At 32.1% G+C, this 72,089-nt stretch overlaps 2 protein-coding genes and 1 long non-coding RNA gene across 3 annotated transcripts; 2 read left to right on the top strand and 1 right to left on the bottom strand.

Moving 5' to 3' along the window:
* Nucleotides 1-18,971: 18,971 nt before the first annotated feature.
* Nucleotides 18,972-31,684, bottom strand: LOC134256380 (uncharacterized). The gene is made up of 6 exons (XM_062739023.1): nt 31,664-31,684; nt 31,509-31,583; nt 23,479-23,722; nt 22,936-23,052; nt 20,546-20,584; nt 18,972-19,063 (listed from the first exon to the last, which is right to left on the bottom strand). Exons 2-6 carry the CDS (start codon nt 31,569-31,571, stop codon nt 18,972-18,974), a joined length of 555 nt encoding a protein of 184 aa, XP_062595007.1. The 5' UTR covers nt 31,572-31,583; nt 31,664-31,684.
* Nucleotides 31,685-37,674: 5,990 nt separating this feature from the next.
* LOC134256381 (uncharacterized) lies at nt 37,675-55,075 on the top strand. Its single transcript, XM_062739024.1, has 7 exons — nt 37,675-37,763; nt 47,300-47,376; nt 47,498-47,729; nt 50,889-50,996; nt 51,086-51,182; nt 51,263-51,363; nt 54,994-55,075. Exons 2-7 carry the CDS (start codon nt 47,323-47,325, stop codon nt 55,044-55,046), a joined length of 645 nt encoding a protein of 214 aa, XP_062595008.1. The 5' UTR covers nt 37,675-37,763; nt 47,300-47,322; the 3' UTR covers nt 55,047-55,075.
* Nucleotides 55,076-59,945: 4,870 nt separating this feature from the next.
* Nucleotides 59,946-61,770, top strand: LOC134256378 (uncharacterized). Its single transcript, XR_009989714.1, has 3 exons — nt 59,946-60,089; nt 61,352-61,547; nt 61,678-61,770. It is a non-coding gene; the product is annotated as an uncharacterized LOC134256378 (long non-coding RNA).
* The last annotated feature ends 10,319 nt before the right edge of the window (nt 61,771-72,089 follow it).

Below are 72,089 nucleotides of genomic sequence, written 5' to 3'. Positions count from 1 at the left end.
ATCTCATAGGCAAAAGAGGAGAATTTTTTTCTTCAGATGAATGTATTTGTTTTATAAATTAAAAAAATGGGTCTGTAATCGAGATATAAATTCTGGCTTTATCGAGTAAGTCTCGATACATTGAGTGCTACATCATTGGACTGTTATAATGTCAAAGATTTTACTTGGTAGTAGCTTAGTAGTAGAGCGTTCACTTCGTGATCGGGAGGCCCGGGTTCTATTCTCGTTCGCGGTTCTGCATCATTTATAAGGCACAAAGATAGATAGTGACAGTTCCTTTGTCAAGCTCTTTTGGACATGACCTTAAAAACGTAGGTCCCTCGTCACCGTAGGCGTTAGCATGATATAGAACCCTCACTGCTCAATGGCCCTGAATGCCGAGCATAGGTCTGAATTTGAAGTCCTTCACCGGCATACGGTGACGTCTCCGTCTGAAGGCGTGAAAATTCTCAAATGGGACGTTAAACAATACACGATTAGTCAATCTTATTTCTAACCTAACAGTCAACCTTTTATTGCTCTGATATGATTTAACAGTTTTTAAAATGAGTCGTTATTGCATTCAGGACGCCTTTCTTGTGTTGTTATTCTAGCAATTGACATATGGTGAGGGTGTTGATCTTAATGTTACAAATACTAATCTCACTCTAGGAAAAAAATTGTATATGTATTTTGAAGACAAAAGGCTTGTCAGAAGATTAGTCATTAATTGGATTGATTGTTGTAGTTAAGGAAGGGAGATGTTTAAAATATAATAATATTTTTGTTCTGTTGCCTTGTAAAAACAAGCCATGGAAAGGATTGTCCTTCCTTAAGCAATTTCATATGAAAGATCGCCAACATTCAGTTAGAAAAATAGATGAAAATATTAACATTTGCATAATTATTAAATTCCTTAAATATCGCTAATTTTGAACTTTGAACACATCATATATGAAAAATTAACGCAAAACCCCTATTTCGTTTCTCTTATGGATGTTATTCGATATGTTCGCAAACTTTTCCATCACCCCTCGTATATGTAAGAAAACAAATGGAAAAATCAATGGGTCAGAAAAGCTGACACTTATTTGAAAAGTTCCAATGGTTATATGCATTCAAAATATTCAAATCCTGCATTTATTATATAACGCATTAAAAATTGTTCAGGGTATGACCGTTAAGGGCAAATGTAAGGGCATTAATAGGATGTTGTTTTGAGAAAACTTTAAAACTCCTGTTATTAAACATTTTAGTTGGATCACAACATATAAAAATTACCATTACCGTATTAATTAATTGTTTTTTTTTATGCACGTGAATACATTTGTTTTAAAAATATTATCTCTCAACATGAAAGTGAGGTATGAAAATGTCAAAATTTGGCAATCTAAGAGGATGTTTTCTCCTGCTTGGCACCTGATCCCATTTGTATTTTTTAAACAATTAGTGTTTGCTCGGCTCCAAGATACTTTTTGTGATAATTTCTTGTTAAATGTTACAGGATTCGAAATATTTCCCAATCAGATATCATCATATAAGCTTGCATTTTTCCTTTTTCGTACGGATAATACAATAATGCAATAGCATAGATACTTAACATAGTTCTGTTTTTTTTTTATATAGAAAAAAAAACAATATATTAATTTTCAAGCTTCGCATTCTCAAGATTTTAACGGGCATATATATGCATGTTTTTTTCTAGATCTGCATTACGATGATGTGAAGTGTTTGACCGATGTCTTTTTATACAGACAATACAGGATTTCTTTTTTGGGAAAAAGTCACGTTTTTAACGAAGAAATCGGAAATGCAGCAATTAAATTTTTGTAAAATTCTTCCTGAGTGTATCATTGAGGGGTTTCCGTGATCGAGGGAAATAATATACATTGTAAATTCCAATTCTTAAAATATCTTGTACAAAAAATCGCTGATTAACATCTTCTTCCTTAAAAAAAGCTGCATGAATTGTAGTTAGCAAATCTTATATGCAAAAGAGGAGTTCACAATCGTGGTTTTTCTTCAATGTATTTGTTTTATAAATTAAGAATTTGGATCTGTAAAAGTGCTACGCAGGTATGTTAAGGAAGCATATGAGTAATTTCTCGGGAAATTTAGACTTTTTGAAGAAAATTTAGTTTAATAAAATACCAAAACCACTGATAAACGTAAACTGTTATTTAATATTGCATACAGATAACAGCGTGTCTACGGCAAAGACGTGCATCACCGCCATGGTATCACGTGACTTCTATTAATAGCAAAATTTTCCTTAATAAAAAGGCTTACAGAACAACAATACCCCGGAGTTTGATAATTTCTTTGAGTATGTAATATAACTGAAAAACATCTATTTTATCTAAAAAGTGCTGCTAGAATCCCACTATCTTGTCCGTAAAATATTTATTCCACACATTCGCACGAAACCTTACCCTTTGTTTTGAATTTTAAACATACAGTACCCGCATCGTTATTCTTTACAGGAAACACGATACGATAGGATACACGCACGATACGATAGGATACACGCACGATAGGACAGGATACATGCACGATCACTCGGAGTTCCTCGGGTGACTCGTACCTCGCACATAACCTCGGACGTCAACGGTGATCTTCCATCTTGCTGATTCAGTCATGTGATCTTATTTGAATTTCATTCAAATATTATACTTTTGAAATCCGAGTTACTTTGATGCACGCCCAACACTGTGTTCTTGCTTTCAAAGAATACTAACATTTGGTTGTAATAAATACCAGGAACTACACTAATAAAGAAACCTTTTCTAAGAACTTTAGGCAGAGCGAAATATGAAATGAGTGACAAGGCAGTTTCCGGCGGAGAAATGTAGCGATCTGTTGCGTATTCCTCGACCTATCACATCCGAGGTTTGAATGGAGCGTAGCGGAGTCAGCCGAGGATTGCCGATTGACGCACGATAGGATAAACGCAAAACACGATAAACGCAAAACACGATACACGCAAAACACGATAAACGCAAAACACGATAGACCTGATAAACGATCTACTCGATAGGATTACCGCAAAACCTGATAGGATTGCTTCAAAATGCGGAACGTTTTTTGCCAAGACGAAAAGATTATTTTGAATTAAATTTAAAGATTAAAGATTATTTTAATTAAATTATATTTTAATTTAGATACTCTCAGAACTTCAAATCTAAACTATAAAGTACATTTAATTATCATAAAAAGAACCTGAGATCTCTGTATTAATTTTACAAAAATTATATAAAAAATTGACAGTGATTAAATGGATGTTTATCAAATGGAGACTGTATTTTTTTTTTTTAATTTCTTCTCAATTGTGTGACTTTTGAAACTCTATAAACAGATTTATTATTTATAAAAAATATACATTTTAATTTTCTATCTAATAAATTTATCTACAAGTACCAAGCTGTTTCACGGAAGAAATTTACGCAATAAATTAAATATTTGTATTTAATGTCTTACAATCTGCGATGTATCCAAAAATCGCAATTAAATATTAATATCTTAGAAAATAATACAAGTAGAAGACCGGCCGAAAAAAATGTTTAAAGAAAACGGCTTTAAAAAAATTAATAAAGTTAACATGATAGATCTATCAAGAACGAAACAGTTCAAGAAAATTAAATTTTCTGAATAGAAATCTGAATAATTAATAAAATAATGGCGATCTGCATTAATACATGTAAACTGTGTCATGAGAATATGAATCTGCTACAACTGCATATGTACGTTTACGCTAAGCTCTGACTTATGTACATGTAAAAATTTTACATTACAGATACTTAAAACCTCGTATTTATTAACGAAATTGAATGGTTAAATTCTTTCTTCTTTAAAATACAAAACAGAAAAAATTAATTAACAAATATTAAAAGAGTGAAATGGGACTTTTCCAACTAAATAATTATAAATCATTGCTATAAAACTCTCTGTGTACTGTTTTTAATAATAGGTTTAATTCGGCAAATGAATTATTAAATCTTAAAAATGAATTTACACTGACCCGGTAATCTCATATAACGCATATTCGAAGGGTGGTATTTTGAAAGTCCGCAACCAATTTAAAATTATATAAACAAGATCTAACCAAAAAGCCAAATATTATATTGAATTCTTAAATAAAGTTATATACGTATGGAATAAAATCGATTAATACTATAAATTGATTGGGTGCAATACATTTACTCTTCTTGCATGGTCACGGCCGATCAGACGACTCCTTTTGTTTTATTTTTATAGTAAGATACCGTAAAAGAAATATTGCAAGATAATTTTCATAGTTTAGAATGTTAGAACTATTTCATCCGTTTCTACGATCAATGAAATTGTTTCCTAGATTTAATTCTGTCCGTTTTACGTAGAAAACCCGATGACCCGAAAGTGCACTTACCATAAGTGCAGTGTATTTTTTTATGTTTATCAAAACACTTATTTACATAAACATAATGGAAACATTGTACTAAATGAAAAGAATCAACGGAGTGAGTTTAGGGACTTCATTTCATTAAATTGATTTATTTGAATTTTATTCAACATTCAAAATGATTTTTTAATCCATAAATCGTACAATTATTTAATGTATTTTGAAATAAATCTTTGATAAAATTGATCAAACAAGTTAGGAACAAAATCCCGAAAATAAGTAGATGCGTTTCATTAGAACCAGGTATTATTCGAGGTTAGTAATTGACCCCGGGTGAGAAATCAGTACATGTATGTTGACGGTGATCACACATACACGGGCCGAGGTGTCAGTTAGTGGAGAAGGGGGAGGGGGCGGTTGACCGCACAGGAAGACAGTGTGCTAATTAGAAAGCTACACATACTTGTCAGTTTTCTTGTAAGGAAAGGCCTTCGATTTATTTTGATTTTTGGCATTCCGATGGATTATATTTTGAGTTTTTTTCCATGCCGAGAAGGTAAGCTGTTAAAAAACTTAATGTTTTCCCCTGTACATGTATATATTATTTTTATGTCATCTAATGCTAGATAAAATTAATGAAAATCTTCTATTTTATAGTTATAGCCATGGTGTGATAAATTGGGTAGAATATTTTCATTGATTATATTTAATAATTTTGATTTCTTTTTTTCATTTAGACATATGTTAAGGAATTTATAATAAGCTTTAAAAAATAAACTTAAAATTTGAACTAATACGGCCAAAATTATCTGGATCATTGTCTTATGTTATATTGTATTTATAACATCAAGACTTTAAATATTAATTGTGCATACATGCAGGTCAGACGCGTAAATATATTTCCAACGTTATCAGACGATAAACAAGGAAATACAGAATATTGCATGAAAAAAGATACATTTCAATATCCTTATTATTATTGATTTATTTGCTTTTTGTCTACGCAAACATCGTAGCTTACCAAAATTTTTCTCCGGTTACTCCGATTCATTTGAGAAAATCACATTAATAGTATTGCATTTTGACAAAATAAATCATACAATTCGATAAATTATTTTATAAAGAAATAAACAAGTTGATCAATCGAATTTCATTTCCGATAAATAGAGTTACTGTTTAAATTTTGACAATTGCTCTCTGCTTTACCATGATATAGATATTTTATTTATTTAATTATTTATTTATTAATAAATCAATTTATTCATTTATGAAATACGTTATTAATTATTTTTTCCTTCTACGCTTTAATATTTCTTATATTGATGAAAAAGAACGGGATAAATCTTTATTTTCTCTTTTTCAGTTGATATAATCTTATTTTTATTAACAAAACGAAAAAGAAACTCGGAATAGCTCAGTAGTTTCTTTACATAGTAAAGATAAAATGCGAGGGTTTCCGAATTTACACGATAAACGCAAAACACGATACACGATAGAACCTGATAAACGATCTACACGATAAACGCAAAACACGATAAACGGAAAACACGATAGAAAACGCAAAACCTGATAAACGGAAAACACGATACGATAGGATACGATAGGATACACGCACGATACGATAGGATACACGCACGATAGAACACGATAGAATTGTAAAGAATAATGATGCGGGTACTGTATGAATCGAGATTTTTCGTACAACCATGCTTAACTCGGGATTCTAGCAGCACTTTCCAAGTTTGTTTTAGCGCAAATTTTCAAAATTTACAAATCGTATGTTTTGAAATATCCAGCTTATTGTTGTTCTGTTGCATTTTTTGGTCAAGAATGACAGACGATAGGCCGACCCGGATACGTAATATAGCTGACTGTCTTCGAAAGAGAATATAATCGATGAAAATAAATAAGCATACCTGTCAAATTAATTGAACTCCATATGAATTTAACACAGTATTTCCGATATTTCCTTTTCAAATCCATTTTACGTATCTTTGAACATGCCGTCTTAGCCAAATTCTCTTTACACGACATAATCAATTTCCAAGTTACTTGATGTACACATATGACGTCATCGATAATAGATTTCAATCATAATGACTGCTACAGCATAACAAGATAAACGCATTTTATTTTTGTTAATGTTTACACGTTTCTAATCATTTTTAGTTAAATTACATAGCTAAATACCAATATTACGAAAACTTTATTTCTAAAATTGACGTCATCTTGCCTACTATAACGTCATAATGCAGCACTGATTTAGCCATGGTAGAAAATTTCATATGCTTCCTTATTCTCCCTGCGTATAAATTCTGGCTTTATCAAGAAGGTCTCGATACATTGAGTGCTACATCATTGTACTATTATAAAGGTCAAAGATTTTACTTGGTAGTAGCTTACACACCTAATTGTGCCACGTACGTTTCACGTACGTTAAACGTATATGACACGTACGTAACTTCACGTACGTTTTCATGAAAAAAGTACCACGCACGTGATATGTACGTTTTCACACATGTGAATATCATGCGTGTCACGTATGTTAAACATAAGTATTACCTACCATACGTTACACATATGTTGCACACGTACGTTACTCATACGTTTCACATATGAATAACGTACGTGCAACATATGTATAACATATGTTTCTCATAACATGTTTAATGGGTTTATTATTTTCACTGCTCATATTGTAAATGTATAAATACCATACAAAAATGTGTCAAACCTTTGTTAAACACATGTTTTGAACATTTTTTTCACATATTGTAAACGTTGAAACAAAAATTATGTGTAATTTAAATATTTAATCCATGCATTTGACATAATGTCCATCAAAGGCTTATTTTCTTTTCATTTGTTGAATGATCCACTTTCTGGTTATCCCTCTCATTAAATTTCCTGAATCTAATTGCTCTTGAAGCAATCACAACAAAAGACATATATGGATTTAAGCCAGATTTAATGTTGAGTATGTTAACATCAATTCATTCTTCTCCAGTTCTCCTTTATCTGTAGAGAAAAAGAAAATGTTAAATGCATGGATTAAGGGAAAACCCATTTTTCCCCCTGAACATTATTATTAACCACATATTAATCCTGGTTGATTCCCTGTAGAACTTAACTAGAACTGTCCAAATGGGACAAAATACCCCTTGCTGGGTTTTTCAGAAGTAAGTTTTTCCATAATAAAAATATGTATCAAATACAAATTATAAAATTTTTCTTCCATTGTCCTTGAACTTTCCCAAATGACCTTGGATCAAGGTCATGACACACCCTTGGGTCATGGGCAATCTTTGTGTGAAATAAAAAACTTCTGAGATTATTCATAAGAAAGATATGGACCGGAGACGAATTATAAAATTTTTCTCCCAGTGACCTTGAACTAACCCATATGACCTAAGTTTAAGGTCATGACACACCCTTTGGTCATGGGCAATCTTTGTGTTAAATGAGAACCTACCAAGATTATCCATAAAAGATATGTATCAAACATGAATTATGAAATTTTTATTCCAGTGACCTTGAACTTCCCCAAATGACCTTGGGTCAAGGTCATGATACACCCATAGTGTGGAGTAGTAGATTCTAATGTCCCTCTGTAAGGAAGATATGGACCGGACACGTTTGCACAGACAGATGGACAGCTAGACAGACAAACAGACGGACAAGGTGATTCCTTTATGCCCCCCCCCCAAACTTCGGTTGCGGGGGTATAAATATAAATACTAAATAACTATTATTATTTTTTTAGTATTCATAACCATGATCTTTTAAACTATTTTTTTTCTCTATATCCTCAAATATCTACCTTGTTATTCTCTTTTATATCTAAAATTCATTAAATAGCATTATTTTGTGGATGACCTCGAAAAAAAGATGTGTTTGTTATAACACACTGATACCCCATATGCCAGCTTAAGGTTTAAGTTACCCGATTGCAATTCAAACTGCAAAGTCAAGATCAAAGGTCAAAATTGTTGACATCAAAGGAAGGACTTGTCACACAGAATAAATCTGTGAAATATGAAAGCCGTACTACTATCAGCTCAAAAGTTATGATCAAAGTAAAAGTTTTTTTAACAGTGGGTTAAACTAGAAGTTCAAGGTCAAATGTTTTAATTTATACCCATTGAAAAGTCCTGTCACAGTAAATATACAAGTGAAGTATAAAAGCCCTTGCACCAGCTGTTCAAAAGGTAAGGCCAAGATTCAAGTTATGAAACTTTCTTAAAATTGAGTCATACTCCAAGTTCAATTCAAAAGGTTAATTTGGTGTACCAATACAAAAGTATTGTCTCAATGAATACCCAGGTCTGTGAAATATGAAAGCCATACTTTCACCCACTAAAATAATATGGCCAATGTGAAAAGATTTTGCAGACAGACAGGGCAAAAGCTATATAAATGTACCCCAGAATCTTTTATTATAGGGGTATAAAACTTGTTCCTCATTGTCATGAACTTAGTCCTTTTGCTTTCAACTTAGAAGCATTATATAGATTTTCAATGAATCAATGCATTTTCAGTTTATGATTAATTAATAAAGCTGTGCCTTTACATCTGATCCACCTATCCTGGGGCTTGATGAATTTCATAATTTTAGTAGGACTCAATGCTTATTAAAATCTTGCTAACAGTTTGCTTGATGTCCAATTGAAAGAATACAATTTTGAATACTTTTGATGGGTTAACCCCCCCCCCCCCCTTAGGTTAGGTGGTGGTGGGGGGAGGAGACTGTAAATGCTAAAATTTTACCAGACAGAGCACAGTGTATGACGATGGACAACAAGGAACCCAATTAAGGGCCTTGAATCCCTCTTCTGATCAATTGTACAATCTATCACTAGTATTTGAAGCCTCTAAGTTTATAAGACCCAAAATACATCAACCGAGAAATTTGATGATTCTTAGCCAGTTAGGACTGAAGATATTTAAACATAGCTATAAAAAAAACTATAAGTAGCTCTTGGTGACCTACTTTTTGGTTGACATTCTCCCAAAACCCAAGATGCCTCAACTGACAAAGTTTAACAATCCTAAGTTCTCTGGGTCTTTTTTCCTGATTATCTCCCCTTGTATAAGGGTCCAAACCCTCGTTTTAGTATAAATGGTACCCCTTGGGCTAAGGATGCCCTCTGACAAATTTGACATTGATTTCTCGAGTTATGGCCCACATTCTAAAAAGTTTATGCTCACCGCACAAATGGCCATAGCCATAGCATTAGCTCTTTGAGCCTATTGCTCAGAAGAGCTAAAAACAGTATACATGTACACCTATTTACTGGCTATGAGGACAATAGCTAGTTTATCATCCCCCAAGACAGCAACTATTCCCGAAGATGCAGCCGAGGGAAATAGTTTGCTGTTGAGGGAGATGATTAACAAGCTATTTTCCGAAAATTAAGTAAATTGGTGTTTTATTATGGCACCTGATCCCACCTCTGATGTTTCGGGGGTCCGTGTTTGCTGTTCGTTATTTCCATATCCTTCTATTGTACTGAAGCTGACTTAACTTATATGTAAGGTCCAATCTGGATAAAACCAAGAGTTGTGAAATGAAAAATTGAACTTACCTTCTGCATTAATCCTTAGTTTGGCATGGAACCATCTGTTTTTGTTTGTGTTCCAAGTGTATACTTTTTGTCCTTGAGGTTTACAAAAATATATGTTAAAAAAAATAGACGATTTTCACATTAAATTTTACAAAAGTTATTCCCCTTTTCGGGGTCAATGCGGCATAAGGCCCTGTTTTACCTCTGTAACCTTACCAAATTTATTGGTCAGTACATGTATCTTAAAAATAAAATCTGTAATAAATATGTTCATTAAGATTTTCATGTTGCCCAAACTTTGGCAATACAGGTACAGATCTAAATCGTCCAATAACGTTTGAAGATTGAAAATAATAACAGGTAACTTACAAAGGACAAAGTGGGAAAAAGAGAGTAACGCTGACAAGGGGAGATAACTCTTAGTAGTGTGAAATTCGTCAAACTCAATTGCATTTCAAATTTTACATGAGAAGCTTCAAGTTACATGTAGTATTTGCAAGTCTAAAAGCAATATGACCAGAGAATCTTATTCTTTTTTAAAAGTATTACAATATGAAAGATTATACTGGTTAAACATTCAGAATCTGTTTTGAAGTCCATTCTAGGCATTTACGTGTTTACAAAGATGAGCTTCAGTCACCATCCTGGAATGCATTATCTAAAATCACATAAAAATTTACAATCTCAAACACAATTTATTTCATAAGAAAGGAAAAAGGCAGATATTTAAAACAAAACTGTTACACCATGATTATTGCCCTCAAAGAAAATAATTTCCTTTACCATATGTAATGTGATGTTTTAAATTCTGTTAAAAGAAATAAATTTGAACAGTGAGTGAAACTTTACATCAAATTGCTGTTTCTTTTTTTGGCATCATATTTGTTAGGTTAAAAATATTTTAAATAAATACTTAATTTTTATTACAGTATTTTTAAACTTCACCTGCATTTTGATATAACGTGCCCGTGTTGATAATTACACCTGGGTGCTGACCAAGACAGCTCACTGCCTGAACATGGTCAATATTTTCTGTTTTTGGTAACTCAAGTCTCCATTATGTAATACATTAAAAAAACACCCCTTTAGTTTACATGCAACACACAGCTAGTTATAAAGAATCAAATAATTGTTGGTTTTATGCATTCCCCACCGTTAGGTAGGCCCTAGAATTTGCAGACGTCAGACTTCTCTTTCCAGTGACGTCACTGGTAACGTACATGTAATACATAAATGGAGGCTGGAAAATTCCGGAAGGTAACACTATATTTTATAAGTTAAGTTTTATACGGACGGTACGCACTGTATATTCGATAATTATCTAGGTAAATAATTTACTGCCTTTTGAGATTTGTTGGGTAATTATTGCAAATTTCTTTCTTTTTTAAATTTAGTTTTGCTCTTGAATTCGGATAGATTATATCTACCGATGACCGAGTTCAATTTTATGTGCCTCTACCGATATCCGATACACGTGAGATTGGAGAACTTTTCACGGGAACTTGGTAAGCTGTTTTTAGAGTAAATTTTAAACTAATGCGAACTGATAACATCATGCAAGATATGAAAGTAGGCATACGGTAAACAATGTGAAATAAATTGAAACATTAAATACGCAAAACATACACAACAAGTCAACAACGCACACACATGTGAGCTTCAGTTGTGATTGGGTTTAACCAGGTTTGGTACAATCATTAGATTTAGCTACGTAGTTTGATTTACCTACATAGCTTTATTTACCTACCTCAGGTAGCTTTATTTAGCTACCAAATTTATCTATTTCTATTAAAAAGCATTTTTCCGAGGATGTGCAGACAGTATCATTTTGTTGCAGTGATCATTTTCAACTTTGAACTCATCTGAAAACAGCTCATGAAAAAATCCCCCTTGGAAAAATATCTTTTTTCTGCGCAATTGCAATCAAAGTTCTGAAAGTCTTGGGGCTATGTATGACAGCTAGAACAGTTAACCCTTGAATGAAATGACAAAGAAGTCCAGTTCCGGTCAACATGATACATGTAATAGGTCGGTAATTATTCAGGACAATGTGAAGTAATCATACTCAGTCATGCCTCACCGCACCTCACCGTATGGTCAGATAACCAAACAATGGAATTACATGTTTTGCTCTAAATTGTCCAAACGCAGCAATGTATAAACTATCTCTGCTTTGAATTGTTTTTTAAAGCCTCCCTATTATAAATATCAATAGTCATTTAATTGCGACTTTTTTTTATTTTCAATTAAAAGAAAACTTTTGAAAACTTACCTTGAAATAGCTAAATAAAGCTACCTGAGGTAGGTAAATAAAGCTACGTAGGTAATTCTATCTACGTAGCTAAATCTAGTGATTGTACTGGACCTGTTAACCAAATATCATCTGATCATAATAATGTTTATGTCAAAAAAAGATATCTTCAGGGTTCTCCATGAGCTGTTTTACTGTGTTGCTCCCGACACAGTAAAATTTTCTCCGACACAGTAACGATTCAAATATCATGCATGCGACACAGTAAAAATTTTTACCGACACAGTAAGAGTTGTGATAATTAGAAAATCTAAACAAACAAATTCTCTCTGATTGAAACTTTAATCAAAAAATTCTACCGACTTTCACTTCAAGAAGTTATAACACTTAATTACTAAGACTTCACCTTGAGTAATCAATCAATTATCTCATAGACTCTCGCCGGACTTTACGCATGACGGAACAAAGACAAATAAATTGTTTTCACAAGTTAATGTACAGTTAATTAGAAGTTGCAATGAAATACATTGTATATTGATAAAAAATATTTAAATATGTCTTTCCTACAGAGCCACGGCTCTAGAATTGTGTAAGCATTGTAAGTCAAACATAACATCTTACTGAATCCATTTAATTGATGTCAATAAATTGCCGACAAATTTGAAATTCAGCATGTTTAAAAAACTCTCTAAAATATTTAACTGTTCTGAAGTTCCTTTTTTGTAATGCGGTAACTCGATCAAGAAACCTGATAAATAAACAAGGCAAATCTACTTTCCAAAATGTTAAGTAGTTCGACTATCGGTCAGAATTTCCTCTGCTTTTCATACTTTTTTCCCTTTTATCAGTATGTACGACCATACTATTTGTGTAACGAATTAGCGGCTTTTAAATAATGTGAGCTTGTAATCTTTTGTAATTTTAATGAATTGTATTTCAGTTGCGAATTTGTTCGCGAAAATACCTCGAAATTTTAGTGCTTCGCGTAAACTGTGCAACACAGTAAAATCTCAAATGATGGAGAACCCTGTATCTTAGATTTGAAATATTATAATTATTCAAATACATACAACTTCTGATCTAAGGACCCGTTATACTTGCTATAAGAAGGATTTTATGGATGGTCATATCACTATGATTGTTCTTCTTCCTGAATAAGGTTAAGCCCAAAGTGCCTATTAATTGTTATGTTAAAGCCATATATGGCGTATGTACAATGAAAATTATTAGACTAAAATTATAAGAACTTATTTTTTGTATGATTACTTTATATAAAGATAGAACTTTTCCGGAAATTACAAAATCTAAGTCAGTTGCGTTATAAAGATATCACAATTTAATTTGGATTCTCGGAATTTTCTCCGGCTCGGAAGAAAATACAAAAGATTTACATATCACATTATGAAGAAGATAAAATTGTATTATTAGGTAAACGAGGTGTTCTCCGTGTTCAGAATTGTATGAAAAGCTTTAATTTAAATGTATTAACTATATTTCTTTACTTTATTTTTTATTTTTCAAAATATTTTTTGATCAGTTACGCCATATATGGCTTTAAATAATATCCTGATTATAGTTCTCCAAAATCACTTAGACTATTAAGGAAAAATAGTTAGTTGTGGAAGTCAGCCATACTTTTATACAAAAAGTTCCTGTATTTTAAACGAAATTATGTAGTCCCTAGCAACAATAAATGTTTAACGCATTGTTTTTTTTCTCTTAAAAGCAAAAACTTAATGATAATTTGATTAATGAATAAAATTTGAGATAAAATAAAAAGGATTGAATTTATAATCAACCTACATTTATCATACATGTATGTAAAAGTATAAATTTACAAAATATACAGCCTTTTCATTCTCAAACATAGCTTTTCACACACATGTAAAACACCTTTTTACGGTAAATGTAAATTTTACATGTGCCGGATAATACACATACTATATGAAATTCATCCACATATATGTAATGGGAGTGTAGCGGACAGTATATAGGTAACTTACACCCCCTCGCCAGTGAGCTACCTTTTCTGGCGATGCGGTAGAGTGTCCCTCTATTTCAGGCAAGTTAAGCTAGAGCGAGCCTGTTTAACCCTTGGATGGGTGACCTCTTCACGTTACAAGAGCTTTATAATTCAAGTTAACCATAATTTATTTATGTACATTATTATATATAATGTGGGGTTTATAATACACATAAACTATACATGACATTTGTGCTCTATAAAACACATGTAAACCATGAGTTCATTAACGTACGTGTAACATGTGGTTTATAATACACATGTAAACCATGTGCTCATTAACATATGTGTAACATGTTGTTGACATTACACATGTTAACCGTACGTTTATTAACGTACGTGTAACGTATGGTTGCACATAACATACGTTACACGTACGTTTCACATATGTAACACGTACGCGTATTCCAAACATACGTTTAACGTACGTTATGTGAAACGTATGTAGTCACACATATGTTATACGTACGTTGTACCAAATACGTGAAACGTATATTTGTAATACACGTATGTGATACGTATATTTCACATACGTGATACATGTGTTATGTGCAACCATATGTAACACGTACGTGGCATAATTAGCTGTGCAGTAGTAGAGCGTTCACTTAGTGATCGGGAGGCCCGGGTTCTACTCTCGTTCGCAGTTCTGCATTTTTTATAAGACACAAAGATAGATAGTGACAGTTCCTTTGCCAAGCTCTCTGCACTAAAAGTGAAAGTCATGGGTCTTTCGGATATGACCTTAAAAACGTAGGTACCCCGTCACCGTAGGCGTTAGCACGATAAGGAACCCACACTGCTTAATGACCCTGAATGGCGAGTATAGGTCTGAATCTGAAGCCCTTCATCATCATACGGTTACGTTTCTGTAAGAAAGAAAAAAATCTCAAATCGGACATTAAAAATACACAATCAAGCAATCATATTTTCAACCTCACAATCAATCTTTTATTGCTCTCATATGATTAAACAGTTTTTAAAATGAATCGTTACTGCACTCAGGTCGCCCTTCTTGTATTGTAATTTTAGCGATTGACCTATGACGTCGGTGCCGACCTATGTTACAAATACGAATCTCACTCTAGGAAACAATTTGTACATGGATTTTGAATACAAAAGGCTTCTAAGATTGATTGATGGAATACTGTTTAACGTCCCTCTCCAGAATATTTCATTGATATGGAGACGTCATCATTGCCGGTGAAGGGCTGCAAATTTAGGCCTATGCTCGGCACTTAGGGCCATTGAGCAGTGAGGGATCTTTATCGTGCCACACCTTCTGTGACACGGGACCTCGGTTTATAAAGTCTCATCATTTAGTCGCCTTTTTTACGACAAGCAAGGGGATACTGAGAACCTATTCTAATCCGGATCCCCACGGGGCCGGCTTCTAAGAAATTAAGTCATTAATTGGATAGATTGTTGTAGTTAAGGAAGGGAGATGCTTAAAAATATATTTGATCTGTTACCTATTAAAAGCAAGCTGGGGAAAAGACCTGTTCTTCTTTAAGCAATTCGATATAAAAGATCGCCAACTTACAGATAGAAAATTAAAAAGTTGAATGTAACATTTGCATAATTATTAAATCCCTAAAATATCGTTAACTTTGAACATTGAATATATCATATATAAAAATAATGGCTAAAATTTGTTATCCTTTTTTTATAGATGTTATTCAATTAGTTTGCAAACTTTTCATTCATATATTAAAATAAACGCTATTAAAACCCTATATTGTTTCTGTTATGGCTGATGTTCAATTAGTTCGCAAACATTTCTACCACTCCTCGTATATGTAAGAAAAAAAAACCAATGGGTCAGAAAAGCTGACACTTATGTGAAAGGTTCCTGAGGTAATATACATTCAAAATGCTAAGAACATGCACCTTGGAAAGAACGGATTATTAATTGTTCAGGGCATGACTGTTAAGGGTGAGGTGGGGTAATAGAATGTTGTTTAAAAAAGCTCCTTTTCTAAAATGCAGAAAAGCCTTGAGTCGTGGTTATTTTAAGGAATCCTCTTCTTCTGTAGATTTCTTTTTTTGACATCAAATCCAAACTTTATAGTTGGAGAAGATTTTGATATCCCTTATAGGACTATGGATTTTTGAGAAAATACATGTATCTGATACAGAGCTGCATCGTCGAAGTTTCTGAAATGAGCGTTGTCGTCGATAGAATTATTGATCTTCAGTTTCAACCCCATTACTTTCTTCAAATAACTCGGCAAAACGTTCATTTTGACAAGCTAAAGCTAAAGATAATTTGCTAAAAGGGTTTATATGTACATATTTTATTGGGTATTTTTTCGTAATGGGTAGTCACAAGAAGCCTTTGATTGATACAAGCATGCTCAAAATCCCAAATAGGACATAATCTTTTACCGGTATCATTCTCGCAAATGCATTCTCAGTGGGAAAAAAAATCTTGTACAGGTTAGATTTTTTTTATTGATGAATCTTTGGAAGTTCTTAATTCGTCTTGAGATTGCAAAAAATCTAATGGTTTGACATGGCCATGATCTAGCTCATTTAGCTCACTCCGGCAAGTTAAGAAACTTTGGGTGTCACTTTTTTATCAAGGTCTTATTGAATAAATTGAATGTAATGAATAAAAGTACAACAGGAATTAAATCCTGTTTCTTCGCTCAGAATAATCACATTTCAACCATTCACTGACTCTTGGTTGATTCCATCCTCACAACTCTTTGCAGTTAACCCCAGTGAGGTGGTTTTCTTTTTCCTGATTATGCAATGTGGATTCCTTTTCGTCATCAATTTTAAAGACAAATTTCCCTTTGACGTCTGGGAGAGGTCTTTTAGTATATCGTGGGTTTGGTGTGTGGTTTGCAAGTAATGATAGACTATTGTTGATCATTACGTTCTTATCAGGAATTTCTGCATATACATCTGTTTGTGAATGCGTAGGTTGTACTAACTCCGATGTTCTTTTATTTCGACAGTGAAGGAAAATTAGTACAGAGACAATGCAAATCAGAATTGATGACACAATAAATATAATCGTCGAAGGCTGTTTCAGGACATCTTTATCTACAATTCAAAGTGAACTATATCTCATATAAATGATAATTAATTATTGCATTCAAAATATTAAGAACCATTAAATTTCAATTGCATCCCAAATCAATTATATTTTGAAGAGGTTAAGTAGCTAGAGAGGGAAGCATCTGACTTTTCGCTAATATACACAACGTAAAGTGTGTTCATTCCCCTCTCTTTAGATAGTACTGTTCTATATCATACTTTTTATATTCAGCACATATACACAGGTCAGGAAGTGTTGCATATCAAGATCATGAGGAAGTTATTGTTCCTTATACGTAATTCATTTTTCATAAATAAAGCCTACATGAGCAAATAAGGAAAAAAAAATTTTTTCTTTTTTTTTTCTTTTTTTACAGTTAATCATATTTATATATAATAAAAGATGGACATGTAAATCTTTTATCTAATATTTTTTATCAGAATATTATATATTTATTTTTAATAATTATATTACGTAGAACTAAGATACATTCATATGTTTTAAAACAAAATGATATCAATAGTCTTGAATCATATTCCTCATCCTTCACATATCTTTGCAAGGAAGCATTTCTATTTAGTAATTTTAAATCAGGTATCGTAAGTATTAAATTTTACATAAACATAAGTGTTCGTTACATATAATTCTCTCCGTGGACATGTTCTGACTAACACAATGTTTACCATCATCTAACGGAGCTGGTTCAGAACAAGTGAGGATTTTAAAATGTGTTTTTGTTCCAGTGATGAAAAAAGGAACACTGACTCCAGTTTTTAAGTGCAAAACACCGTATAAGTAGAAATTATAGCGAGAGGCAAATTTAGCGATTTGTCCTCAAAAAGTTGTATTCAATTTTTAGCGAGATGTAATGTTAGCGATTTAAAAAGGCTTTGTAAAGAAGTTCTTGCATATAATATGCAATCAATTTTTGGCAATATTCAATTTTAGCGATCTCATCATCCTAGCTAATAATGCCAAAATTAAATCCTCGCTAAAAATTCTGCTTATACGATAAAACGTCCGCTGATCCTTGACTGAAACGATTATTGAAAATTTGCAGTGGCATAAGGTTGTTTCCAAAAGGGTCACCAATCTATAATAATCAAGATTCTTTGAGACAAGCATTATAAGAATTTTGCAAAAGAATATCATTTTGAACACCTTTTGAATTAGAAATATTCCAAATTGTAAAGCTTTTTTTCAGAAGATTGTGAATTTATTTACATATAGGCATTGATTTTTTCTTATATCATATCAAATATATTTTTAAAAAATCTAAAATCACAAGGGAAAAAATGAGGATTGAATATAAACGTGTATGTATGTTGAGGGTTGATGATTCTCCAGCATGCCATTAAACACATAAGAAATTAGTATTACATATCAGGATTTTGTAAACCAGTTATTCAGGTCAGCTTTAATTTTGTTTGAGTATCATCTGTTCAGAGTCTATACGATCTGCGACTGGGAAATCATTATAAATAAGGTCAGGGTGGAATAATGGGTGAGAGAAAAGTTATTTTCGATAGCGAATGAAGATTGCAGAATTGGCGGATATTTCTCGCACTGGAATAAATGTAGGCTTATAGTAATTAATATATATTGTAAAATAAAGAATTCACCAGGGCATGGCTGTGAGTTGCATTTCCTCTCCTGTGTATCCTCCTGGGAACCATTACAGTTGTTTTCCCTATTTTCTGGCTCAGAATTATTACACTCCCTTGTTCTTACACTGTATTGAACACCTCCACCACAGGTAACTGTACAGGCACTCCAATTTTTATATGGGCCCCAAATTGACCAGCCCCATCAACTACAACTGTTTTTAAAAAGCACAATATTAAATATGTAATTTTTGCACATGTACATGTATGATGTTAATATAATCTAACATATTTTAATAGGGCGTATTTTTTTTTAAAAATGCCAAAAATGTTTCTTATCAAATAAAATGCGATTTGAAGTTGAAAGAATATAGGTATAACAATAATATAAAGAATATAGGTATATCAAAGTCCATAAAACAATACAAAAACAGGAGCGGAGCAAACACGGACCTCTGAAACATCAGAGGTTGGATGAGGTGCCATCCCCTGCTGACCCGTCACATCCGCCGTGTGCTACTTGATAGCGGAAATAACGGAATAATCTGTAATCGGTTCATTTATAAATAAGTCAGTAAGACTTAAAATAAGTATGAAAAATCAGCATTTGACTCAATGATTTAATATATTTCCCGACAAGGTCATTGTATCAACTTACAAAATTGTGACTTTAAATGAGACTGCTGATATTCTTGTTTCATCAACTTGTTTGTTAATAATTTAACTTTCAGAAATTGTTCATAAGTAGAGCATACTCTTATGTATCAAATAACTGAAATATATAAACACCGTATGCAGGTACTGAAGGTATATTTTATAAGTAATGGGAATTTGACGATAAATAAGTTAAAGTCATCACTTTTCTCATAAAGCTTGCTTTAGATTACTATTTACGTCTTTTCCAGGTAAAATAAGACTCTGTGATTTATTTCAAGTTTCCAGTTCACCTCATCGATATAAGAATAGATATTGACAATACGTCGTCGATATATGTAAATGTTGAGTTGAATGCCTCTTGAAGGGTGGGAAAATAGAACGTTTTTTTTATCATGCAATCTATTTGGGGTTTTTTTTCACTTGTAGATTATTGAAAACGGAAGGAAAATTGTTTTTATACAGCTCCTCAATTTTTTAAATCGCAATTTTTATTCATTCTGACAAAATATTTCGCGAAAGTATTGTAATTATTATTATTTTGTAAGAATCCTGCGTTCTGCATAAACTAGGTATAGATACCAATCTTCTTATTTTTTCAGATCTATATGTAGTCATCTATTTGTGGGCTTTTGTATTACGAAGTACATCCCCCATTCCCTTAGTCCCCACATAATTGACCATAAATTGACAAATTGAAATTTACTGTACCCCAGAAAAAGATATCAATAAATTTCTTTCAACTTGATTCGTTTAACCGTCAAATGTCTACAAAGGATATATATTTTAATTTAGAAAATCACCTAGTTATAAATATGGCGATAGGAAGTACTTGCAATATCTACAAAGGATTTTTTTTTTATTAAATGATCACCTTGTTATAAATATGGCGATATGAAGTACTTGCATTATTCATGTTGGCAACCACATAAAATGATTGGGGTTAAAATGGTAGCTTTAATATCTTACGTATTGATTTATCAAATGAAAATAAAATTGGTATAATTTTTCCATAAGTTTCTATAAAGGGACTTATAACATACCCTTACCTTGCTCGCTGCTAAAATTGTAACATTGTTTATCTGAAATTAAAAAAAACTGTCACTTCAAAATATAATTTTAAAACACAATACCTTTTTAAAAAGTATTGAAAATTCAAATGCTTGTTTTATTCAATTTTCCTATTTTTGGTGTGAGTAGTGTAAAATATGTAAACATGTTGTATAATATTGTAAAGAAAATGTTTAAACATGTAAATACACAGATGGTGTGTAAATATCTATGTGAAAGAATTTCATACTTTATTTCACGTGCTAACAAATCGTCCGAATTATCACTGCAAAAGACCAAAGTTCAATAAAAAAAAACATCTTTTAATTTCGTATTTGTCATAAAGTTTTACCAATTTCAAAGTAAAAAAAACAAACCCAGAGACGAACTTACTTTAATATTGTTTTTAATTAGCAATAAATAATGTATTGTGTTAGGTCAAAGATGCCACCGTGTTTCAATTCGGCAATTCTCAATATATAAAATATAGGGATGTCAACGAATATTCGAATATTTATTAGATGAGTTGATATTCGAATAAAAGTTCATGGTTCGAATATTCTGTTTTTAAGAATACACGCATTCAATAGAGTGAAAAGTCTGGAAAGTTTAAGTTAAAAAAAAATCAAGTTCGTACCAATAACTAAAAATAAGATTTGAATTATTTTTATTAAATCAAAGACAATCCTGTTGGTTACTTTAAAAGAGTGAAGATTGTAATTATTAGAATAACCTATTATTTGATAATTTAATTAGTTGTATAATTATACGAGGGTTGTCCCGTAAAATCGTGGACAAGTTTTCTAGTTTGAAAAATAATCATCACTGCGTTCTGAAATTTTCACCACTTTTTAGTAGATAAATTATGAATATACATAGCAAATTTCAAATAGATATATGCATAGGTAAACAAATTATGATATTTTATTGTATGTACTGTATCGCCCTACGGCGCACGGATGATAACGTCAAAGTGTCTAAAACAGCGTCACTTTTCTTCTTTGCTAAACTTAAAGTAGAATAAGCCCCACTTAAATTTAGAAATTTTATTGATTTACATTTGTGAGTATCTATACCCAGTTAAGAAACCAATGTGGCACACTCATGCGATCTTCTGAATATCTATTAGCAAGTTACAGACAGTATTCTCACCATCATTCAACTAAAAGAGAATCTCGCATCGACGGTCGACAGTGACAGCGTCCTTTGCTATTACAAATGGCAGTCTGTCCATATGTTTTGTACTATCTTGGGACTCGACCACGAAGACTTCACTAAGAAAACTTTCATTTCATTAATATACTAAAGATCTAGTGATATTTTTCATATTTTCTTTCTTCCGTATTCCTTTAAAGTCCTTTAATGCGTCATTACAACATCCTAATCAATCTGAACTGCTCTCCGGTGCGCCGTAACGTCTTAAAAAGTCGCCATTTTTTGTGTATTGTGTCTATTACTTTCCCATTTCAATTGCTCGGGAAACTGCCAAAAATTAACCAAATGCCTTGAAATTTTAAAAAATACGACAGTATTGATTAAGGAATGGAATTAGGATAATTTTCATCCTAAGCTTGTGTATTGAAAACTTTTATTACGAATCAATTATTATGTCTTCTCTAATATAAACATGCTATTTTAACCGTGCGCCGTAGGACCATACCTTGTGCACATTCAAGCAGAATAAAATCTTTATTTTTGACTATATATTATCAAAAACATTATGAATCACTTAAATATGATGAATAAACATTTACTGAAAGTTTCAGCTTAGTGCGCCCATTACTTTTCGAGAAAAACGCTTTGTCCACGATTTTATGGGACAACCCTCGTATAGTGCTAAACACTGTTTGTATTGTTGTAAGGACACAGTTTTACGGAAAACAAATGGATCCATTGTTTATGTTTATATTATTAAAACAATCATTAGGAAGTTAATTATGTTATATAAATTTATTTAAATTTTTCTTCAGTAGATAATTATTAAGCGTTGTATAAATCTGTAGGGGTAATTTGTGTTGACCTTGGAAAGACGATCAGAGGGAACATACTAAAGAATCTTTTGAATTTTCAAAAACAAATTTTCATTACATTTTGGTTGTATACTTTTCATATATTCTGTAAAAAAACATAATTACTTTGCGTTTACAAACCTCTACGTGAAATTTTATTCCAAAATAATGACATAAAACGTACACTTATTGACAGGAGAGTGAAAATATTTACTTTGTAATGCAAATGTATTTATTTTATCAAATATTCGAATATATGCGAATACGTGTACACCTATCGAATATTCGAATATCAATTTTTGAAAAGTTTGACTTCCCTAATGAAGAAGTATTTATTAAACTTCAAATTACAATTTATCTGAAAGATTACCCACACAAATACGCGTCTGTTGAGTTGTAATTGATTTTACATGGAGGATTAAATTTTGTGCAATCGTATCCATAATTTCCCTTGATTTTTCTTCCAAGAATACTGAACTCCGTGCAGTAACCTGTTAAAAAACAATCATACATTTCACATGTACATTGTTCATAGCGGGAATTTCATGATATTTTTCATGGCTTAATATTTCCTCAGCTAACATCTGAGAAAAATTTTTAGTAAAGAACAGATTTTTTAAAACATATATTTGCCCTTTCTATATAAGCGATTGATATAATCAATAAATTCGGGAATGCACTGCATTTGCCTTCAAGGGTGGAACATCTGAATGTTTAATGTGTTTCTTAAATCAATAGTCTAGGAACTCATAATCAATTATTTTCTTAAAATCTCTGTTTTACGAAGCACGTATCAATTTCGAGGTTTTTTTTTTTCATGAATAAATAACGTTAACGGGATTTTAACCATACTTTCGTGTCATTTTTCTCTGAAAAGAATATGTTTTATAAGTAAATAGTGTAATTGTAATATATACCACTGATCGACGATTTTTTGGCGCATACTTCAATTTTTTTATTTCGATGACCATTGATAACGCAGTGGTATTGAAATGTCGAAGGATCCTCAGTGCAGTTGTGTTTGAAAATTTTCCAGTATCTTTCACAGTTTTTATCCTTAGCTAACTTGTTTTTCTCATCTTCATTTGATGGACAGGAAGCAACAATCTTCATAGTTTCCATCGACAATTCACCACAGGAGAGTAAGGATGAAGTGCAGTCCTAATTAGAGAAACAAAATAATACTTCATGTGGAAATATTTTCAGAATATAATGATATGAAAGCATATATAAATGATGCGCTTACCTATTTTTTTAGCTTTAAAATTCTGCAAGCACTATATATGGTTCAGGAAAGTTCGGTAGGTTATATAGTTTCAACATATACTGAAGGGAAAAAGAAACGCAGGGTAAACTTTTGAGGCGAATTAAATTTGTTTTTCTTAAAATACTTTTTATTTACCTACCTAACTTTTAAAATCATCTTTCAAAAAGATATAACCAAACTCTCGTATGATTTTGTGTAATTATTCATGAGTTATTGAAGCTCAAATGACGATACCCCCCAAAAGGGAAAATTGAAAACTCTCATTATCTTCAATGTCCATCTCGTGCATCTGTCAGAGTCTTATTTCTCCTTTGCATGGAATTTCATCAGAGTGTTTATCTTTTAAACCCTGGCTATATTTAGCATGGGTAACCACGCAAAAAAATAAGTCAAACGACGCGCGCATGCGCCACTGAGAGGAATACAACAGTAAGTTGACTGGCTCAAAAAACCAAATTGCGGAATTGTTTTCTTTCAAATTTCGTATGAATGTAATGATTATAATCGTGTACACTATAAATGGCTGTTTTTGTGGTAGTAAGGTGGCGATTTAAGAGATGGCAGGATGAATAACCCGCTCGTAACATGGCTCTGTTTCGCGTTAACGTCAGCGTCACGGTTGATTGAAATCCACTCCAGACCCTCTCTGACAACGGCTAAAAAGTTTTATGGGGGAAAATTTACAAGAGACTGCTTAGTAAACCGTTGTTGCCTTTTTCATTAATTAGGGAATTCGAAAACAAGACCCCATTGAACTTCCGTAAACTGTGCCAAGATTGCAATAAATTCATAATGTCTCTTAATATTGAAAAACGATGTGCATACCTCATCTGCATCAAATAATGCAACAAGATTTGTGAACAAACACGTCGTTATCAAATAGCACGTGTTTTGGGCTTTTTAGCGTTTTCCCTACGTGACGTCATAAATTTTACGGTTGAGTAATTCTGAATACTGATTTTGATGCACAGTAACTAAATTTCCCATCTGACCAATTTTTGTAATTTTCGGTCATGTGGTCAAATTTTTATCGACAATTATGCTACCCTGCGTTTCTTTTTCCTTTCAGTATATATTTTGAATGGTTCATTGAATACAATGTATATGTACATCTTTTAGCCTTTCACGTTTTGTTATGAACAGCATTTTAAGCAATGGTAAGAAATATTGAGATGAAAAATTAAATACATTTATGCACAATACAAAATAAGAACAAATAATACACGATTTTGCGATTTTACATTGATAATGTGCAAATGCCATCTTGAAAACTACATATTTTTGAATGCTCAAATGATGGTAATTATCATATCGTTTTAGCTAACATTAGTCGAAGGCCTGGGCTGAGAACCATTGAGCTGATTTAAACCAAACTTGGGACAGAGTGTTCTTTAGTTGAGGGAATTCAAGTTTGTTCAAAAGAAGGACCGCGCCTTCTTCCAAGGAAGAAATCTTCTAAAAAAAAATACTGGGCCAGGAAAAACGACTGTCATGTGAAATCATTCTCAGATAGTGTAGATTCAAATATGTTTAAAACAAGACACCACAACCAAATGACCAGGCAAGATGAAACTCATGTTGAATTATTTTCAAAGTAATTATGTTTCAGCAATAATTTCATGGAAGCATCTTTAGCCGATCTAAAATTGTTCAAAGGTGGTAGAATGGGGCCACATTTTGGAATAAAGGTTTTTCACAGAAATATATACATGTAGGCATATAAACGAAGAACAATAATAGAGGGAAAAAAGACCTTCCACATTACACCAATCTGTTATTATGTATGATTTGCTGATAAAGGCTATCGCATGTTTATTTCATAGAAAATATCATATAGTGAATTGCTTTAGAGGGGTGCTAATTTTGGCTTTTTTGGCGTTTTGATAGTAGTCCACTAAAATTTTAATCGCTAAAATAGCATATTCTCTTCCAAGTGTTCATCCGCAAAGAGCTGAAACTCTGTGTCCTCTAAAAGAAAATACATTAACGGCATACCTTTGAGCAGGTTAAACGCCAAATATTACACCAGCCAAAAAAAACCCGCTATACGGTAAGTTATTTGGATATTCATTACAGTACTTTAAAACGAAGAAAGAACTACTTACTCTTACTCTTGATTCCCGCCTAAATTTTGCACCCATTAAATTCAATTTTAATGGCAATTTGGTCATTAAATCTTTGTTTAATACAAAGAACAGTTCTATGGTAATTGATTAATCATTTTAATTCCAGCATTAGACAGTAAATTATCATTAATTTCAGCTCTCGAAAAAGGGGGGTAGACAATATTTTCTAGTGAACTTTCAAGAATCACCATATTTTGAAACAGTCTTAAATATGATAAAATGTATCTCATATCTTTTCTTACGTTTTATGCATATAAATAAAACATATATATGGTAATAAAATACAGTTATTAAGTTGTAAATGGCTTTAAAATTGGTGAAAATTCAGCATTTTATCATTTTTTGTCTATAAACATATGTCCCCCTCCCCGTGAAACACAAAAAGCTTTGGCATAAATTTGTAAATTGACAGCCCATGTAACCAGTAAAAGGAATTTTTGTTTCACGGGGGGGGGGGGTTTAAAAAAATATTTTCCGTTTTCCATTGATTTCTATAGTGAAAAACTTAAGTTTTACCAAAATTATAGGGTTATCTCTCTTTGGTATCCAAAAAAAGTAACGTTTTATTAAAATTCATTTAAATATCTAAAAAAAAAAAATGAAAATCATTCGAATATGTTAATTTTTGAAATTGACTTAGAGGTAAGCGGGAGATAAATGCTAAATTGTTTTCTTTTATCCAAATCCGTATTTGACCTTATAGTTAGTAAAGCACGGAAACGCCGTGCATGTATCTCTTGCGTGAAACAAATAATAAATATCATTTATTTTCTTCAGATACGAGGCCCTTTTCATTATGTTACAAGTAGTCGGCGATTCCTACGGGGAGGGTGTGTTTTCAGAAGTGTTTTTGACTATTTTGGAAAGATACTTTATAATGTTGAAAATGCAACGAGGGGTTGGGGTGGAGTTGGTGGTGGAGCTTCGAGCATTCAAGATTCAATGCAGCTAGGTTAAAGACTTCCAAAGGTAGATCAGTCTATGCAGAGCTTCGGGAAGTCGATTATGACGTCACAGTGAAACTGCACACATGAATCTCGGCGAATAAATAATTAATTTCTTTTTCATACACTTTTACATACAGTGATGTGTAACTTATCTTGTCATAACAACGCTATTTGAATGTAAAAATAAAGCCAATTTGATCTCGCTGTTCTGGCAGATATAACGTCATATACTAGTTTGACACGCAGTTTCTCTGCACTTGAGACACAGATCAAGCTATAATTGCAACTTATAAATGTGAAATTTAAAACTAAATAAGCGTGGTCTGACTTAAATTGAGTAATATGTTTGAATGCATTAATTAATATTTCACAGTCTTTTTTAATTGATAACAAATATGTCTCTTATAGAGCCGCAGTCGCGCACTTCATGCACACGCCCTCGAAAATCTCAAAAAATCAACGATATCCTCTTAACTATGAATTATGATATTTTGTACACATGTAGCTATAGTCTCTACTATTTTGATAAGTGCTGGGAGCAAGTTTTGCGCTGTTGATTTTTTTCTGTAATTTTACATTATTTCAATGCGTACAGTGTAAATGCACGAGGTTTTTAAATATACGGCTACATTTAAAATAATTTCCGTGCATTGGGAAGTTGCTCTCAGCACTTCTCGGGTTAAGAAATTTGTCTTTAGAAAACACAATCAATTTCTTGTTGAAAAATTATCCGTATATTATTAAACTTTTATAATCTTTGTATCCGTTCATATTTTTCTAATTTTAACAATGTCACGCGACATACAGCTGATGTACGTAAAGTCGCTTTGGCCGAACTCGGTGGAGACCCCATACATACATATACATTAATTAGTACAATTCCCATTAAATTTAAGCTCATGCTAATAAAAAAAAAGATATAAAAATTATATTGATTATCTCGGAATATTTTATTAGTTATCCAGGTTCAATCAAGGGTGTACGGGGATTTACCCCGGGTTTTATTCCATACACCCTGAGGCCGAAGGCCGAAGGGTGTATGGAATACAACCCGGGGTAAATCCCCGTACACCCTTGATTGAACCTGGATAACGAATTTATTTCCTCTGTGATCATAAAAATGCTTTGTAATCATCTAGCGTTTGTCTCAATCTATCTATTAGATAACTTGGTTTTTATCATAGAGAATGTATGCATTGTGACGTCACGTTTTATTTACACCCGGCTCAAGTCGGGTGCACGGATATTTACACCCGACTTTGTAACCAATCAAAGCTCGTGTTACAAGCTAGATAGGAAATAATAGGTCATATTTTCTATGGGCGCCATTAACCAAGCTGCGAAGCATTATGATGAGGCGAATCTGAGTTGGTGCAAATCTCATGTATAAAGTTGATTGCTGGTATATTTTAGACTCCAGACATTTGAACAAAACAAATGTTACAGAATATGTGAGATAAATTAAGACATAAATAAAAATAAGCTTGTATGCAAAGTACTTACATTGTAGACATGTAATTTGAAATGATTGTAGAGTGGTAGGTCAACACACTCAAGGCTACATTGCTAAAAACTTCAATTTTCTGCTGATATTTTTTTTGTTTTCAATAAGACTATTTTCGACTTCAAGTCATTACAGCTACATATTAAATTAGCCAGCATTGCTATTCTATAGATGTTCTATTCATAATGATTCATTATAAATAATATTCACACAGCAGGTATAATGTAAGTCAAGCATATGTATACAGTCATGTACTTTTAAATGTAGCGATAAACGTACATGAAATATTTTTCTACTTAATTAAATTGCTAAAGGAAACAAAATGTATTTGTCTTATACTTTTTGTAGAAGAAATTTTTGACAAATTTGAAAATGTAGCAGTAATGATGCGCATCCTTAGATGGCTATATAAAAATGGTCAAATTCTATAAATTTTGTTTGTGAAGCTAATAACATTGCCGTAATATAATATGTCCTGATTCTCACATCAAACAAGCCTAAAAGATATTGTCATAAAATCTTCTTTAACGTATAATTCTATGTTTAAAATGGCAAGTTCCTGAATACTGTAGATCACTAAATTTTCGCGACACCTTATTTTCGCGAGATAGTCATTGACTCTTGATTAGCGAGACAAAATTTTCACGAATTGTTGTTATTGTTCTATATAATCTTAAGGAATACTTTAATACGCGATAATTTAATTTTTCGCGAGCACACTGTCTCGCGTAATTACGCGAAAATAAAGTTCTCGTGAATAAAAAGTGATTTACAGTAGTATTATGAATTGATTGATTTGAGAGGCTTAAGATTATCTTTTTTTGTGTTAGATGCTTATAACTGTAGGGTTTTAACAAGTATTAGTTGTGCAGAATGCATTGGTAAATATGTAAATAAATAAAGCGGAATGATTCAATACATATTTAGGTATGACTTTTTTTTCAAAATCCATCACAAAGTACATGTAACTGGTGATAGGAATATACTTGTACAGTCTTATTACATTTGAGAAAAAAACATAACATTAAAGATTATTTAAGTGACACATATATTTTTTTCAGGTTACCCTTTAATGGACATTTATGCAGGAAGAATAATACTATACGTAACACATTCTGAACCATGCAAACAATGAAATTCCCTACATCAGAATGTTTCATTCTTAATATAAATGGAATTTACATGTATGAACTAGAAAATAATTACAAAATAGGACAACTACTATCATCTCCTAATTTTTAACTTATAGGAAGTTGTTGATTTTATCGTGTATGATTTTTGGTGTGCACAAATTTAAAAAAAAGCTGTTTATATTATTCGTTTCCTACGAAAATACTGTGTTAAACCACCCTAAAATCACGAAATCTAAAGTGGCATTGCCATTTCCGGACTCCGTCCGGTATTAAATTCGCTAAAATTTAACTTTTGTATTTTGTGATTTATTTATTATATGTACATGTTCATCCTAATTATAGTAAAATAAATACACATTAATTGTACGACATACCCCCCTCCCCTCCCCCGTAAAAAAAATACTTGGATTAATCATGATTCAATGATTATTTTTAGAACCCTGTAGATTTTTTCATTTTTATATTCCTTTATTCCTTACTTAGTTTATGTAGAAAAAGTCAGATATAACACAATGGGTACCAGTAATTTTCAAAAAAGGAAAAGAATCATTTTTTTTTATTCCTGATTAAAAAATATGCAAAAATGATTTGCAGTAAAAAGGCACCTAATTTCATTAATGACAAAGGGCATTATATTTATATTTTTTTACAGAAATAACAAAAAAAGTTTCTAAGAAAATTTTAATGGGGACACACCAGCAAATATGTTAAACGAACCTCTTATTTTACATTGGCAGTGTAAATTGAGACTTGTTCCTATTAATATTAAATATATTGAAAAGGAAATGAACAAGCAAACTCAAAACGAAAAAAAGATTAAATAAAATAAAAAAAAAAGGGGATTATCGGAAATGAATCAAAAGACTCATCTTTCTAAAGCCATGTACTGTAACGTTAAACACTCAAGAGGAAAAGAAAAGAAATGAAAAAAAATTAATCTAATTATCTAATTAAAATTTTATGTAGCGTTATATCCCCTCTATTGCTAATGTAGCCCCGAACTACTGTACTTTCCTGAAATAAAATATTTAAACTTGAAATAAGAAATGAAACTAATGGCCTGCATGAATTCTAGATCACTGTTTATGTTCAAGTTTAGCATCAGCTTTACCCAATGTCACTGTTTTCAGTTGATTTAGGCTATAAATACAGGAAAAAATCATTGTTTGTTTTATTCATATTTTATTACGCACAGTTTTCAGACATAAAAAGTGTTCAACACTTGCACAAAAGGTGATCATGTTGATGAAGGCCTAAGGATAAATAAATCCATATTGGTTTCATCGTTTCATCGTTTATGACATGCTTGGCTATACATAAACATTCTTCCATGTGCATTTTCTAATAATTACGTTAAAGCAATATCAGATATTGAAGTATCAATTCACTTCCTGATTCGAAAACTTAATCGACATATCGGGCTTTTCCGACAAACGGAGACACAACGTGATACAATGTAAGTGATAAGTGTTACTTAAATGTACATTTCCTCTTTTTAAAAAGTGAAATAAATGTTGGAAACGATCGTGACTAATCTGTATAGTCTAGATTTCTACCGGAAAGGCCCAAGTAACGATTACGTTTAAAGCTCAAAATTAAGAAGAAACAGGCGGTTATCGATATGTTCATGAACATTTGACAGCTCACAAATAAAAGTATGAAGGGTCAAAAAGTAAATAAATATTCAGCTATCTTTTTTTTTTAAAGTAAATCGAATAATCGTTGTTTATTGTCTTTAGTGGATATCCAGTGTAAGGCGTGTTCAATTTTGTTTTTCCATACAGGTATACATTGCTTAGATATACTTATCACATGAAAACTTTTAATCAGCAAACAGCAGATGAAGCTTTAATTCTTTCTAGTGCTTTTAAGACATAATTGTATTCATGTCACAAAGATCCCTTTTAGAAACTCAAATAATATGTTAATGTATTTTGCTTTACACTTAGAAAAGTGAATAAAGTACTTACTATGAAATACCAGAGCAGAAAAGAAGAAATTGTTTCTCTGGGACTCATTTCTTGGAACACCATACAAACAGGTTCCTGTAAGTTAAGAAAACAAATACCGTTCAAAAAATACTTATTGTAAGACGTATGTTACAAATTAATCCAATAAACTTTACCGTAAAGCCTCAACAATAATTGAACCGTTGTCTGACGACAAGGAACTATTTTATTTCCTTTTGATGCTTATACACAATAATATTTTTGTGCATGCACGAACTTTGCAATTTTATTTCTCATGAGGAAGTTAACATTCAGTCTATAATTTATGTCTATAAATATACATTTTACAAAACCCCTCCAATCCAAAGATTTGAACTGCACTCCCATGCCTGTGATGATTTTCATTTTCTAAATAAAATATTTCGATGTGAAATCTTTTTGAATTAATGAACTTAATTGAGTATTAGTTTTTAATATATATTGTCCAAATAATTTTAATAATCATAATGTGTTAGACAAAATAAGCCATCAAATTTTCTGATTTGTTAGAAAAAGAGATACTAAAACAGCTAGGAAATTCAATTTGTTGAATCAAGATTTTTAAAATTCGGTTACTAGTTTGCATGAAAAGGTTTAATATAATTTTTTGCATGAAAAAGAATCTAATTCTATTTCTTTCTTTTTTTTTTATCAAAATATGAGTCTGAGATGAGAGTGCAGATTTTATTTGCTGATAATTTCCTACCAACAACTTCCTAATAATGAAGAATTTTATATATTTTTTTTTACAAAACAAACTCAATTATCTACTGTTTATTTAGCTAATGAGAGTGGGTGGAGGGGGTTAGCTGCATTTCGTTTGCAGAATTTTTCGTAATTATCAACTTTTCATTGCTGACATTTTTTAGTTTTAATTTGCGACATTTTTTTTTAAATTTGATTTCTGACTTTTTTTCAGATAGCACCTTTAGTAGCTGATTTGAAGTCATTACATATGAAATATTTATAGAAGAAAATCATAAATAAATCATTGAAATCCAACTTTTCTATCGTTAACTTCCTTTACTTATGCAACATATACCTTCATCATCTGCATATGGAGTTAATATACCTGAGTTAATTCGATACGCAAGAGCATGCTCTACATCTGATTAATTTCTAAAACGAGATAAATTATTGACAAACTATCGAGTTGATGAAACATGAATGCCAGCAGTCTCTTTTAAAGTCAACATTTATATAAGTTCTATGGTCGATATTTATAAATTGTACATTAACCCAGTCAGCAAAGAAGTGTAGAATCTATCATTGAGTCACATGCTGACTGACGTTTTCATACTAATTGTTAGTCTATTATTCATAGATACACTGAATTGAGGACGGATTTTTCCGTTATATTTTCATCGTGACAATGAGCTACAAGGCGGGTTTGACCTGTCAGCAGGGCATGCTTATTCCTCCATGGCACCTGATCCCACCTCTGATGTTTAGGGGGTCTGTGTTTGCTTTGCTCTTTTTTGTATTGTTTACTGGATTTTTTTTTATCTTGAATACTGTCCATCTCAATATGTTTTCTAACTGCTAAATTAAAAACAAATACAGGGGTAGAAATGTTATAATTAAAACCAAATCTATATCATAATTATTTTTTTTTTACATTTAAAGCTTTTATCAAAAGTCACAGATATCTTGAAACCTGCTTCAGTATAACGGTGTGAAAACCAATCAATATTAATCTATTCTTCATTCATTTTTTTAATGTTTAGGCTGCGTTATCTTGAAATTGTACCATGACCCATGGAGAGATCGATCATAGGCAGTTATGCCTGTTGTTCAATCCAATTCAATGAATAAGATATATATTTTTAAGTAAAACCTGTTCTGCAGACAATTCAGTGTGTAGATAGTAATCTATCAAACATTCAAGCATAATTCAATTAAATGGTAGAATATATGTGATAAAAAGCTCATTGTATTGTCCACATTCATTGAACTTTTATCACGATGAATTTGAACACGAGTGTTAATATTATGTGTTCACCAATATGATGTCTAAAGCATGTCTCGCTTTATAAATAGTATGTTTTACCAATCGAATCAAACACATACGCATGGTATGCTTTAAAATGCTGCATAAACGAGGGAATTTCAAAGTTGATGATGAAAAAATCAAGTATTTTTATATAGTTTTGTTGTTAGATGCTAATTAATGTATTTTTCTTGCACAATATCAGGCTTAAAATAGATGTGTCAAATTAAACATTGAATGCGGAAATTCAATACGTGATGTATTTTCCATTTTGTATTATTGTGCAATTGGTACACAGCTGATACCTAAATATACCCTGACAACACATGTCCAATTTCCATAAGGATATCTCCACAAATATTTTTTTTCATTAAAAAGTGACATTTAACTTCAAGTATTTTTGGAGAAAATAGAAAAAAGGAAAATAGATAACTTTGAAATCTGGAAATAAATATGCTAAATTCTGGGTCGTCTGATAAAGATGGTTGCATAATTTTCTTAAAGATCATTATGACATTTGTTAGTTTATTTTTATTTTTATAAAGCGTTGTTGGGGATTTGTTTATATGGCATATTCATAGACAACCTTTAATTGGAAACATGGTTCAAGTTAGAGTGCGGTGGTCCTTTGGAATATTATATTCTCTCTGCTAGCATTAAAACATTCAGCACAAAAATATTTGTACAATTTAACAAATGCGAATTTCTTACAGTTAATGTAATATTTTTTGTAAAGATAGAAATAAGCCACTCTCTCCTTTAATTGTTTTTTGTTTCATTACGATCTACGATAATTACAAAGCAATGATTAAATACAAAGCAAACAAAAAATTTAACGATTAAACAAATAATTTTCTTAATTATTTTATCTGATAAAGGAATAAAGGTTTTCCTTTTATTTTAAATAAAACTTAATTTCACGGTCGTTTTAATAGTTTTTTTGACGTTAAATATAACAAATACATCATCCATATACATGTCATACAGTATAATCTAATGCCCACTCATTGAAAAGTTTTTTTTCTAATACTTGACATTTATTTTTAAGAATTGCTATCGTTAATGGGCGGCGGAAAGGGTAAAAAAGACATTTATGCAAAGGCATAACTAGTTTTATAAATATAATGAAATACAAAACAGACAACCTTAAAAACAAAATCAACAAACTCGTTTGCATAATCAACCGACTCCGACGCAAAACCAATGATTACCAATGCAAATCCAATGATTATTCACTGAATTGTTCCTAGATGGCTTGCCAAAAACATACATTGTACATTACCTGAATTAACGCTTGATGGCGCGCAAGTTTTTTACGTCATTATTATTTGTATACTTTCATAGGAACATAAATGGATCAGGGCCACAATTAAAGGGTGAAGGTCAAAAGGCTAAAATGTAGCAAATGTAGGAAATCCGCATGCCTACCTTTCAATGATAAAAATAAAAGCATCTCATATGTTTGGGAAAATTTCTGGGTATGGAATAAAAGTTTAATTTCTAAAGTTTATGGCAATGACATGCATCAATGTGCATTTCAAGCATAAATGTTGGATAGAAATTTTTATCGAAATCAGAGTTCATTTGGTTTGTTTACACTTTTGAAGCCATGCAAGAGCTATTCTGATGTAATGACGTCAGAAATTTATAGAAAACCAGGGATTACCACATTGAACACCCCTATTTTTAAATGTGAAAATTTATTTTACACATTCCTTTATCATGTAGAAAAAACACTTTGGAAATGAATCTTTTTTAAAAAAGTTTCAAAGAAAACACATGTATTAATTAACTATATATAAATTTATTTGGACTTTATTTCATTAAATTAATCAATTGAAATTTTAATTTAAAATTCAAGCAAGGAGTTTTTTTTTTTTTACATCTATTAAAGTTGTACACGATTTCTTAACTTTCTTAGAATAAAATCTTTAATGAGGATTGTTTCTAAAACAAATTATGATCTTTATTCCGTAGATAAGTAGATTTGTTTTATTAGAACCAGGTAGTATTTAAAATAAATGTTTGACACCAGGTAAGAGAGCCGTACAGGTATGTTGATGGTCAACACACACAGGCCGAGATGTAATTTACGGGAAAAGGGGGTGGTGTTGGCAGCACAGGAAGACAGTATACTGATTAGAGAGGAAAATGTCCATGTCAGTTTTCTGGTAATTAAAAGGAAAGCTCTTTGATCCGACACGCAGATGCATAAAATTTTCAGTATTTATCTACGCCGAAATAGGTAAGCTGTTGAAAGTCACATTGTGTTTTTTCCTGTATATATATATATTTTTTTAGATTATCTAATGGCGGATTCAGTTGCTGAAAAACTTCTAGTAATTGTCATGGTATAATAAATTGAGCAGAACATTGTTATGCCTTATATTTTATAATGTTGATTTTTTTTAATTTAGAGTACAATTGCATCAGCTTTGGCCACGGCATCCCGCTGTGTGAGTCAATTAACGTTTGATCAACACATTTAATACATTGCCTTACTTTTGGAACTACATAATTTCTTAGAACCAAATGTGTTAAAACATTTTAAGAAGGAATGCCACATAAACTTTTTTTATAGATCTCTGATTTAACCTTTCTAAACAATGGTTTCAGCATTGAAGGCCGACATTAGCTTTGAATTATTTTTATGATATTTTTTTTTCTAATTTATTTCAAAAGAAAATGAAGAAAAAAAATTCTGAATTACATGCTTTCTTGTAAAAAAAAATGATAATGAATGCATTACAAGAATATATAACAAAATATGTAAATAAAAGTCGTATAGATATATATTTTTTTAAAATAAAAAAAATATTTATGAAAAGAAAACATAATTTGTGAATATTTCTTAAACTTGTGATTTAAATCTTTATGAATCAGTCACAACTGGGGAGAAAATGTTTGTTTATCATATTTATATGAAATGTTGAAAGGGAATTTTAGAATGTTTTTTATTTTGGCCAACCAATCAAAATTAAAGCGATCCAAAGCAGTATTGTTCATTCATTGGGAATATATAACATTTCCCCCTAAGAACGCTAGTCTGAAAACTTAAAGGCGTAATATAAGGGTTAAATGATAGTTGAACTTGAAAATCAAATGGATTACTTAATTGTCAATACATTAAAGAGACAATAAATTAGTATAGTATTTCATTTATTTTATGTTAATTTTGATAAGGATTTGTATAATTTTGATTGGGTTAGGTCGAAATATAAAAAAAATCTACAATTTCTGAATTTCATTCCAAATTCTTTTCAAAATATGATTGACTAATGTGTTCTCATCAGTTTTAATTATTTTATGATGTTTTAACCATACGTTTAAAAACTATTCACAGATAAAAACTGTTTATAAAAAAAGATAAAACAATTCCTACTTGCAAATAACAATAAATGTTATAATAATTTAAGTACAGTAATTACATCCCCTATTGGATTTAACTGTAATTTCACTAATTTGTATATTTGAAGACCGAAAATAAATTTATCGTTATAGGAAAAAAAGATTTATTGTAATAAGATATATACATTACATATACATGTATACACATATAAAAGAAAATGCATGATATATTTAATTATACAAAATAAAGGGTAACAAACCCCTCTTATATCTTGAATTTATAACGTAAAATGAGAAGATTTATGAAAAAATGCATCTTTAGAGTTTTATAGAAAATACAATAAATGTATAAACGGGAAAAATCATTTATCTGTAATTCAATAAAAATTTCGAATATTCCCTTCATATATAAATAAAAAAATTGGTTTAATTTTTTAAAAAAGGCAAATTCCTTTCATTTGTTCATTGATTACTGTTTATACAGCAGTTTTATGGTTATATATTTAATTACTTGTTTGTTTAAAAATTCTAACTATTCTCACATAAAATGTTACCTTTTCCTACCTGATGAACTCTCTCTGCTTACTGCCAAACATATTTTAATTACTTTTCATATTTATATTGATATCTTTTTTTTACAATTTCAATATGTAGATCAAACTAATAAAAGTTTTTGATTATATATACACTAAATGTTTAAGATTAATAAAGATAACTTTGTATACCTGAGTTTTATCTGTGTACACTGAATAAACTGATATCAGATTTTCTAGTTTTCCCCCTTCTGTTCTGTATTCCTTTCCACATATTAGCAACATCCCTATTTAAGCATGTGACCTTAAGGTGGGAATTCCAGATGTTATGAACACGAGATGTTTCATTTGGTTAACTAACAAAAGGTAAAACTTACTTATTCATCATAAAAGTTGAAGACAGATGATATTAAGTAAATAACTAACTTAATTAGATTAGACTAAACATTGTTAGTATTTCTACTTTCGTTTTGTCAGTGTCTTTTGTATTCGCAGTTGATAACATCAAGTAAAAAAGGAAAGATTATTTTTTCCTTGTTGACCTATGGAACGATATTCGATAAACTGTAGACATAAGAAAAAAATATTTTAGGGGGGGGGGGATACCTTCTATTGAAGAATGTTTAATTCAATTCAAAGGATATATATGATAAACGAGGTGAACGCTGATACTAAAACAAGTCCGCGGAGAAAATAAGTCCCACATGAGTCCTACGTGAGTCCCACAGCAAAAGAGCCAATAATTAATATAATAAAGGGTTATTTTGAAAGAATAGGATGTTTATATGATCATATATCAAAACACGTTTGGATAAAATGTTTTAGTGTGTTAAATAAACGATTGTAAATTTCAGACCACAATCAAGAACGATAACTCTTTTCAAATGTAAACAATGGCCAAGAACTATATTGGCAATGTTTAAATACTGCCCAAAGCTATTTTTTTCTAAAAGAAAAATTAGTCCATTGTAACAATATTTTTTTTTAGTAAGGAAGTTAGTAATGGTGTTATTTCTGAATTAAGTTTGTTTTTCTGTTTAACTTTAATTTTTAAGTTTCGTTTCAAAATATCCTTCCAACGTATATTATATTCACTTACAAGTATGTTTATTTTATTCTAGTTTATACCGTATACAGGAAAATTTTCGCCCCAGTTTTATTTTGCCCCTTTCGCCCTCCTCCTGATTGGGCGAATTTATGACGGTGCGAATTCAAATTACACAGCATAATTTCTTAAACAAAACTATGACTGGGCGAATTTAAAACGGGACAAAATATTTCAAGTGCAAAAGGGCGAAAATAACATGGGGCGAAAATAACCCTGTATACAGTATTACTTTTTTTACAAACTAAAATACCTTTACTGTGGTTTTATGTATTTTAACAACATCGTGAGTTTCTCTGACACCCATGACAGACCTAATGTTTATTGTGTATATACACAGAGACCAATAGAGATACGTTCCTGGTATACCTGAACATAACACTTGGGGGATGTTATTCACACCTTTCAATCTCCCTATTCCTTGTATACATTATACAATAGCTTTTGAACAAGGCTGGAGATAGGTTGCACCAGTTTGAATTCCCAAAAATATATTTAATTTAATGTTAGTTTAGTTTCAGAGGTACTTTATTCATAATATACAAAGTGTACAATATGAATAAAGATTGAACAGCAGGCCAAGTGCCTTTATTTGTTCTCTCCATTTCAGATGAATGTACAATTAAATTACTGAAAATAGTTTAAGTTCCACAAAACATGTATTATGAATTAATAGTGAGAGAATTATAAAAAAAATAATATATGCTTTGTAATGTACTTTTTTTCTTTGTTGCATCTTACATCTGATAGCACTTGTCATAAATGGTTTATCTGATCGTCTAATGGTCACTGCTTTTTTGGGTATATTTTTGTCAACAAAATTTTCTCTGAAAATAAGATTATAAGAATTTTTTGCAACATAACCTTACTATAGAAGAGTTGAAATTTCATTAAATAATACCGTATAACTTCGTTATAATATATATTTAACTATCGCCTTTGTGACGCTACGATGCTTTTCAAACGAGCAGAAATTTCAAAACAAAATAATAATAAATAAAATATCATTTAGAAGTACCTGTAGTATTTATTTCTGTGTCACACTTAAAAGGGAAGAGCCAGTTAAACATAAAATCATCTATGTACCATGTCTTCCTCTTTTTTTTTTTTACTGTAAATATAATAACAAGTTAATCGTTCGTTCGTATGCTCGTCTAAGCAAGTATTCGTCTGTAAACTTTTCAGATTCTTAATTTCCTCTCAAGACCATTTTGCCTTTTAACCAAAGGTGTGACAAATTAAGAAACTTGGACAAAGCGGGTTTAAATTGTAAAAAAAAACCAAACAAACATGAAGTACTAAAGCCTTCGAGAGGAGGCTGATAAAATAAGAAAAAAAGGTTGAATCATGAAAAAAAATAATTCACAAGACCCACGAGGCTTGATTGACCTTTTTGTACAGGGCCCTGTTCCCTCAAGGTTTGGGATTTGCAATTCAAATTAGTAACAGACTTTGTGAAATATAGCATGGCATCGATAAATTACTCTTAAATAAGGAATTAATTAATTTCAACGTGAAGGCTTTTTCTATCCACTTCCTTATTAACCCAAGAAACTCAACTTTTTTTAAATTCAAAAACATTGAAACATTCATTTCTTGATGTTGTTTTGGTATTTTGGAACCTTAACTTACATTTCTGAAAAAAAGAAGACAAAAACAGAAAATTTGTTAATTGATATATCAAATGCAAGTGTAATTAAGCAATAAATGGTAAAACGTGTGGCTGCCTTCAGTAGTAGTGTACATTTTAAATTGTTTTCCTATAGGGAAATCTTTGAAAGTCCTTTTCTCAAGAATCTGAAACTTATGTAAAGATCTAACTAAAGGTAGATCAGACTATAATTGTTCGAATAACGGCCCCTGAGGTTTTCCTAAAGAACCACTTGGCCAGAAATGGTGAAACTTAATATTTAGAAATTTTCTAAGGTGGTGTAAATTCTGAATTGTTCAAATAATGGCTACTGGGAGTACATCTAGGACTGGGGCGTTATACTAAGTTTTTCTTTGAATTAAACAGGAAAAAATTGGCAAAGCACTACTGGGCCAACATAATGAAACTTACATGTACACATGTACCAGGGGTTATCTACTAGTCCGCGTACTTTTGTAATAAATTAATGCTTGTAAGCCTGTGCTTACAAAATGTATAAGGAACATAAGAAAAGAAGAAATTTTGAACATTTTAGCTGGAAGCGATAGTAATTTGCCAATATACATTTATATAATAAACTATAAAATTAAAAAGACATATGACCAATCGGCACTGTCGCTGTTTTGTTTCTGACGACGTCTTTGTTTTTCAATGCCCGTCCCCTCTCCCTCATACATTTATTGATGAGATTCCTTGGAGTTAAGTAAGCACCAACTTCCCTTATATGAAAGTTGATATGACCTTAAAATGTTATGAACAGCTGTTTTCAATGCATATATTATAAAAGGATCTTTACATATGAAAGGATCCTCAATAAATTATGCACATATATTTTGCTTGTCGGAGTACAATATCTACCACTTATGATCAAATTCACACTTCGACATAACTGACTTTTGACACCCCGACTACAAATCTCTATTTATATCTAATATCTGAGAATTTTTTTTTTTTGCAATCAAAAAGCAAGACCATTCTTCGTAGATTTTTTTTCTCTGTCGTCTGTTTAAACATTTCATTTCCTGGGTCTTGCAAAGTTTTCACTATGTACAAATAATTAACAATTCGGTTCGCTTAGGTTTCTTCCCTAAGTATCACGCCTGTAATTTAAATCAAACGAATTAATGTTAACTTCCTGGAGAAGACGATGCATTAACTATGAAAACTATAAAATCTAGAATGGAAAAATAAACAAAGTCGTCTTAAGATAATTTTCCCTATCTTGAAAATAATTAAGTAAACAAAGGTAACAACTAAACAACAGAAACTTGCATTGAGCCAATTTGAATCAAATTTGGTACAGTACATTCCTTGTGCTCAGGGGAGTTTATATTCTTCAAAGCAAGGAATAATCCCCCTCACAAGGAAGATAATCAGGAAAAGGCAAAAAAAATGGATGGGTAATTAAAAATCCTCTTCCCAAGAACCACTTGGCCAGAAACGCTGAATCTTATGAGATAGCATCCTTGTGGTAGTGAAGATTATAAATTGTTCAAATCATGACCCCGGGGAAGCAATAGGTATTCCAAGTTTTACATTGAAAAATAAAGGGAAAAAATCTTTAAAACTCATATTCTTCAGAAAAACTGGATCAGAGGAGCTAAAAGTAATACGGAAGCATTATTGGGTGGTGAAGACTTTGAATTGTTCAAATCATCACCCCAAGGGATAAGGCGAGGCCACGAAGGGGAATCTAAAGTTCACCTTTAAATATAAAGAAAATTCTTTTTTCTCAAGAACGCTGGGCCGAAAAAGTTGAAAGGTATGTTGAAAACATCCCGAGGTATTGTAGATTGTAATGTTCAGTCCATAACTATCGAGAGTAGAAAAGTGTCACAATAAGGAATTCAAATCTTACATTGAAATAATCAATCAGAAACCAAACAAAACTTTAATGAAAGTATCCCTGGGTAGAATAGATGTTACATTATTCAAATCATGACCCCCGGGGATCGGTTGGGGTCAAAATTGGGCATCCAAGTTTTATATTTAAATACAAATACAATCCTTCTTCTCAAGTTCCATCGCGCAAGAAAAGCTGATATTGTTTGGGGATTTGGAAGAGTAGAGTCTAAATTGTTCATTTTTTTTTACTTCCGGGGGTAGGGTCGGGTCACAGTAGCGGGCATGGGAAAAAACATTCAAAAAGTTACTTGGGTAAGAGATATGGCACATGGAACTCTTGTTTTTTAAGAAAAATATTGTCATGTTTCGCTATCACAGCTGAGTACAGTACCGACCAGACCCAATCTGACACCAAAGCAGTCCCAGAAAGCAGTCCCTGGGACTGCTTTGGGACTGCTCTGGGACCGCTATGGGACTGCTCTGGGACTGCTATGAAAAGCAGTCCCAGCTGCCCCTGGGACTGCTTTCTGGGACTGCTTTGTTCACTCATGTGTGACAAAGGTTCTGAGTGACATGATAGCTCCGCCTCCTTGTGTATTCTGAATTTGCAGGCTCCCTATTGTTTTGTTTACTTGCAGCAGAGAGGAGTTTTAACTGTTTAATACGCAAGGATTTCTTATAATCTTTTAATAACTGGAGATTACATGTATTATAGTTAATTTATAGTTTTTTGGAACTGTATATTTACACAAATGTAATATAGAATATTTTTTAAAATAAAGTTGTTATATAAGGAAGTGAGGAGGAGATTTCTATTTCTAAAGTATATAAAACTACTCATGAGAAAAAAAAAAATATCTACATGTAGATTTCTTTTCTTATTAAATCTGAAATTAAATACTCAAAATTTTCATATGGCACTATTTAAAAAATCATTACATTTAGATATAAGATATTTTAATTGAAAAGGCTAGACGTTTTACAAGCACCACACTAAAAGGGTAACACATACAACCCTCAAATAAAAATCTAACAATTTATTTTATGACATGAAATAAAATTATGACACCATTCTTCCGTAACATAAGCAATCTGAACAATTATACGGGAATTTACAGATGAATTAGTTTTTAATTTATGAATAAGTTTTTAAAAGAGTAAATTAAAAAAAAATAATAAACAGTTAAAACCTGTAATACCTGGAATTGTGATTTATTTCTTTTTTGTTTTGCTTTTGTTTACCTGGCCAATAATGTGTATGAATAAAATGGTGTAAACACCTGTGGTTTCAATCGCCTTTGGGCAGAAAATCAATCATGCATGTTATTTGGGTACACCTATCAGTGTTACGCATCATTGAACATGCTCCCCAATAAACAATGACCCTAATTTCAATCTATGTAAAAAAAATGTAATGCATAAAAAAGATGAATGAAATGTGTATAAATTTCTTTCAAAATTAATTAATGTTGAACATAATCTTAGGATTCTATACTGGTCACTAATACAATTTACAAATAAAACAATAATTTTTAAATTAACATGTCAGTAAAGAATAATCAATACTGAAAAATATTGGCTAAATTAGCATCAGATTTTTCAAAAGCCCTTATACTTTTTAAAAAATGCCTTTAAAGTATCCCGATAGTATGGAAATCGTCCGTGATGTATAATAAATAGATCTATTTAAAACTAATTCTGGTGAAAAATAATTAATTCAATTTTAATTTTCTGTATAGAAAATAAATATGGGAGTCAGTATCAATCACAAAAACCCAAGATAATTTTGATTAAATATACATGTTCAGTGTAATTCATTTATGTAGGTGTGTAAGCTTTATTCCTTCAATAAATTTATTTCAAATTGTTTCAAATCTTTGCGGGTACTGCTCATACATGTAAATGACCTTCACATTGTAAGGATTCCTGGCATACTGCTCAGAAAAAAAATTCAGCTGCCTTTTATAGTTCCATTGTTTATTAAAAATCTCATTTCTGAGTTAGCCCCGCCCATTAAATTAGTAAACCCCGCCCACTGGGACTGCTTTCTGGGACTGCTGGGACTGCTTTCTGAGACCGCTGGGACTGCTGGGACCGCTCTGGAACTGCTGTGGGACTGCTCTGGGACCGCTGCGGGACTGCTTTATCAGTCCCAGAAAGCAATCCCTGGGACAGCTCGGGGACTGCTTTGTGTCAGGTTGGGTCTGGTCGATACTGTATGTCATGTCATTTTAGAATCTTTAGACATCTTAGAGCGTTTGTGCTCCGTTGGCGTTCTGCGTTCACTCACCGTTCACACATCGTTCCCCAAGTTGCATTCTGCGTTCGCACAACGTTCAATTAACGTTCGCTCTGTGTTCGTTCAGCGTTCATTCTCCGTTCAGGTGGGAAAGTTGAACGTTTCAGGGACTGAAGGACCGGGTCATTATATTAAGTTTTTCTTTGAAACACACAGGAAAAAATTGGCAAAGCACTACTGGGCCAAATTAACGAAACTTACATGTACACGTGTACCAGGGGTTATCAACAAGTCCGTGTAGTTATGAAGTGATATAAATGCTTTTAATTGCGTGCTTACAAAATGTATAAGGAACATAAAAAAGAAAAAAAAGTTGAGAACTTTGAACATTTTAGCTGGAAGCGATAGTACGAGGGGTTATAAAAAGCTTTTGGACTAGCGTCATGAAATTAAAACTGCTTTAGGTACATCAATGAATTTCAAAATATCTATTTAGCATCATCTATGTCATCTAAAGAATAAACTATAAATCATGAATTTTATTTTCTAATAAATTAGTAATGTTTTTGAAAGCAATGGTATGTCCAGGCGGCGCAACCTCGAAAACGACTTTTTTTGCAACCTATGTGTAACTGAGAAAAACTCTTTGATATGATCATTGGACATCCGAAATTCCCGTTAATTCAGGTATGTGTTGGGACACAATTGTTCCATAAAATATGAAATGTTCACTTCAATCTAGAAGTCCTATGAAATTTTATCGTAAATTTTACACGGAATGTCCAAACAAATGAGGCCTTGAAAATGAAGTCAAAAGGTGGGAAGGGTTTCCGTTTCCAACATTCTATAAAGTTTTGCCTCTGAAAAAACTGGTATAAACCGTTGAATACGTTGAAACTGGCTAGATAGAAATAATATGCATCCAGAGTCCTTGTCTTTTAATTTCAAATAGATTCGGAGACAAATGGTTTAAAGCCGGTTTGCTAATCAAGTTGTGAAAAACCAATCACGCCAAAAAATGACGTTGATCATGTGTTGTAGATATCTCCCTATCTGGATAATTATTAAGTAAACAAAGATGACATCTAAACTTGCTTTGAGCCAATTTAAATCAAATTTGATACAATACATTCCTTTTATATTCTTCAAAGCAAGGACCAACTCCCCTCACAAGGAAGAAAACCAGGAAAAGGCAAAAAATAGAATGGCTTATTAAAAATCCTCTTCCGAAGAACCATCCGGCCAAAAACGCTGAAACTTATGAGATAGCATCCTGGGGGTAGTAAAGATAATAAATTGTTCATATCATGACCCCGGGGAATCAATAGGTATTCCAAGTTCAACATTGAAAAAAATCTTCAAAAACTTATTCGCTAGAAAAACTGGAGCAGAGGAGCTGAAAGTAATATGGAAGCATTCTTGGATAGAACGGGGCCACTATAAGAAATCCAAATTTTACATTGAAATATATTTAGAAAAATCAATAAGAAACCAAAAGAAACTTAAATGAAAGTATCCCTGGGTAGTGTAGATGTTAGATTGTTCAAATCATGACCCCGGGGATCGGTTGGCCTCATAATAGGGCATCCGAGATTTATATTAAAATACAAAAGCAATCCTTCTTTCAAGGACCACCGGGCAAGAAAAGCTGATATTGTTTAGGGATTTGGACTCTAAATTGTGCATTTTTTTTACTTATGGGGGAAGGGTCGGGTCATAGTAGCGGGCATGGCAAAAATAATTACGAAAGTTACTCGGGTAAACGATATGACACATGGACCTTTTGTTTTTTTTATTTCATGTCTCGCTAATACAGCTGAGTATGTCGAGTCATTTTAGAATCTTTAGACAAAGCGATCAAAAAGATTTAATTGAATTAAACTTTTCGCCCCCTGTTTAATACTGAGGTAAAGTAAAGTACAAGTCTTCAGGTCATCTACCTTCCAACCAATACATCTTCATAGCGTCATTTTTTGTGAAATTGCACCTCTCGTATACAAAGTTGTGAAGAGGAACGATAACATGAAACCATGAATTTGGTAAAATGTAAAGATGGCATGCAGCACGTATAAAACCAGTGACGTAGCATCGTTTTTGAAAAAAGAGGGAGGGGGGGGGGGGCATCCAAAGAATTTTTACTGACCTGTAAAAGTTCATCGGCATAAAAACAATTGCCCTATCTCGTATTTTTTGGGGCGTGGGGGCGGGTAGAGGCCAACAATTTTTAGTGTCAACTTCTTCCAATTTTTTGCATACAACACTACATTTTTGTTACATAACTTTATTGTAGTAGAAAGTGAGGCGTCCTACCAACCTTTTGAGGAACATTTCAAATACCGAAGTAAAGTTGGTAAAAAAAAGTGGCCTAACATGCCTGAAAACCTCATGAACATTTACAATATGAAAAACTTAAAGGTCCATAGCTTGTTTGTAAATCAACAAATAATGTTCAATTTTTTTACTAATCAATAGATGATGTCTTGGTTAGGAATTGTAAAAGTTAAAATCGGTTGAAACTGTATCCAGACCCCTTTAATTGATAGAAGAAAAAAAAACTGCCTAAAAAAACTCGTAAAATTTATTATTTACTTTTGTTTAATTATTCTTTTTTGTCCTTTCTTATGTTATTTTATCTTATTCGAAAATGTGAAACATCAAAATCCTTTTAAGCAACTCACCTTTTTATTTATTCTCTGCAAACACATAGTTCGACCAAGACAAAAAAAAAAAATTAAAAATAAATAAATGAATTGGATTTTTTTTTCATGCATTATATTCCATTGTTTTTAGTTTTAAAAAGAACATAATCTGTCTTTGTTGAAAGTCTTCAAAGTAAGAAGCCCATTTTTGAAATGCAACACATTTTTAGGAAATTTATCTGGTAATTTCAACAGAATTTTATAATTAAGGTCTAGCTATACATTTAACAACTGTGGGGATCGATTTAAATCATATAACATTATTAATCTAGAATTTTAATTTTATTATTAAACAAGAGGTGGTAATTCTAGTAAAGAACTACTAAGGACAGGAAAAATATGACATTTTAAGATCTTTTCCAGATGCAGTGAGATCGAAACAAAGCATGGAGAATTTGATGCATCCCTCTATTCTTTTTCTATACCTGCTTATAACTTTCGTAAGTATCGTTTCTTCTGTAGCCTTATTCAATTCATTAGATTGCAAACTGTAATAGAGAATTAAATTTAAAAAAAGTTGATTGAAAAGTGTATAAAAAGTGTATTGTTGAAACTTTGTAGCTCACTTTCTCGGCGACACAGCGTTGTCCTTTGTCCGATAGGACAGTAGAAACAGTAAAAAAGTGTCCAGAGGATGAAGAAAGCACAAACACAAGCGCACGGATAAAACAATGTGAGAAGCTTGCAAATATTCAGACATGTTCAAGTCCTTCAAAATTCAAGTATCACTGTCTACCTACCGATTTATCAGGAACACTAGTGGAAGTATGTGCTGTTGAAAGATATATATATGGTAAGTAAATATCAATGTGTTTATTTCACCTATAATATATGAAGTAAAAAACTAATTATGGCACGTGAAAATAAGGTTATATATGGAAAATGATGTAAATTGTCGTAATTTATGGCATTTACGGCTTTCACGGACAAAAACATTGAGTTACTCTACAGTGGCATAATAATGGAGAAGGATATGGAAATATCAAACAATATTCAGTCTCAAGTCCATAAAACAATACAAAATAAGAGCAGAGCAAACACGGACCCCCAGACATCAGAGGTGGGATCAGGTGCCATGGAGGAGTGATTATCTCCTGCCTACCGGTCACACCCGCCGTGTGCTCCTTGTCATGATCAGAAAATAATGGAAAAAAATCCGTCGTCAATTATTTGTATAAATAATGGATTAATAATTGGTATGAAAAACGTCGGTCAGCATTTGACTTAATGATAAATTGTATTTGCTGACAGGGTTATTGTTTCGACCATATAACTTACCATATGATTACTTTAAACGAAACTGCTGATATTCTTGTTTCATCAACTTGCTTGTCAATAATTTACCTCGTTTTAGAAATTGTTCATACGTAGAACATGCTCTTGTGCATCGAATCAACAGAGATATATGTACTCCGTATGCAGGTGATGAAGGTATATTGCTGCATAAGTAAGGGAAGTTGACGAAATAAAAGTTGATGTGATCACGTTTTTCATAAAGCTTTGTTGTTAGATAACCATAAGTGTCTTTTTCTAATAATATTTTTATAATAATAATAATAATAATAATATGGAAAATGATGTAAATTGTCGTAATTTATGGCATTAAGGGCCTTCACGGACAAAAACATTGTTTTACTCTACAATGGCATAATAATGGAGAAGGATATGGAAATATCGAACAGTATTCAGTCTCAAGTCCATAAAACAACACAAAATAAGAGCAGAGCAAACACGGACCCTCGAGACATCAGAGGTGGGATCAGGTGCCATGGAGGAGTGAGTAATCCCTTCTGACCGGTCACATCCGCCGTGTGCTCCTTGTCATGATCAGAAAATAATGGAAAAAAAATCCGTTGTCAATTATTTGTATAAATAATGGATTTATAATTGGTATGAAAAACGTCGGTCAGCATTTGACTTAATGATAAATTGTATTTGCTGACAGGGTTATTGTATCGACCATATAACTTACCATATGATGACTTAAAACGAAACTGCTGATATTCTTGTTTCACCAACTTGTTTGTTAATAATTTACCTCTTTTTAGAAATTGTTTATACGTAGAGCATGCTCTTGTGCATCGAATCTTGTGCATGTCGTCCTTGTCGTCGTCGTCGTTCTTGTCGTCGTTAATTTTTCAAATTTTTGACTTCTTCTCAAGAACCACTTGGCCAATTTCAACCAAACGTAGCACAACGTATCCTTAGGTGGAGGGGAATCAAGTTTGTTCAAATGAAGGGCCACGTCCTTATTTAAGGGGGGATAATTGAGAAAATGTGAAAATTTGATGGCATGTTTTAAAAATCTTCTCAAGAACCGTCGCCCGCGTGGCGCAGTGGTTAGAGCGTCTGCTCTAGAGTCCCAAATTGAGGAATCAATCCTTACGTCGCGGGTTCGAATCCCACTGTGGGAGGTGGAGACCGGTTCTTTGGATGAGACCGTATAAACTGAGGCCCAGTGTCGCAGTAGGTGCTGGAACGAAAAAGATCCCTCACTGCTCAAAGGCCCTGAGTGCCGAGCATTAGACAAAATTTGAAGCCCTCCACCTGCAACTGGCGGCGTCTCCATGTTAGTGAAAAATTCTCGAGAGGGACGTTAAACAATTTACAATAAATCAATCAATCTTCTCAAGAACCACTGTGCCAGGAAAGAAGAAATGTAGTGTAGATTCAAGTTTGTCCAAATCATGACCCTGGGGGGATAGGGGGAGGCCACAGTGGCTGATCAAAGTTTTGCAAAGAAATATATGGGAAAATTCTTTAAAAATCTTCTTCTCAAGAATAGCAAAGGCATGAATGGTCATACTTTTATGGAAGCATCCTCAAGTAGTGAACATTCAATATTGTTCAAATCATGATCCCTGGGGGTACGGCGGGACCACAACATGGAATCCAAATTTTACATAGAAACATGTAGAAAAAAATCTTCTTTTCAAGAAGAGCAAAATCGTGATTAGTCCTATATGAAAGTATTTTCAGATAGTGTAGATTCAATTTTGTTCAAGTCATAACCCCTGGGGATGGAGCGGGGCCACAGTATAAATTCAAATGTAAAGGGCAATTAAAAGCCACCGGTAGTCAAAGAAATATGCATGCAGCCTTAGTTAGTGTAGATATAAGTTTGTTCACATCATACCTTCTACGTTTTAAGGATTGCTTGGGACCACTATCGGGTTTAAACTTTTCAATAATAAACTAATTTCTGTTTTTTTTCCTAGCCACATTGCCTAGGTGAGCGATGTGGTCCATGGGCCTCTTGTTTTTTTTTTTTTTTCTTTAGGGGTAGCAGTAAATGGTACATACAATTTCAATGCGCAGAGTAATGCAATTTCATACGGCTACATAAGGGTTATAATTTGAATTTAAATTTAGAAAACACTAATTCCACGGCAACTTTTCTTTCAAATGAATTGACATCAGCAGTGTGCTAACACGGTTATTGTGTAAATTGCAAATAAAACTATATAATAATAACATTATTTTTTTCTTATTCAACATTATTTATACTTAAATTCTCTGAACAATTTTAATGGTATTTTAATATTGTACACAAATTGATTTAGTTAGGACTAAACACAACAAGCTGCATGCATATGACCTAGTTTCGATAGTGACATGTGTGCGGGAAAATTTTGCTATTAAGATACGGATTACATTGTTAGAGATAAACCAAATCAATAAGGCAAATTATAAAAGGGGTTATACATAAATTATCACTATTTCGTGCTTTGAATATTTTTTCCTAAGATTGGTCAGGACTAGTGGTTAAAGGGTCAGGGCTAGTAAAAATTTGCCATAGTAGCCCGACTGGTCTAGTATGCCAAAAGCTTAATGCCAAATCCTGTTTCTTTTGGAGGATTATAGAACAGATCAATCGAAAACTCAATGAATGGTTAAAATTTCAATAACTATTTTTCAGTACTCTTCACAAATATATTTTTCTTTGTTACAGGAATATGTGTGCTTTATAACAACACCGAAATTCAAACAAATGAAAGCATTAATTGTAGCCAGTCTTCTAGGTGTCCAAAAAGATTTTTGTCCTCAGAAGCACATCTGTGTGAGTTGTTTATGATTTAAATTTAATCCGATTACTTTTGCAATTTGAACATTTCCAAAGAAAATGTTCTATTTGTATCGCTGTTTTAGATGAACCTTGCTCTCCTAACGACTTAACAACAATTCAATTCTTTGATACAACTGTCACGTTTGTACCAGAAGATGAGGCAAAAGTGCATTCCGTTGTGTAAGTTTACTTTAAAATATATATGTCTGTATTTTAAATCACAGTATATGTGAATTTGATTATTGATTTTTTTTCATTAGATTATTTGCAGCAACAGGGATAATTTTTCTTGGGATCATCATTGGATTCTTCTTTATTAAAATTGTGAAATGGAGGAAAAGACGACAAACAAATAGATACGGTTGGTACAATTTACTTTAACATTGTGTATGTATAATATGTATTATATTATGGTTTCCTTCGAGTGGAAAAGGTCAGCAAGTGAGTCTAAGACATTAAGAAGAAATAACTGAGAATAATAATTTAAATCAATTTTTTTCTTTAAGATTATCTTTAAAATAAAGGTTCATAAATGTCAGCGCTGTTCACCGATTTTATCTTGGATATATGTAGTGATGTGTATGAATGAATAAGAATGACAAATAAATATAAAAAATAATGAAAAAGGATCTTAGACATTATTATATTACATGAGCTATTCATGTGACCTAAATGTATTACTAGCTGTTTTTGTCCGTCGAAGTGCGTCTTCCGTCGTGCGCTGTGTGTTCAAATTTTAACATTTTAGCTTCCCCTCTTCTCTTAAACCACTCAACCTATTGACACCATCTTTTGCAAAAAGCATATGCATTTTATCAGTGAAAGGTAGCAACAATTGTGAATTTAATGACCAATCGGCCAGGAGTTCCTTTGAAAGGGCGCTATTGATTATACTGAAATAATGCATTTTTTTTCATATCTTCTTTTTTGCTCCTGGGTATAAAAAACCTAACTTCATAGTACTGTTGTCATGAACAAGATCCCATATTCCAATTTAAGTGAATTTCATAGCCCCAGGGTCAGGAATTCTAGTGTTAAGACAGGGCTCTATTGGTAGTGTAGTAAAATGCATTAATTCTTCGAACATCTTCTGTGCTCCTGGGTATTAACCAGACATACTTACTATATGGTTATGATGAAGAAGTGTGTCTCTTCCAAAAATTGAGTTTTATGCCCCAAGGGTGAGGATTTTTGGATTTTTGGTTTTGGGCCATGAATCTGTTGATTATATTGTTAAAATATATTTAGTCTAAAATTATTCTCATCTGCCCTTGGGTTTTAAAAAACGAACTACATGAATAGTTATATTGAGCAAGGTCCCTTCTTCCAAATTTGTTACTTTTATTGACCATGCCAATGAAGCAGGAGTTCTGGTGATAGGGTAGGATTCTATTGATTTTTAGTAAAATGAACTAATTCTTTATAACATTTTTATCTCCTTCGAAATACTAATGATGAACAATGATGTTTATTTGAGAATTGTGAATTTCATGACCCCTGGGCATGGCCACTGTAGAGTGGAGTTCTCTAATTATAATTATTTACCAAAATGAATTTATTCTTTGAAATCTGCTACTTTGTTTTAATCAAATATTAGGAAGGGACCCTATTGATCAATCAGCTGTAAAGTGAAGATGCATTTATCTTGTTTAAAATCTTCTTTTCACCTGTGTCCTAATAAACTAAATGTATAGTTATGATGAGGAGGGGTCTCTCTTCCAAACTTTGATATTTATAACCTAGCTGCAGAACTGTAGCTCTCTGCTTGAGAAAATTCGGACAGATAAAGCAGAGAGCTACAGATCCAAGCGTTGTAAAAACCTTCGATTTACGCCGACGGTTTTTTGTCGCTCACTACGGGTATTTTTTCTTGTATTTTATATCATCCCAGCTTTGAAATTAATTTCAAATGGTATTTAATAATTAATCATACATTAAACTTCAATTCCTGATAATTTACTTACCTCTAAACGCTAGCAAATTGTTGTATGTTGTCACGGACGTCGAAACTCGACGAAAGGGAACTCTTTTAAACCGACATTACAAAACTGTATACAGGGCTGTTTCGGAGCGTTAAAAGCCAAATAAAGTATGAAATATATGAGTTAAATATATTAATTATTCTAGGATACCATTCTGAAAGCCAGAGAAAGCTTTAACTACACGAAATTAATATAGCGACGAAAAATCGTCGGCGTAAATCGAAGGTTTTTACAACACTTGGATCTGTAGCTCTCTGCAGCTATTTATAACCTACATCTTAGTTTTCTTTTTTTTCTTTCCTTGTTTTTTTTTTTTTTAAATCATACTAACTGAATATTTTCTTTTCTCTTTCTACAACTATTTTTGATCGTATGTTTGAATAATAATGATACATGATTGATTTTTTTCTCTAAAAAACACTGTGATCTACAAAAGTAACAAAGTAACAAAGAAACCAAAGAGACTGAATATAAATCATGAGAAGTACATAATCATTTTTTATAGAAAGTGTTAGTTGATAACACAGTCGCTCCTTTTGATTCCTTGCAAAGAATTAGTATACTTATAACCAAACATTGCTCAAAACTTCCTTAAGAGATAAAAATCAATGTTAACAAGTGCTCTGGGAGATGAATTCAGTTGGTCATTGGATCAAATCCTGTGAATCCCGTAAATTTGATTATACACCTGTTAAAGTTCATTTACGAATAAACGTTTTAACTTGTTTATTTTCAAACATATTGAGGCATCGCATGACAAGGTCTCCACAAGGGGTTCTTTCATGGTGGCCCACTAAGGTTAAAAGTATTTGGGCCAATGTTAAAGGATATGCCGCCATTATTATATTTTATTGCATTTTATCATTGTCACCTAAAAATTGCAACTTTTATATACTGCGCCACCTTTTTAAACCAGACAATAAAGTGTATCCTTTAAATAGGACTAATATGTGTAGTTACCACATATTTGTCCAAAAGTTAAAGTTGGATTAATCTATGTGCAATGTTTCATAAATATATATGATATTGGGTTCCTACAAAACAATGTTTAACTACGGATTTTTGGGGCAACCTTCGAATATTATATAGGTTACCGTAAATTTCGATATATTTGCTGTAGATAAATTTTCAGCAAATTTGCGAGCTCTTTGCATTCGCAATTTTTTTAAAATCAATCACCAATAAAAAAAAATGTAAACAAAGCAATGTTCATTAGCAAAATTTGAAACGTAAAAATTAATCAACAACATTTTGACCCGAATTGCGTATTTTTCGGGACAACTTAAACAATAGAAAACTTAATTTGCAAAGGAATCTTATATTCAAATGCAAGTTCTTCATTTTAATGATATACTATAGAATATATCGAATTGTAAAGATGAGCTCAATATTTCACAAGGCATAGTTAAACTAGACATAAACATGAGAAAAAAGTGTCATGCTTATTTTCCTCGAGGAGGGGAAAATCCTACGACATGTATGACGCCACACATTTTCAAAGTAAGTGGAACAAGAAAAACCTACAACAAATTTTCTTCAACAACCATATGAAATATTTTCTGTGTTCCCTCATCATGCTTATTCACAAAACATCTACCTGTTCCATTTCTGATCATGAACCGATTTTCCTATTTTAATTCTCTCCGTTGTTTTAATCGTATATAATCTTACTGCACTAAGACTTCGACATCAACGATTTGTTAGATGCGCAGTGTAGGGAAAAAGAAGAGTGGAGAAATATATTCCGTAATCTGTTTATATTTTGAAGAAATTTTCAAACCTTTCTAATATGTTTAATTCAAGAAGTGAAGTTAAACAAACTGTCACAAAATGATACATTTATACTTTGTTTTAATATGGTATTTGAACATATATCATCAGAGACTATGACGCTATTAAAGATAAAAGTCTATCTAATATGTCTATTAGATTATCTATCAGTAATGAAGATTAATTATAGTAACTTAATCTAGTTGACTTTGCATTCACTTATTTCATTTCAATTTCAGGCCCCAAAGAAACAGAGGAAATTATGCTTGAAAATGGTGAGAATATGCATTGAATTTTCAGTTCCATACAGATAACACATGTTCAAATAAAATGGAACATTAACAAAAAAAAGGATTCATGTCAAGCTTGACAGAATTATTGATGTATAAAACATTTCACAAAAGACATAATGAACATAAATCAATATAAAGCAGTGTATTCAGGCGGGTTTTTATTTTCACTCATACAGTGTATTGAGGCATCTAATAACAGGGTTTTCCACGAGCGGTTCTATCATGGCGGTCCGCCGTGGTTAGAGTTATCAGGCGCGGATCCAGGAATTGGAGTAAGAGGGGGTGCCAAAAGTAGGCAAGGGGTCTGGGGGCCGCCTTGAGACCCCCATTGGGTCCAGGGCAAAGCCCGGGAGGGGACTCAGGGGGCGAAGCCCCCGCAAGCTCCTGGATTCTAGATTTTTTTTTAGGGTAAAAGTGAGGTCTCTCAAGTAGACATATTTACATTTTCTAGACGAAACTGTGATTTACGTAAACTTTGACAATTTAAGGTGGCGCCCCCTTTAAGGTAGGATTCTTCTCATATTTCTAATATTTAAAAATAAATGAAATTTTCACATAATCAAGAAGACAATACAAGTAACTGATAGAATCGGTGAAATCAAATTTGACCCTTTTATATTAGAGACAAGGTCAGGTCAAAGTCATTATCATTTTCCTTGACATTAAGAATAAAAAATATCTGTTGCCAATCATGTGATACCTACTTCTGTTTCAAAAGTTTAATGATTGTTCTTTTTGCATAAAAACATATAACTATATTGGGTCTACAGCATGATATTACCAAATTTACATAAATAATTTAACTAAACTGGATATTGGCTAATCCTAATTTTCTCTGTTTTTTTTTTTTTTTTTTTTTTTTTTTTTTTTTTTTTTTTTTTTAGGATATATTAGTTATTTTCATATGCTTCCTATATTTAACTTTTTCTTATTTTCATATATTATAAAGTTGTCTTACAAATGTACAAAATGATACAAAAAACAAAAAGTTTTGATCGTTTACTAAGAGAGAAAAAATAAATTTTATGGATTTTTGGCTCAAATCTGCACTTTGATTGGAAGCGTTTAAAAGCTAATTTAGTTCTATTTTGTTTGAAAAATCATATTTATTTGATATATTTTGAAAGTTTAGTCCCTCATTATTTTTATAACTTATTTTTGAAAATTTCTCCAAGATTTCGATTGTGTAAAAATTATAACTAAATTCATTGTTCTTTTATTATTTTGAGAGGCAGAAAAGAGGATATTTTCATACGCCACCATTCCGCCAAAAATATAGTCCCTGCTAATTTTCAAAAGCAGTTTACCATTTCTATTTAAAGTTGTACAATTGTGATGAGGAAAGAAAAAATATGATCTTTTAAGGGGTACCGACCCTCTGATATGACAGATAACTCTCAGAGACAGTCAGAGTACAAAACATGAATACTACTCACAGTTTTTTTAATCAGAGTTCCCTTTTTCAGACCTCTGAGTAGTCAATTCGATGAAATCTGGCATGTGACGGAAACATTACTTTCTATTTCTTTTGCCGATCTCAGACAAATTGTTTTATTATATTTTACAATAAAACATTTATATCCTACTTCAAAAGCATTTTAAATTGAATAAGTTGTATTTTTTAAAAGACTATTTTAATAATGGTTTAATGTTTCAAGTACTTAATACAGAATTTTTATAAGTAAGACATTTTTTTCATATGAAGAAATCTTTAGAAGAAAGATAACTCCTCCTCACAGATGTATTTTTTTCTTACAACCATATACAACATTGTAATTTTCTGACTTAGAAAGCATCGCTTCATGATGTTTTCTGACATGATTTCAATAGGTATTATACTAAGTATTATTTTTATATACAACTCATATTTCAAATTAAATGTTATGATAATAAATCGTTACTGTTTCTGTTCTCTATGTTGAAATTTCTTCATATCATAATCTGACATAAGAATCATTTCTGAAAAAATAAGCTGCACTTCTTACATCAAACTATTTTCTATGTGGCTCTAATGTTATTGTTGTTCATGAAAATCAAAATTAGAAATGTGAAATTTTCTGAGTGAAATTTGATAGCAGAGGGTCGGGACCCCTTAAATTAATTACACCTCAATATACAACACATATAAACTTTGAATGTTTCATCTCGTCAGAAACCAGAGAAAAATCCGCCACTGGTTATTTGAGCCATTGTTAAAGGAGATTCGGCCATGATTATATATATTTTACTGCATTTTATTATTGGCACCTATTGATTGCAACTTTTTATGTGCTGCACCACATTTCACTGAACTGTATCATTTAAATATGGCAGCAATGTAATATGTGTAATTACATGTACTCCATATTTGTCCAAAAGTTAGTGCTGGATTAATCTATGTACAGTATTTTAAGCCCGTCTTAAGACGGGACGTATTATGTTATAGGCTTCGTGTCCGTCCGTCTGTCTGTCTAGCTGTTCTTACGAGAGGTACATTGTGGGGTAAAATGAACGTATTCTCCAGCAGTGTGGGTTTTTTTTGTACTGTGGGGTTAACCCCATAATGAAGAGGTCTATTTACGTTCAAAATTACTCTATGAGGTCGAAAAACCTAAAATTAGTTTTAACCTCACAAAGACTTTGTCCAAATTTTGGACATGTCCTTAGCCCAAAACGCTCAGACATTCAGAAATCTGCTGTTTAGAGGAGTTCGGTAATTGAATCGAGGAGTTCCGAATACCTGAACATGCGCATATATTTAAAAACTAACTGCGCATGCGCAGGATACGGAAGTAGCTGCATTTGGCATAGCTTTGAGGAAATTCGGAAACACAAAAAGCAAATGCGGTAAGACTTACTATTTTGATGCACTACATTGAAAAAAAGCTTTGTAAGTTGTTTGACATGCTTCATACGTACATTATGCAGTTGTAGAATTTAATTAAAGTCAAGGAAAGGAAATCTGTAGTCCACATAAACACATACCTATTGAAAACCGGCTTTTGTTTAAACAAATAATTATATATATATAATGAATGCACTGATAGTTCTTTTTTGAATCAGAGGTCTGCAATGAAAATCGACCGACACCCGGGGGTTGGGCTAGTGGTTTTCTGCAAGTAGGTCGCCCCGTTGGCCAGTAAAAAAGATAATCTTATTTATACACATGCAATACATGCAAAGCACAGCTGGTAAGTATTTTCACTCGTTTTTTGCTATAAAAAACCCAACCATTTAAATTTTCCGTATAAAATGCTCCAACTGTCAATAAATCTCCATTATTTAATCCGTGTTGGAGTACTACTTGGCTTATTTTCTTCCAAAAACGATCGTGTTTTTTTCTTAATTCGAATTTTCTCTATACTATGGTAAATACATGCAGATATTTCATAACATAAATACATGTGATTCTTCGAACGGGAGACAAAATCTCTGGATTTTTCACCCCTCTTCCGCCCCTCCTGATTAATTTTTAAATCTTCAGTGTTTAATTTTTTTCCAATTGAATATTTTTGGCTTTAATTTTATCCTGTTTTCGTAATATAATTGCTCTCTCTCTCTCTCTCTCTCACTTTCTCTCTCTCTCTCTTTGAATTCATTCTAGATACGTACCAATTGTTTATCTACTCTTCATTCATTTGTTTACATGTACTTGTAATTGTACCTTAATCTATAGAGAGAAAATCAGAATGGAAAAATGGAATTAACAAAGTTACTGCAAATAAATTTTCATAGCAAGTAGGCTTCGTAGGAATAAACATGGGGTTGTTTAATAATTAAGGTTGTAAAATTCAGTTGTATATCAATTTGAAAAATGACAATCAATGTTTAAAAATGAGTGCAGGACATTTTAATCAGTTGTTAAAATACCCAATATGTCACATTTTTAACACATTCGCTTGTGTAATTATGTTTCCGATAATAAAATTCACCTATTAAAGAAATTAAACAAATTACTTTTAGATACGATTATATAACTTTGTTTGTGTTAATGAAAAAAATATAATTGTCCTGTAAGATCAATTTTTACTTATTTTTTAAGATCGACGATTGAATATTTAAAAGAATTAAATCACAATTAATAGTTTTTCCATAGCTAAACTTAAAGAAATTCAAGCTTAAAGCTACATTTTGTAATTTACAATATTAATTCATCATAACTTTGAATATTTACAATGAGAGTATGTGACTTAGCTAATACAGGGCTATCAGTATTTTCACACTTGTTAGATTTTGATTCCGTGTAGAAGCTCTAATTGCAACTCTTGTCAAAACAAATGTTTTGTATAGCATGATTATCTCCTGAATTTCACTATCAAGAGACGATCGATAGGGATTAGTTACGCTCTACTGCACTTGCAATTGACACCTGTGTTGTAGTAGAATGATTTTAAACTGCGTAAATATAAATCTTTGGTCAATTGAATAATTTTTGGTGTTTGTCTGTATGTTAGATAGAAATTCTGACAGCTTTATAAAAATAATATTAAAAATTTACCAGACTTTAAAAACTTCAGCAAACTAGTTGATCGAGGATTAATTGAGGGGGGGGGGGGGTACACTGCTGATCATTACCTGAACATATGATAGTGAAGTTTCTAAATGGATTTTATTGACACTTACTGAAATAATTTTTTATACTTTATTTAATTCCCCATTAAACTGTCTTTTTATTAAAGCTTGTGTATTTTTTCTTATTAAAAAATAGATAGTAGTAAGGCACATGTATTTCTTCTTGAGGCCAGCATTTTTCTATTTTTAGGTTTATAAACCCGCCGCTCAAGATATTCAATTTTCAGAAAAAAAATAAAATTGAGAAAAACAGAATTTTTTCTTTCCGATGTAAAATTTGAGTCGGGATCGAGATTTCACATTTACGAACTCGTGCTTCCGGTTTTGAAATGAAAATGGCGGTAAATAAAACGTGACAAGATCTGCAAAGTTCATAGTAGAACCATAGCTAGGTTAAATGTAAGAATTTATCGATAGGAGTGCCATTCAAAACGTTGCATCTGTTCAGAGGACAAAAAATGCTGACGACTTTGTTGCACAATGACATGTTGGTGAGAATTATGCATTCGTTTTCAAAAGTATATCTCTTTAAATTTTTTTCATCTCACAGATTTAAAACGGGCCGTGGTAGTTATTCATTGACAGAGAAAATGTTTAGGTCTCTGTTATAGCTTACAGTCCAAGCATGATTCTTTAGAAAAGGGTCGCTTTTGCACCAGATGATCATGTAATGAATTAAATATAATGGCAAAAGTTTATTTGACCAAGAAGAATAGCCTAAAGAAATGAAATGTTTTAACTATTAAAAAAAAACAAGTATATTCAAATAAATACTGCCAAGCATGTAGTATCGTTTTGAATGTGGCAGCCAGAAACATTATTTTACACTCAATTGAAAAAAAAAGAATTCAACCCACTCCTGAATACCCCCTGTCTGTTTTATGATAGGAAGTATTATTTTAGGTTCAAGTATATTTTAGAAAATTAATTTCCACACATTCACCTTACACATATTAAAAACGATGAAGATGTATTGAGTTTTTTAAAAAATGATTTTTTTTAAAATCTGTATTTTTTGACCAGCATCACAATGTTTACATAACTGGCCCAAACTGGTAGACAATGAAATAATCAATAAAGGTTCTCTTTGTAGCCATTATGTGCCCAGTGGCAGGGAGCCTGTTGGAAAAGCACAAAAAAAAAGAAAAAATGAATGTACAAAAGTCGATATTTTATACCAAAATATTTTTTTTTATTTCCTCCTCCTACGGGACTTTTTCATTTTGATGTTCGTAAACCTAAAAATAAAAAAAATGCTGACCCGAATGATACTGTAATTCAATTATCACATATTTGAATCTAACAAAAGAACACTTATGAATGTATGAAGTTTATCTGTTTTGTAGGAACAGAAACATGCACAAAACCTTAAAAATTTGGAATTCGTTTATTTGATATTTTTTAAATAAGCATGGATTATTATATATATACACACATACAAAGGTTTTGTGAAATTGACATGTTTAATTAAATCAACTGTAGTGGTTATTGCTGTTTATTTATTGACCGACTGGCTACTTCTTGGGCAAACTGGAATAAGACGCCACCTGTCTTAAGTGGCTAGTTTCCGGACTTCCAAAAGGGGGCCTCTTAAAACAAGTTTGACTGGACTTTTTCACCTTTTACCAATATAAGAAAGTAGTTTACTGTACATGACAACTATGCTATAAATAAATTTCGATGAATTTTAATTAGTAACTCGGAATTTTTGTATGTGTTATAAATAAACATTTGCTTCTTTATTCCTTTGTAGAGTTTAGATACCACTGAAAGTGAACATCAGTGGAACTTTGATGATCTAGGCCACTCTATTTGTTGCAGCAACACCAGCAGGCGTCGGCCATTCATAAAGTTGAAAGAACAAACCTATGACTTGAACACACAATTTGTGATCTGAATATAGTTCACAAATTTAAGGAAAGCAACTATTAAGGTCATTCAGATCAATGGTTGGTACATGTTATAAGTGCCCATAAAATCAAGACAACAATATTATTTTACAATGAATTAAAATATAACCTTTAAAAAAATTCAACATTATCATTTAAAAATATATTTTACTGTATTTTTTTTTGACAGGTATACATGAAGTATGAGTAAAAGACTTTTAAGAAGAACAAGCACAATCCCGATTCATTCTTGCCATTACCTTCCCCAGAGGGCGACATTCAGGACCTGACTTTTCAGAAAAAGAAGATGAATCGATTTTTGAAAGTTGATCTAAAATTGATAACATTTACATGGGTCGCGGAAAGTCAGCAGGTATAGACTTGATTGGGCCTCGTCTTCTAAAGCTTTCGGCAAATGTTATATGCAAATCTATTACACATCTTATAAATACTAGCATCACTAATGGAGTATTTCCATCCCGTTTAAAACAAGCAAAAGTCACTCCTATTTTCAAAAATGGCGACCATGCAGATCCAGGAAACTACGGACCAATATCCATTCTTCCAACATTATCAAAATTAGTTGAAAAACACATAGCCAATCAGATACGTAACTTTACCTCTACCTTTGATCTCTTATTTAAATCACAATCTGGATTTCGAGAATTTCACTCCTGTCAAACGGCTCTAACTTAACTTACAGATAATTGGCTACAAGCTATGGACCAAGGAAATTTAATAGGCATAACTTTCATCGATTTTAGCAAGGCATTTGATTTGGTTAATCATGATATCCTTATAAATAAACTTCAATCATATCACTTTGACCAAATGGCTATTAAATGGTTTCAATCTTATTTAACGTCAAGGTCTCAGTGTGTAAAAATAGGTACACACTCCTCTGATTCTTTGCCCGTCACAGCAGGAGTGCCCCAAGGATCTATATTAGGTCCCCTATTATTTTTATTTTTTATAAATGATCTCCCTTTACATGTAAATAGAACAGATATTGATATGTTTGCTGATGATGCAACCTTACATACATATCATAAAAATATAGAAGGTATTGAGAATGCCCTAAACTTTGATTTGTGTGAGATAGAAAAGTGGTGTTCCAAAAATCAAATGGTGTTAAATACCAACAAGACAAAATGTATGCTCATGGGAACTCAACAAAGAAAATCAAGAATAAATTCTACGGAACTAAATCTATATGCTTCTAACAAATTAATTGAAAATGTTGAATCTGAAAAGCTTTTGGGAGTACATATTGACCATTCATTGCGCTATAATTATCATATTGACTCAGTTTGTAAATCTTTGACTTATAAATTGTATACTTTACGCAGAATTAAAAAATTTTCCACCCTTACACACGAGAAAACTATTTTATAATGCATACATTCTGCCTTCTTTGAATTATTGTCTTACTATTTGGGGTAATGCGCCAGATGCTGGCATAGATAGAGTTTTTAAATTGCAAAAAAGGGCAGCCTGGATTATTTTAGATATGGCTTATAATGCCCCTTCACTACCATTATTTGAAAAACTTGGGTGGTTGACCACATATGAGTTAATTGATTTTCATAAATTTATATTACTGTACAAAACACTTCATGGTATGGCACCAACTTATTTAAGAGATTCCTTTGACTTTATTTCTTCTAATAGTTATGTTCTTAGATCTGAAACAAACTATGACCTTCATCTACCGAAATATCGAACAAATCAATTTAAGAATTCTTTTCATTATTCCGGTGTTCATTTATGGAACAAATTACCCTTGCATATTCGTTTTTCACCAACTGTACAAACTTTTCGTAAAAATGTTGAAAAATTCATTATAACATGTCGCAACTAAAAGTTATATAATTCCATGTTCTTGAATCGATCTGTATATGTCCTTGTATTTTCATGTCATGTTGTATTACATGTATTTATTATAATATTGTACAATGTTTTAATAATTGTATTATTGTGCATGTGTTTAGAGGGCCCCGAGGAAGACTAGTGCATTGCACTAATCGGGTTACCCTCTTTAAATAAAGTATTATTATTATTATTATTATTATTATTATTATTATTATTAAGATGAAACTCATGTGGAATCATCCTCAGGTATTGTAGATTCAAGTTTATTCAAATCATGACCCCCGGCCCTGGGGATAGGATTGGGCCAAAATGGCCGACCCAAGTTTAACATAGGAATATATAGGAAAAATCTTTAAAAATCTTCTTCTCCAGAACCACTGGGCCAGGAAAGATGAAACTCATGTGGAATCATCCGCAGGTATTGTAGATTTAAGTTTATTCAAATCATGACCCCCGGCCCTGGGGATAGGATTGGGCCAAAATAGCCGACCCAAGTTTTACATAGGGATATATAGGAAAACCTTTTAAGGGGGCCCTTTACAACGTCACAACATGGCGTACTTCCGTAAAAACGCCATTTTGATCCCAAATGATCAGATACAAATTCACTTAACACCGATAAATCACTGAGTATAACACAACATGTGATATTGTGGATGGAATGTTCTTTATATCACATCAATTAATATGAAGTGTATTGCCCAATACTTATCCTTTCTTTAAAAATGAATTGTTTGTCAATTTATTCAATTTCTACTTATTTAATTATTAAATAATACATTTACAAACTTATTAGAATAAGATTTTTAGGTGAGAAAAAAATGATATAAACATGGTTTGTCCATATGCGAATTCATCATTACGTGTCAAAACTCCATACACCCAGAAATTTCTTTCTTCAACAAGCATATATGCTTTCCAGCAAAATATATCCCCCAAAATGCAAATTTGATCAGATAAAACATATGTATTATCTTCCTATCGACTAGAGGATACCCTGTTCACAATTTGTATACACCCGAATGAATGGTTATACCCGGTGAAATTTCGCATGACCCAAACGTTTGATCAACATTGATTGTCAGCTGTTTACAAGTATGGTAAACGTGCAGGTTTTAGACGAATTGTGCATTTGGTGATAGGAATTTCTTTTACCATTTTTGGTCATTTACCATCTTAACTTGTTTTGTTATATATAGCACTGGATAACACATGCAAGTTGGATAAAACGGTAAGTAAATCTACCTTTCTCAATACCATGAATTCACTAAATACATGTCTTTTGTCATTGACTGGAAACGCGATGATTTTCGCTTAAAGTAATAATACATGTACAATAAGAATTTCTTTCAATATCCTTGCGTGACATTTGTTTAATACTTGTGCAAGTAGAGTTTATTTGAATTTATTAAAAAAAAAAGTACCAAGATATTTGAGTCCACTCTTAAAGCGGATCTCTCACACCTGAATTTTTGTGATGTTTATAAATTTTTGACAGTTTTTAATTTTTTTCAATTTTTTTTTTCATTGTTTTTAACCTTTGATATTATATATCTTTTCAGATATTGAAGAGGATCCAACCAGCTGTTCTCAAGAAAATGCTGTTTTAGTTTTTCTTTTGTCTATTTTTGTAATTTTAAATAAAAATTATGTTGATTTTATTTTTAACTTTGTTGGTTATTATTTCAATATTTTATAACTTTGAAGAGAAATTTTAAGCAATGGGCATTTTAAAAAATTGATAGGAGGGATTTTAACAAAATAAATGAAATATTTCAAATATTTCTAAATAATAGATTGAAATACTTTGGAACCTTATTTTATCGGATATGGGGCCTATTAGTAGAAACAAATGCATGCAACAAAAATCAGTTATACTTTATAGGTGTAGAGAGCCCCCTTAAAATCTTCTTTTCAAGTACTTCAAAGCTATGATTAATGATATTTATATGGAATCATAGGAGGTGTAGATTCTAGTTTGTTCAAATGATGAACGCCTGGAAGGGGGGGGGAGTACATTCAAGCCCGATGTGCTCAGGTGAGCGCTGTGGCCCCTAGGCCTCTTGTTTAATTAGCGATCTCATTTTAAATGTGAGAAATAATTATTAAACTAATATGTACATTAATGTTGTTTATTATTATTATTTTTTTTTTTTTGAAAATTATAAATCAATTGCTTTTTGTTGTTTTTTTTTCATTTAATTTTAGGGGATGGGAGTGGGAGTGCAGCTGTAAGTTTGAGTATATTTTCCAAAAGGATGTACATCGTTACTTTTGTTTTAAGATCAATTTTAAAATGCAAAATGATGAGATATTAGACTACACTTTAAAAAAAAAACTTCATTTGAATTAATATATTTTGTTTAAAATAAGTAGCAATAACATTCAAGTTTTAGAGTTATTTGACAACTCAATATATACTTGTTTTTTTTTTTTTACATCTATGAAGATTGTCTCAAATTTTGATGTTTTTTTCTGTGTTCTACATTTATTGACATGTTTCTTATCTGTGTTCAACTTGTCGAGTAACTGAAAAGTTTAATTAAATTTTTTTAAAAAAATCAGTATCATCTCTTTTATTTATTATTATTAATTTACAATGAAATTATGTATGCTTTTGATGCATAATGTACACTTCAAATTCATGCACCAGCAGATTCAAAGGAAAAATTTTCATTTAGAAATAAGCAGTAAAGATAAAGAGATTATCCATTTAAAAATAGTTTGAAAAATATTTAAAACAAATTTTCGAGTATGTTATCAAAATAGGAAAAAGTATTATGAGTATTGTTTGATATTTTTAATAGTAAAAAAAAGGATATGACGTACTGGCAATCGCATCATCTCACTCAGGGTCTTTCCGTCAGAGTTCGGAAAAACAACCTCGAATGCATTAACATCTCCTAATGTTAAAGCTTATGCTTTTCTTTTTTTTTCAAATATAGGATAGAGGAAGTAAGAAGTCCCTTTTATAGTATATTTTATGTAATATCATAGCATTGAATAAAGTTAAACTCCATATTCTACAGATGAAAGGTCTTCCTAATACATTCGAGGTTGTTTGTCAGCTAGTCAGAAAGGCTCGAGAAGTTGCGATTGAACATAGTGGGGGTACTTGTTCTTTTATTACCAGTCTCTGGTAGAGTTTTTTGATATTAGAACATACTGGGGTTTTCAAACACTTAAATTCATATGGTTACTGGTATCTGTTACATGAGAACACAGCGGGTTTGTTTGTTTAACACTCTGAGGTTACTAAGATGTCTGATATTTTCTATCAGAACATATAGGGGTTCTTGTCTAACACTTTGTTGGGTTAATGTTATCTTTCATCTATATAAGAACATAATGGGGTTGTTACACTTTATGGAATTAGTGTTGTCTATTATCTTTATGAGAGCACATAGTGGGGTTGTTGTCCTAATGCTTTATGGGGTTAGTGTTGCCTATTATCTTTATGAGAGTACATAGTAGGGTTGCTGTCCAAACACTTTATGGGGTTAATGTTGTCCGTTATCTTTATGAGAGTACATAGTTGGGTTGCTGTCCAAACACTTCATGGGGTTAGTGTTGTCTATTAACGTTGACTATTATCCTCCTAAGACAACATACTGGGGTTGTTGTCCTAACACTTTATGGGGTTAGTGTTGTCTATTATCTTTATAAGAGTACTTACTGGGGTTGTTTGTCTTATAATTTATAGGGTTAGTGTTGTCTGATATATCTATATAGCATAGAGGGGTTGTTTGTTTAACACTTTCTGGGGTATTCTTGTCTATCATCTTTATGTGAAAACATGATGGGTTAATTTACTTTGATGCAACAGTTATCCTCAAATAAAAACATTTTTTTGCATTGTTACTGCTATGTAGTAGTTGAAAAATGTTATTGCTATATCCGTTTTAAGTTCTTCAGATAAACAGTAACAATTTTAAGTAGTTATAATTAGTTGCCTGTAAAGTTGACTTGATATTAAATAATTGATTTTTAACCCCACAAATATAGATCTTAAACCCCACAAAGATAGATCTTTAACCCCACAAATATAGACCTTTAACCCGACAATATACCATTTGTTGGAATTCCTAATGAAACCTCTCAAGTCACCACTGTACTCTCAATAACCTCACAAAGCAAAATGATAACCCCGCACCTTCCGTAAAATGCGCAATGTACCTCTCAACTGTATAGCTGTCTGTATGTCCGTCTGTTAGCTTTCCTCGTGTCCGGCTCATAACCTTAATACTATAAGGCCTAGAGTGACCAAACTTTGTAGCTGATACATCTTGGGTAGAAGGTGTGTTTCGCACAAAAAGTAGGTCACTCTGACCTTTAATAAAGATGCTATAGCCAAATATGGAAAAATCTGGTCCGGCTCATAACTAGATATGAGACCTAGAGCTTTCAAACTTGACAAAAGTATACAGCTAAAGTAGAGGGTGTGTCGCGGCTTATTTCAAAGTCACTGTGACCTTTAATTTAAGTGAATTTTTTTTTTTAAAAAACTAAGTCTTTTAAATTTTAAATTTCATAATCCTAAAAAATGTAAAAATATAGTTGTATCCTTACAAAAAAATGTTAAATTTAGTAAAAACTTATTTTTTCATTATATACTTTACAGCAATCTGTAACAAATGTTTATGCTTTGAGAGGAATTCAGTTTGTCCCATGGGCATAATTATCAAACACTGGTCAAGAAGAATTTTGATAGCAGAAACTTGCATGTCAAATTAGAGAGAAATTAATGAGTTGATTGTCAGGAGCTAAGAGCATCTCTAGATCTGATGCAGCTGTTATCTTAATTTATCTCTTGGGAGTTGGGCAAAAAGAAATGACCTCATAGTTGCTTGTGCTAATTAAGAGTTCTTGATGGCTAGTCCAGATAAAGATCTTCCAATTGGTGTAATGTATTTAAAACAGATTTATGTTTTAGTGTATGATTAAAACTAAATTAGTATTGTATAATATAATTAAAACTAATTATTGATATACATTCATTGAGAAAAAAATATATATTTCAATTTTTATACATATTTATATTTGCAACAAATTGCAGTCATGTCTCACTTAGAATTTTATAGTCTGAAGAAATTATAATTTATATTTGATTCTTTTTTTATTAAACTGTAGCATTTCTATTATTTCATAAAATATGCAATAAACAATTTAAGTTTAAATAAGCTGCAGATGGATATTTGTTATGCTCTAACACAACCAGTTTAGAGTTATATGGTGTATTTGTTATAATCAATCCCTACACAGCAAGTCTAGATCTCTTAGAGATGTATGATAAGAAATGGAAATTAAATCATTGAAATCTGTGTCAATCTGTTAATCAAGGCTACCTAGCTGATTTTCTTCCATCCTAACCAATTTATTATTATTGAACAATATTTGACGGGCGTATCATGCTGTGGCGGGGCACTTTATTAAATATATGAATTCGTGTTTCTACAAAACAAGCTTTGTCTACGGATTTGTGACAACCCGTGAATATTACTATGTATTTAATAAAATGATGAATATATATCTTTTTTTAATAACTTGAGAAAAAACTGTACCCGCCTCGTGCTTTACATATCTTTATGTTTGCTCCGGAGAAACAAGAGCAATATGAATTTTTATGAAAGTTCGAATTTACAGAGTAACGGATTGCACAGCAAACAATGACCCCATTGAACAAAATTTACAGATTGCACAACAAACCATGATATCATAGAACCAAATGTATGGTATCTTTATTTACAGTTAGGATTTGATTGATCATCTTCTATCATACCTGTAGGAGAATGCAAACTTTGTACGCTTAAATCATCATTTTATCCTGGCTTACTCCTATGATCAAACGACATTTTTTTAATACACTTATACATGTACATGTACATTTTTATCGTCAATGTTAGATACATTTATGCTAAAGTAAAATATACAACTTAGTTTATAGCTAAGGTATATCAGTTTTCAACGTTGTAACATTATGGGGAAAAGGACACTCCTATGATCAAACGACATTTTTTTAATACACTTATACATGTACATGTACATTTTTATCGTCAATGTTAGATACATTTATGCTAAAGTAAAATATACAACTTAGTTTATAGCTAAGGTATATCAGTTTTCAACGTTGTAACATTATGGGGAAAAGGACCTTAATAAGAAAAAAAATTGTCGTTTAGTTTTCGTAATATTGTAGTTCTAATTTAGTATGTCTCACATACATCAAACCAATTATATTATCAATGTCTGACACGTTCTACTTTCCCACCGGAACGGTGAACGAACGCTGAACAAACGCATAGCGAACGATGAGTAAACGATGTGCAAACGATGAAACTAACTGTGTGAACAATGTGTGAACGGCGAATGGTGGGTGAACGCAGAACGGGAACGGAGCGCTAAAGCGAGCGGAAAGTGAACGGTGATCGCAAGATGAACTATTAAAGTACAGTGTATAAGTCACATTATCCAACGATGGGGTATACGATGAGAAACCGATGCGTTTTTTAAGAAAATGGCGTTGTTGCCTGCCGGGCACCACTAGTGATCGGACGGTGACTGAGTCTTTTTTTGCAAATCGGTGGGGTCATCGGTAGGAAATAATTCGTAGTTAAAATTCAGCGATGTCTCAAACGATGCCTCACATCGCTCCTCATCGGCAACCCATCATTTACACATCTTTCAATCAAGGATCGGTCGATGTATGGCCGAGCATCGTCCAAACTCCGTTGAATATGAGGTCATCGGGGAGTTTAGAGGTGTTCAACAGATAAAGACCGATCATCGGTCGATGTTCGACCTAACATACATGATTGGCCCTAAAACCCCAGTCACATTTCCAAAAACGACCAACGGCCGACGGGTTTTGAAGCAAAAATGAGATTCTTCGGGTGACAGTCGTCAGTTCATCGGCTGTTGTCTTGGCAGATTTTGACCTATTTTTTTGTCGGCCGACCAATTTTGTGTCCATCGATCCAAGTTATAATTTTTCATGCGTCGGTGGCCGATTTCTTCAAGTGCAGTTATCCGTCGACCAACCTTCGATAATCGTCCGACCATCGGCGGTCAGTTTGTTAAGTCGGTCGTATGTCGTTGGACAATAAGGGTGTTGAAAATTTCGGCCGACAGGTAAAATCAAACTGTAGCTCAGAGCTCGATGATCGGGCGACGATTGGCCGACTTGTGAATATTTAACCTACTAAGGAAACATAACACAAACAAAATTTTAATGCATGGATTGATATACATTTTTTTACGGAGATAACATAAATAATTAATCCGTAAGATATAAAGAAATCTTAAGTATTCTTTGCTGCTTAGATATGCACCATTTGTCGTTTTTATGCAATTCCATACAAATTTTGCACACATTTTCAACATTGAGTCACAATTTATAAGATTCTGCCACTTTGCCTTGTAAACATTACTCACGTCACCTATCTGAATATAGGTCTATGAAAAAATATTGCTGATTTATAAAGAAAAAAAGATTTTTTGTGTTATTTATCAAAGTCATCGGTTTCCCTAGGAAATAATGTGACTGCTCCGTGTCGCCCGATACTGTGAGGGCCGATCCTGTTCTTTCAGCCGACAAGACCAGAAAAAATTAGTCGCCCGACCATCGGCTTAAATGTGACCTAGGCATTAGTCGACCGATGTACGAACATTTTTCACCAATGTATGAGCGATGTAATATACATCGGCCGATTATCCTGGAACATCGTTTCATGATTAGCAATGCATCGCTGGGCCTTTGTAAGTCTGGCCGGCAACCACGCCATTTTTCTCATAAAACGCATTGGTTGTCCATCGTATACCCCATCGCTGGTTAATGTGACTGATACTTTAAGGACTATTTGGCCGATGTGGACCGATGTTGGGACATCGTTAACACCACGGATTACTACTGATTACCACCGGTCTACGGCTACCGGCCGGGAAATGTGACCTAAGCATTAATTGGAATACCTCTAATGTTTTCCTTGCATTGAAATTTTTCCATAATTCTAATAAAAGGTGCTAAAATATAAATAAACAATAGATAAAAAACTTTTTTTTTCTACACATACGTTCATGTATGATTTAAATCGATATTTTAATAACATGATTTTAATTGCCGTAAAACATGTGTATTTGTTGCCGAACGCGTGTAGTATGAATATTAAATTAATCTTCTTTATAGATAATATGCTTATTTTTTTAACTAATAAAATACTCGTAATGTGTACTTTATAAGATAAAAAAAACTACTTATAGAATGAATTAATTACATTGTACCAGTTTGAAACAACCATAGATGTATATTCGTGCCAATGCGATCCTGAGTAAAATGACGTTTTTTTGTTTACAAATGTCTGTTGACGTATTGCATTAATGCACTCATATTTTAAAATTCTTATTCAAAATATTATACATTTATGTGTCATGTTTATTCTTTTATTATGATTATTTTAGCTATCTTCTACATGTATCTGTATTTACCGGCCGTGATTATCCTCGGACAAGAAAATAGAAAGAGGCAATCAATTTTTTTGTAATAGATTAAATTTTCAAAACTAAGAAAGAAATATGCTGTCGTAGTTTTTTATTGAACAGAGAAATGTAAGACAGAGAGAGAGAGAGTGGGGGGGGGGCAGAGATATACCCCTCTCCATTCTCAGTTTTCTGTTGATTCAAATAAAAATTCCCTTTATTTTCCCTAAATATTCCAAGAAGTAAAAGTTTTAATTT

Source organism: Saccostrea cucullata, unplaced genomic scaffold (assembly GCF_032062105.1).
Source record: "Saccostrea cucullata isolate Sc308-1 unplaced genomic scaffold, CSIRO_AGI_Scuc_v1 ctg917, whole genome shotgun sequence".
Lineage (NCBI taxonomy): Eukaryota > Metazoa > Mollusca > Bivalvia > Ostreida > Ostreidae > Saccostrea > Saccostrea cuccullata.
Note: the sequence above shows the minus strand (reverse complement) of the source record. Positions and strands in the feature narration are given on the sequence as shown.

What these genes read in the sequence shown, in the direction of transcription:
- LOC134256381 (XM_062739024.1), top strand. Translation starts at nt 47,323, where the DNA reads ATGGAGAATTTGATGCATCCCTCTATTCTTTTTCTATACCTGCTTATA. An exon ending in TATACCTGCTTATAACTTTC is followed by an intron (nt 47,377 to 47,497) that starts GTAAGTATCGTT and finishes GAAACTTTGTAG; the next exon opens with CTCACTTTCTCGGCGACACA. An exon ending in ACGACAAACAAATAGATACG is followed by an intron (nt 51,364 to 54,993) that starts GTTGGTACAATT and finishes TTTCAATTTCAG; the next exon opens with GCCCCAAAGAAACAGAGGAA.
- LOC134256380 (XM_062739023.1), bottom strand. Translation starts at nt 31,571, where the DNA reads ATGGTGTTCCAAGAAATGAGTCCCAGAGAAACAATTTCTTCTTTTCTG. An exon ending in CAAAAAATCGTCGATCAGTG is followed by an intron (nt 23,053 to 23,478) that starts GTATATATTACA and finishes GTTTTTTAACAG; the next exon opens with GTTACTGCACGGAGTTCAGT. An exon ending in TAGCAGCGAGCAAGGTAAGG is followed by an intron (nt 19,064 to 20,545) that starts GTATGTTATAAG and finishes TTTTAAAAACAG; the next exon opens with TTGTAGTTGATGGGGCTGGT.